At 41.7% G+C, this 72089-nt stretch overlaps 3 long non-coding RNA genes across 4 annotated transcripts; 1 reads left to right on the top strand and 2 right to left on the bottom strand.

Moving 5' to 3' along the window:
* Positions 1-23883: 23883 nt before the first annotated feature.
* Positions 23884-34716, bottom strand: LOC122210726. 2 transcript variants are annotated; one of them, XR_006198195.1, is made up of 4 exons: positions 33075-34716; positions 32507-32638; positions 25676-25810; positions 23884-24619 (listed from the first exon to the last, which is right to left on the bottom strand). It is a non-coding gene; the product is annotated as an uncharacterized LOC122210726 (long non-coding RNA). The 2 variants fall into 2 exon arrangements; XR_006198196.1 differs by lacking the exons at positions 32507-32638; positions 33075-34716 and adding an exon at positions 27339-27421.
* Positions 34717-36148: 1432 nt separating this feature from the next.
* Positions 36149-43139, top strand: LOC122210848. The gene is made up of 3 exons (XR_006198319.1): positions 36149-36233; positions 37961-38093; positions 39774-43139. It is a non-coding gene; the product is annotated as an uncharacterized LOC122210848 (long non-coding RNA).
* Positions 43140-47530: 4391 nt separating this feature from the next.
* Positions 47531-51074, bottom strand: LOC122210797. The gene is made up of 3 exons (XR_006198249.1): positions 50990-51074; positions 50145-50303; positions 47531-47796 (listed from the first exon to the last, which is right to left on the bottom strand). It is a non-coding gene; the product is annotated as an uncharacterized LOC122210797 (long non-coding RNA).
* Between the last annotated feature and the right edge of the window lie 21015 nt (positions 51075-72089).

Below are 72089 nucleotides of genomic sequence, written 5' to 3'. Positions count from 1 at the left end.
CCTTAATCATCTTCTTTAAGGCCCTGATTCCAATACAGCCACGCAGTGAGGGTTAGGTTAGGGCTTCAACATATGACTTTTGGGAGGACACAATTCAGTTCATAACAATGACATTTTCATTCATCTAAGTGCTTGATCAAAATACCTTAGAATACCCTTGACTTCTTTTTTGTTTGTTCCTTTTATATTCTATATGCAATTTGCCAGCAAGTTCTTCTGGCTTAACCCTTAAAGATGTTTCTAAAGTCTGCAGCCCTCTCACTACCATGCCTGCTATGCCAGCTGCCATAATTCTCCGTGTAGGAAGAGCCTCTTTGCTTCTGTTCTTGCCCATCTCTCTGCTGTTCCTTCATCACACAGCAGCTGGGGTCACCACTGGAAAAGGTAAGCAGGATTATAGCATTCTTCTCAACACTCTCCAGTGGCTTCCGATCTCACTTAAAGTAAAAGTCAAGTCCTTACAATGAACTCTCACTCTCTACAATCCAGCTGTCTGTGCCTCGATGATCTCAATCCTACCAACCTTGCCTTTTATTTATTGCTATTTCCTGAGCATCTGAACCAAGCCCCCACATTAAGGATCTATGGTTTGCTGCACCATCCATCAGAAACATCCCCATACTCATACCCTCAGAAATCCCCTGATAGCCTTAAATAAAAAGACTAACTCTCAACATTTCCTTTCCCCCTTATCATGTTTATTTTTCCCCACATCACTGACAATTGTTATTTGTTGTGTTATCCCATAATTAGAATGTAACCACCATGAAGGCGTGGTTTATTTCTTTTGTCTTACTACCTGCTTTATCCGCACCACCTAGATTACATGGCACACAATTGATGCTTCATAAATAACAAGGAATTAATAAATGTATTATAGGAGTAGCTATTCACAATCCTGCTTGGTATATATGGTGGAACGAGTTGACCCCTACATTTTTAAGCATGCGCTCCTTTGTAAGAGGAGATCAGCAGAAGGTCCACGAGACAGAGTGAACTATGATGGTTAATGTTCATCCATCTAGCTCACCTAATATTGGTTTTCTCATCTTTTTCTTCTTATTTCTTGATTCTTTTTAATGGAAACTTGGGACCTGCTTCATGAGGGGCTGCTAGCTATTTGCAATTTTAAAATAGAAATTGAAAAAGAGAAAACTTGTCTGAAAGGATATATTGCTCATGCCGGGTCTAAGCTATGAGAAGGATAGTAAAGCTGGGGAGGAGTCAAGGTCATACTTTGAGTCAATTCTGCTGAAGAAAGAGTCAGAAAGGCAGTGACAGCCAATAACAAGGGAAGATAACCCCTAAAAGTGACCGGCCAGATGTCAGTGTGTGAAAGCCACTGCTCCACTGTCCAAGAAAGGCAGGCTTCTCTGAATCCAACACAGAAAATAGATTATTTTGGTGCTATCCTGAAAAATGGGAGAGAAATGACTCACTCGTCTTTTGGAATGGTGTTAAATGAATGTAGAGATTTGCACCACCTGTTTAGAAAGGGAAAACAATGAATACTGTCAACTGACCAGGAAGACCATTAGTGTTGTCTTCCTTTAACATAGAGAGCACCTAGTTGCTACAGGCCAGTGCCAGTAAGTCACAAATTACTGTAGGTAGATGTCTGTGAATCTTCCCTCAATGCTGGATTTGTGGAAACACGTTCCATAGATCTAGAAGATGGATTACAATTCTCTCCATCTTCCCTTGAGAAATGTATACAGCTAAGGAGTAAGGCAGTCAAAACAAGTGTCTACCACAGCTCCAGAACAGACATTGGGGGACATGAAGAAGACAAGTCTAATATGTAACTGACATGTTTTGGTGAACAAACATATCCTTTCTTATCTTTAAATGCATGTGACTTCTGGATCAGTTAATCTCCCCTCTGGCTATCCTGGACATATCTCCAAGCAGAGTGACAAGAGGTAGTGAATTTTGACAGTCCAAGAATATTCCTGCATGGAAAGGTGGCGTGCATCTTTCTCCTATTGGTTTTTGAAACGTATCCTGGATTGTTGTTCCTTCAAATAGGTCCTTCCACACCATCCAGGGAGCCCTTGAAGGCGGACATTTCATCTTATTCCTGTTTTCAAATTACATCCCTGGCACAGACTAAGTATTCCAGGGTACCCACAATGTCTGCTGAGTATAGTTAATGGATGTGGATGTCCAAAAACTGGATCTCCAAACATTTATTGAATAAATAAAGGAAAAAATGAGTTTAGCATTTATTGCACATAAAGTATTTGCACCCCTACTCTTCCCCACCTGCAAGCTGTGATTCGCCTCCATTTCCAGAATCAATCACCATGTGACATACACTTTACTTGTTTATTTGTCTTCTAGCATACTCCTAAATGATAAACTCCATTAGAAATTGATGAATGCAGTCTACCGTATTATAGAACTATGTACAGAAATTTTGCAACATCCCCCTTGATGAGAAATATATTTGACAAAATTCAACACCCATTCATGTTAAAACATCAAATAAAATATAAACTGGTAGATACACCTTTAACATGATAATAAGTACCTTGCCCCCCAAACTGACATCGTATTTAATGGGAAACACTATAGGCTGTATCATCTTGTCCACTAAAGTTAGGAGAAATACACGGTTACCCACTATCACCCCTATTATTTAGCAGAACATTTAAGGCATTATTAGCCAACACAATGAGATAAAAGGAAACAGTGGCATTTGGTTTGGAAAATAAGATGTAAGTCAATCATTATTTACCAACGATACGGTGAAAAATCAGGGAAGTTCTCCTTTTCTCTTTTGGACCCTCTGCTGTCAGCACACCCACACGAGGCCTGGATCTTTAGAGCAAACCACTCCTATTTGGCTTGCCAGTGACAGTGGAAAAGGGCCAGGATGCCACTTTGCTTTGAAGCCCTAACTGCCTGCCCAAAGTTAATTTGCTTCCCCTAAATTGAAGGCTATCACACATCCTCCTGATTGCACAATTTGCCAATTAGCCCTCGTGAGGGCAGATCTGCCGGTCAGTGTAAGGAAATGAATGGGAAAAGCTAAGATTCCTGGATGCTCACCCAGAAAACTTCATATCAGCTGCATAACAAGTGGCTCTCAAAGGGCTCTAAATTTCTACTGTAACAAATTACTACAAACTTAATAGCTTAAAACAACACACATGTATTATCTTATAGTTCTGGAGGGCAGAAGCATGAAAGGAGAAGGCAGGGCTAAGATCAGGTGTCCACAGGGCTGCATTCCCTCTGGAAGCTCTAGGGGAGAATCCCTGTCCTTGCGTTTTCCAGCTACTGCAAAAGCTACACGGGTCCTGACTAGTGGCCTTTTCCTCCAACTTTGAAGTCAGCAAGGTCCTTCTCACACTGACTTTTCTCCGGTTCTCTATCTTCTGCTTCCTTCCTCCACATATAAGGGCTCTTACGATGACATTGGGCCCACCCCAATAATCCAGGCTACTCCCCTCGTCTCGAGGTTTGCTGATTAGCAACCTTAATTTCACCTGCAACCTTAATTCCCCTTTCCACAGAGCCTAACATATGCAGATGCTGGAAATTAGGACACAGACATCTTTGGAGGACCATTATTCAGCCTGCCACAGGCTCTTAGAAGAGAGGCCCCTAATTTTATAAATCAGGAATCTGAGATAAATAAAAAAAGAGCTGACCTGCCTCAAATCACATAGCTAACTCTAATCTTGGCTGGGTATGGATGAGAATTTAAAATGCCCATCTCTCAGACCGGATCAGTCTTCACAGAGCAGACACACACACATCATATACTTTAGTCCTCCCTCCATTAAAAAGAATAACTTAGGGGCCTCTGCGTGGGTCAGCCAGTTAAGCGTCCAACTCTTGGTTTCGGTTCAGGTCGTGATCTCACAGTCCGTGAGTTTGAGGCCCACATCAGGCTCTGTGCTGGCAGAGATTCTCTCTCTCTCTCTCTCTCTCTCTCACCCCCTCCTGTGCACTCTTTCTCTCTCTCTCAAAATAAATAAATAAACTTTAAAAATTTTAAAAATAAAAAGAATACCTTACTCCATTTGTAGTATATAGACCATTTTCAAAGTGTAATACACCATATGGAAATGCTGCACGCTTTTTTATTTCTAAATTCAAAACCCAACGCCTAATAATATTTTTAGTATACCAGGTGGCAGTGAAGATGACAGCAAGCACAAATTATGGAATTGAAATCTTCATGACTATTACTGCCAGTGTAACAAATCTGAGCCCTGAGACCAGAAGGAAGTTGTTCTTCTATGAAACACACGTTGAACCTGCACATGTCTGAGGGAACTCCTGTCACAGCCTTGAAACTGGGTGTTTGATCTCCAGGTTCAAATTCGAGCTGACACTGCAGTTACTCTCTCTCTCTCTCTCTCTCTCTTTTTAATTAATAACTGTCTGGGCTTCTTTTTCTTGAAAAGGTCAGCATTCAGTAATATCATTAAGAGACACCTCTTTTTCAGTGAGGCAGCGGGGAATGTTTGCTCTCGGAGCCATAGAAATTAGGGAACTGAAGAGGTCAACGTATTTGCCAATGTCACACTCAGGACTGCCTTACATGGAAGCTCTTTCGTGATTTGTTCTGTTCTATTTTGACTCCAGAAGAAAAGGCGCTGTCAACCCCATATAGAAGGCGATTCCACTTTTCTAGTTACACGGTGCTCTTTTCATCTAATTTCTTCTCATTTTATTATAACCCAGTGCTCTTGGTTATTATCTTTCACTTCCATTCATACATTGCCCCATGAACTTATCCAGATAATTTGATCTGCTGAAAGAACCAATTAGCTTCTGTATTCTCTAAAGAGGTCTCCCGCCTCTTTGGAGAAAGAGGAGGCAGGAGGAGGAGGGAATTAGAAGACTGATTCCATGGTGGAGTTTGGAGCCTGAGGTTAGAAGAAACAGGATTGTTCTCTCAAGAATAATCTGCTCAGGGGTGCCTAAGTGGCTCAGTTGGTTAGGCATCTGACTTCAGCTTGGGTCATGATCTCGTGGTTCATGAGTTCAATCCCTGCATCAAACTTTGTGCTGAGAGCTCAGAGTCTGGAGCCAGCTTCAGATTCTGTGTCTCCCTCTCTGTCTGCCCCTTCCCCTTCATTCTCTCTCTCTCTCTCTCTCTCAAAAATAAACATTGGGGTGCCTAGGTGGCTCAGTAAGTTAAACACCCGACTTCGGCTCAGGTCATGATCTCCAGGTTCATGAGTTTGAGCCCCACATCGGGTTCTGTGCTGACAGCTCAGAGCCTGGAGTCTGCTTTAGATTCTGTGTCTCCCTCTCTCTCTGCCCCTCCCCAGATCGTGCTTTGTGTGTGTGTGTCTCAAAAATAAATAAAAACATTAAAATTTTTTTAACTAAATATTAAAAAAAAGAATAATCTGTTCATTCCTGCCCCAGTGCTGACTGGGATTCCATACCTATGACTCCTTGAAAATCTCAGGCTCTCAGACAAGAAGGATTGAAAGGATGTTACTGGGCTACTGGAGAAAAGTCAATCAACATAATTCTGCTGCAAATCCTGAGGTCCTTCTCTATGCACCAAAGATTTTATGATGATAATATATAAAGTACACAAAAAAAATTGTAACCATGTGTGTTGATGGATGTGAACCAAATATATCGCAGTGATCATCTTGCGATATACACATATATTGAATCATCGTGTTGTGCACCTGAAACTAAAATAATGTTATATGTCAATTATGTAACAATTAGAGATATATTTTATATACAATATATAATACTAAAATATAAAAATAAATTTGTATACATACAAAATATTAGAAACAAAGGAAAATAGACATCAATTCCAACATCAGCAAGGGGAAGGAAGGGATAAGGAGCAGAGACAGCTTTATTGAAAAAAAAAAGCCCTTTGAAGGTCATGATTCGTTTTTCATTGTCATCCCAGAACTGCATAGTGTGGGGAGCCTTGAGTGTAATACTAAGAAGTGTGACTTTTTTTTTTTTTTTCCTATCTGGAAAGGAGGTATGACTTAACAGATGGAAAAGAGACTTTGTAGTCATATAAACTTTGGTTTGAAAATCACGGTAATACTCCGTAGCTGGGGGAAGTTTCAAAAGGTATTTAACTATTGTTAGCCTCAATTCCCTCACTAGGAAGGATAGTGGGTAACAGTGTACAGATTATAGACTTGTTTTGTCAGTAAGATAAGAAACTATCCAGATACTTGGAAACACCCAGCATGAATCATGCAAATCTCCAAACATTTAGCTCCCAATTCCACATGATCATATCAAATCTTATGAAAACATTTGTCAGATCAAAATAAGGGCTCTTCAGTGTGGGATTCAAACCATCCACAGCCTGGTGCCTATCTACTGCCCCAACTCAGAGACGTAAGACTATTTACTCATTCATTCAACAAATAGTGATAGAACATCTAGCATGAGTTAGGTACTACATCAAATGTTAGGTGAGTAAATTTTATTCTGATGGGAAAAGATGGTGGAGATGGAATTTTATAGATTTAGATTTTCATTATTCCAGTTTCTTTTCCAAAATAAATATGTATTAGTTTATAATTATTTTTCAAAACCATACCAGGTCTATATTATCCCTCTTTTATTGATGAAGACAGAAAGGCTCAGGGAATTAAGTAAATTTCGCAAAATAGAACAGGATAATGAAAATGCAAGCAGAATTTGAATTATAAAATTTTAAAGTGTGTAATTTTTGTTTTGGTTTCTCCTTGGCCTTTAAGTTAAAGACAATGTTTTTTTTTTTTTTAATCTGTGTCTTCCCCAATTAATTTTGATAAAGAAATTTGTGTTTTCAAAAATATTTTTATTAAGGTGATATTTAACCAAACCTTGAGGAACACTTGTTTTTTTTCTCCTCTGTGCCCCCATAAAGGAATTTCCTGCCTTAGCCAGAAGACATTGAATGATACAGTTGAGCAATGTAGTTCCTGAATCTTTGTAATTATTTTCTGGCCTGGAGTTTTTCTCCTTGGGAGGTTCAGAAGCATTATTTATACATGACATTTTGAGGTTGGTAACCCTCTTCACAAATTTTCTTTCCTTCCAATGTCAAGGAAAAGAAAATCTCTTTGCATACTTTTTTTTCCCCTTAATCTCAAGAACTCTTCAGAAATGTAATCAATTTTGATCCATTTGGAGAGCACTACATCCATTGAGAAAACATGGTTTCTCTGACCTCTATAACAATTGCCCCAATTTTCCCACCAGAACCAAGGAAGGTCTTAATGACATCAAACTCTTAGCAAAATGTTCTCACTCATTATGTTAGCCAGGCTGAGCAGTGGCCTAATTGTTCTGGAGTTTGTTTTGTTTTGTTTTGTCGTCTTTTCTCCTTGGGCTCTAGTGCAGACTGAGATAGTCTTGCTTCTGAGAACCAAGGGCATGAATGACAAACCAAAGGATCGGAATATGCCCCACATTATTCTAAGGAGACTGTTTCTCCTCTAGGAGGCTCCTAAGTCGGAATCTTTTCTCCTAATTGTAGCTCTGAGGCAGCACATTTGACCAACACACAAAGCTGTTGGATCTCCTAAGCTCCTTCTCAGTTTTCCTCAAGTGTTGTCTTTCCCCAGATGTTTAGGGATTCCAAGTTGTATGTTAATTTTTGTATGTGAAGTTTCCCATCAGACCGTCTGATGCATCTCTCTGCAGTGTCGGCTGGAGGTAACCACAGAACGTGGCTCTGGGGCTGTCTTCACTGAGAACACTACGTGTCCAAGAGTGACTGCCAACCATTCTTTCCTGGAGTGACCAGACATCCAGGGTACTGTCTCTTATATGTGACACAAGCTCCCACACCCTTTGCTTGCACCTGCAGGCAAACATCCAGGTGAGGTTATGTGGCTGTATGGTCAAGGGCCAAGCTATTCCTATGGGCCAAACGAGTGCATTGCTTTTCTGGTTGCCACGGAGTTGGTTCTTACTCTGAGTCTAGGTCACTCCCAGGTGTGCAAACTTTTGCTGCCAACCTCAAATTTGTTATCAGACCTCCTTCGGTGTTTTTCGCTGTGGTTTCCATTTTCAATTCTATGTTGTCTATTTCATGTCTTTCAGGGTTTTTTCATGGTTCCCAGTACTGTTGTTCAGTAAAAAAACAATTAAATGTAAAGGAGAGTTTAAATTGTAGGAAGCTGAGACAACCCAAAAGATCAAACTGCGTAATGAGACTCAAGAATCAGAGATTTCTATCTACTACCAGACCTTACTAATGTCTTCAAGAAGATAAGTTGTCACAAAAACACAGGCAGAGCAGGGAAAGGCCCAGGCCCCCAGTGCTACTTCCCAGGCCCTTTCTGCCTACATCAGATGAGTTATGGCCCAGGTTGACTGATGTGGTTTCTAAGTAAAATGTCACTAACTCTCAAAGCTCTTTCACTTTATACTCAGAGACTTACCTAGTTTATCCAACCTCTTCCAGGGAGGCACCTCTCATGAATCCATGCATCCCAGATTTGTTTGCTGTAAACAAACCTAGACAACCAGGCACATTCTACTAAAAACATTCCTTAGATAAGTATTCTGCTAGCAGAAGCCATTGTTTGATTGACTGGAGGTCTAGTATTAGTAGGTTAAAAGGCAATTAGACTGGGACACAAGGCTTCTTTCTCAGAAATGTCTCTTCCCAGTTGCCCCTCCACCACTCCCTCCATAAAAGGAGTCAATGGGTTGACTTGCTTCTCCTCTCTTCCCTTCCCAGCAAACAGTCAACATGAAATCAGTTTTATCTCATGTGGGCCACTGTCGCATTCTATTCTAATTTAGCAGGTGTAGAAAGAACCTAAATTGTTACTGTTTTTTTTTTTAATTCTTTCCTCAAATCCCCTTGAAAATTCAAATAAAAAGTACAGAAATAGAGCAGTTGTGAGAATCATTCTTTATCTACATAGAACATATTTTTCTTTAGTTTATCTTTTTTAAAAATGTTTTGAAAAGCATCTCATTGGCTACTCCCTCCTAACATATTATGCCACTAAATGTGTGGAATCTTAATTTTTAGAATTTCACCCTTAAAAATTACAGTTTTAATGTTTAGTAAGGAGCACACTTACATAGAGAAAAACTGGTAATTCTCACAGTAAGATGTAGAAAATAGTTTCCATGTTGTTTGCTAAGTCCTATCCTTTGCCAGTGCCTACCTGGAACATTGTATTGAGAAGGATTCGCGAGTTAGTTATAGATTTAACAACAACCAAAAAAACTCTATGGTTAATTGGTAATTTGGGTCATGGGCATGGATCTTACCATTCATGATCTAAGCTATCATTAGACATAGTAACTTACAATTAAGTTGCAGTGACAAATCTGGGAACAGTTTTGATAGATAAATGACATGACCCTGTTTGCCTGAGATAGTTCCGATCTTGACCTACTGTCCCCGTGTAATTTTTCGTAGTAATTTTTAGTATCATTTACTCTCAAAGTTATCCTATAAAGAGGTTATGTTGTATGGCTACCCTAGTAATAGAATGCAAGAAACTGAATGAGGAGGCATTAGATTGAGGCTCTTGTTAGGAATCTACATAAGAGGTTACAGAAAATAAGATTTAATAAGAGACCTTAGGGACAGTCAAATGTGGAGAGATGTGAGGATTACTGTGGTAAAGGATTGCCTGCATGAGTCTTTAGAGCCTCTCAAACTTGAGATCCCGGTTTAAATATCCTATTTCGCTGGGGGATCTGGGTAGCTCCGTTGGTCAGCACAGAGCCTGGAGCCTGCTTCATGTTCTGTGAGTCCCTCTCTTCGCCCCTCCCCTGCTCACACTCTCTCTGTCTCTCAAAAATAAAATAAATGTAAAAAAATAAATAATTAATAAGTAATAAATAAGTAAATAAGGAAGTAAGTAAATAAATAAATATCCTATTTCACTGACTGGGTAACCAAAACTCAGAGAATGAGAGTTTAATTTAATTATTCAGTTGCACAGCTTGTTTTTGGCACATCTACTGATTCCCAGATCAATGTCTCTTTCACATACAGCATGCTTATAACACCATTTTCTATCATTTGTCTTAAGAAGCTGTGGTGGGTTGATGAGTGTCCCCTAGAAATTTCTGCTCACCCGGAACCTCACAGTGTGACCTTATTTGAAATAGGGTCTTCACATACAGATAGCTAACAGACATATGGAAAGATGCTCAATATCACTCATCATCAGGGAAACGCAAATCAAAACCACGATGAGATACGGCCTCATACCTGTCGGAATGGCTAAAATGAACAACATAGGAAACAACAGATGTTAATGAAGATTCAGAGAAAGGGGAATCCTCTTATACTGTTGATGGGAATACAAACTGGTGCAGCCTCTCTGGAAAACAGTATGGAAATTACTCAAAAATTTAAAAATAGAATTATCCTACAAATCCAGAAATTGCACTAGTAGGTATTTACCAAAAGGATACAAAAATACTGATTTGAAGAGGCACATGCAGCCCAATGTTTATAGTAGCATCATCAACAATAACCAAACTATAGGAAGAGCTCAAATGATGTCCATCCACTGATGAATGGATAAAGGAGTCGGTATATATTCGTTACACACATACATACACACACAATGGCATATTACTCAGCCATAAAAAAAGAGAATGGAATCTTGCCATTTGCAATGATGTGAATGGAGCTAGAGTGGATTATGCCAAGCAAAATAAGTCAGTCAGAGAAAGACAAGTACCATATGATTTCACTCATTACGTGGAATTTAAGAAACAAAACAGATGAACGCGAAGGGTAAAGAAACAGGTAAACCATAAAACAGACTTTTAACTATGGAGAACAAACTGAGGGTTTATGGAGGGAAGGTGCAGGGTGGGGGTGGGGGGCTAGATGGGTGATGGGTACTAAGGAGGGTATTTGTTGTGATGAGCATTGGGTATTGTATGTAAGTGATGAATCACCAAATTCTACTCCTGAAACTAACATTACACTGTATGTTATTTGACAAGAATTTAAATAAAAACTTGAAACTAAAAAAGAAAAAGAAATAGGGTCTTTGCAGATGTAATTAATCTCAAAATTGAATCATCCTGAGTTTGGAGTGGGTCCTCAATCTAATGACTGGTGTTCTTAGAGGGAGAGAGAACACAGAAAGACACAGACACCACACAAGGGAGAATGCCATGTGACACCCACGTGAAGATCAGGATAGTGCATCTACAACCAAAGAATGCCAAGAATGGAAGATAGCCAGAAATTAGGAGACGGGTATGGGACAGATTCTCCCTCACCATCCCCTGAAGGAACCAATCCTTTTAACACCTTGGTTTTAGACTTCTGGCCTCCTATCCTGCGAGACAATACATTTCTGTTGTTTTAAGCTATCCAGGCTGTGGTCCTTATTACAGCAGCCCTAGGAAACTAATGTACCAGCTCTTCCCATTCACGTAGATTTCATAAGGTCATTAAATTGCAATCTTTAGAGGGCAAGGGTGAGATGATGTTGGTTCATGTGTCTTTTCTTTCATGGAGGAATGAATTTCAGTAGTTTTTTTGATGGTACAGCTAGAAACACAGAAAAGCCTGAATCCTGCTGCATAATTTATCTCTACTTTCTCCATCCTCTCTCCAGCCCCCAAAACCCCCACCCCAACCAAAGACAGTTTCTTGGAGAGCTATATATAAAAGAGCCATTGTCACATGGAAAACAAAGTACTACTTTATTTAGTGGCATAGCACCATGCAATTCCTAGAGCAAAGCTCCAATAAAACTTGAGTAAAGTGTATATATCAAGTTTGAGGCTTAGGTGGGACCTTCTGATTCCCTCCTTCCTTTGAGTCGTGGGATAGAAAGGCAGACAAATTATAGACTCTGACTGAAGGAGCAATTCCTTCTTTCTTGGAGAGGAATGAGGAACTCAGTGGTAAGGAGTAGAATCTTCCTACCATGGAAAAGAATACAACAAGGTCTTTTCCCTTCTGCTCTTCAAATTGAACCAGTGCCTTGCATGTAGTTGGGCACTCAATAACTGCCTATGGAAATACAAAAATCACTTCAAATGATGCACATAAAATATGTAACTGCTATCCATTTATTGGACCCAGTGTGGTCTCACTTTTGCTTAGATAAAAGGGAAATCTCAATGTGCTTTTATGTCTGTTTATTCATGTAAGCATATATAAAGAGACTATTAAATTGCAGTTTTTTTGATGGGCACTGGATATCCAAAGATGAGTGTAAAATACTTTATGGAGGTCAGAATCCAATGGGAGGAGCGCCTGGGTGGCTCAGTCAGTTAAGTGTCTGACTTTGGCTCAGGTCATGATCTTGCAGTTCACGAGTTCTAGTCCCATGTCGGGCTCTGTGCTGACAGCTCAGAGACTGGAGCCTGCTTCAGATTCTGCGTCTCCCTCTTTCTCTGCCCCTCCCCTGCTTGTGCTGTCTGTCTCTCTCAAAAATAAATAAAAAACATTAAAAAAAAGAATCCAATGGGGATATGTATAGAAAAAAAAGCAAAGAACTATGATACTTGTGATAGATATCATTCTATGGGTATGTTCAGTCTTCCATAGATGCACAGGGGAGATATATCTAACTCTGACAGCCAGGGGAAGGAAGACTGGGAAAGGTGATATCTGAGATGGGTCTTGAATGACACATACAAAGTTTGATCAGAAGAATAAAGGACAGAAGGTAAAATATTTGAGGCAGAGGAGCGTTTCCATGAAATCTCATAGAGAGGAGACAGGGTTGGGTAAATAGGGGAGCCACACTCTCTGAAACACTGGGTGTGTGTAGAGGAAATAGATGAGGTTAGAATGGCAGGCAGGGGTCCTGGAGTGTCAGGAGTGACAGAACTGCATATCTCAAACTGAAGATTCATGACATCCATGATGATGATGACATCGTCAAGCAAAGGCTAAGTGAAGTTATGTTTGGCATATTCTGATGGAAGAGATTCACTTAAAAAGTACAGTGTTACTTACCCAAAAAGTTAATTTTAATACATATTCATGATCAATAAACTATACAGAAATAATTCACCTATTTTATTACTAAAATTTATATCAGAATGAATTGACTAATGTTCTAAACACATTTAACGAAATATTATCGCTCATGGTACAGTAATCCTCGAAGGCAAGAACCATTATCGTCTCCATTTCACAGATGGGGAATCTGAGGTACGGGGAGAGATTACATATCTTGCCCAAAATGACACACCTGGTCAGGGCAGGGTTCAAACTCAGGCTAAGTCAGGATCGCGTTCACTTATACCAGTGCATTGCCATGTCATTAATGATGGACTGCCAAGACGCGCGTGATGTAGGTGCCCCACAGATTTGGGGTTTAGTTGGGACTGAAACGCAGGATATAAAATCAGGGGTGGCTCTATCAGACTGAGAGAAGTCCTAAGCGAAAGCCACACATGAAATAACTTGTTTTCCTCTACCTCTACTTGTTCATTTTCTGCAGAGCCTGATCCAAATACCCTGCTCTTGTCATATTCTTTGTCGCTTACAGACAGTTTTGCGATAGGTATAACCTCATCTTAGTAGTCACTAAACGAATGGGTCCTTGCTTTTTCAACCAGTTTATGTTGTTTATGAATTGCTATATCATCTTGGACTGGAGTCTGAGGTCTCATACCTTTCATAAACAAACCACTCTACGTGTGTGACTCACGCATGAGGCGAGTATGGCTGAGTTCTGATGGGGTGAAATCACTTGTGGCATGACAGGTCTAAGCACATGGATATCACACGCCCTGTAGAGCACATACCAGCTTTTATGTGCTCTATGTGACTATCCGGCAATGGGTCTTGCAACAGATTCTGCAGATGCCATACCCCCATATGCAGTGTCTTTCCTTATAAGTGGCCAAGGCGGTCACAGAGTCCTTGAGGCTGAGGTCCTTGTTAAAGGCTGCTCAGCTTCAAATTTCAGCTCCACTTTGTTAGCTGTTAGCTTCCACAAACCGCTGATGTTCCCAAGCCTCAGCTGCCTCCTCTGAGGATGATAATTATGCCTAGGGATTTTTTTGAGGAACCAAGCTGATAATGCATGCAAAATACTTGCTCTAGTCCCTGGCTTATCTAAGCACTTCACAAACATTGGTTACTATCATCATCATTATTATAAGTGGCTGAAATCCAAATACATTTATATCATGTTGATTACTAGTCTGCACTTAGGGCTGAAATAGGAACATACAATTTCGCAATAATGAAGTGTCCCAAATTTCCAAGTAAGTCAGGGAGGTGTTCATTGTAGTCTGGTTTGAAAATCTGGATGTGTGATGGTTGGCTCTCTCATGGTAGCAAATCTTGTAGGTTGGTTTACTTAACATGCATCCCTAACTATACCTTCTTCCACTATTGAAGGTAAGGGGACTCATACTTTATTTCCTAGCGCAGTGTTGAGATTGAAATAGGAGTCTTCTATAAAGAACCTCCTTTCCTAAATTAAAAGACAAAGCCCACTTAGTGTCCAGATCTTGGTTTCTAACGCCATTCCAGTAAAAGAGAAAAGGGCTCCCAGGAGAAATGGCTTATTCTAGAATTGGGGTACAAAGAATACAAGTTAGGCATGAAGAACCTTGTGCCAAAAAGTAGGGAAGTGCTCAAAACAACAATGGGGGTGTATCAAAGGGACACAGGAGTGAACTGAAGAAGCTCCCAACAGCCAAAGCTAAAACAATTTGAGCAAAAAAAAAAAAAAAAAATGCACAAGGTAACATTGGATTATAACCCAAGGCATAAAAGAAATGTCAATAAGTGTATATGAACATAAACAAAAGATTGGTTAAATAAATGAATGGGAGAGGAGAGGCAAATCTCTGGTGCAGAAACTAAATAATGCCATTGTGCCTTCAGTGGTAGGCTTTCATTCCATAAGTATTTATGTATTATTATTCATGACAATAATTGTGCAATGTTAAGATTGATTGGTCCCTGTCTCAGCCCAGTTCTTACGTTGAATCTGCTTGTGCCCACCAAGCACAGTTGCAGACATTATTTCTTTCCATACATCCACCATCCATCAATGACCAGGGCTCACCCTTTCTCATGCATGAAGGAGAACTCAAGGACAGTGAGGGTAATTGTTCAGTCAAGAACCAAGCAAAGGGTAAGGCAGACATGGGTATCTGTCCATAGGCAGTCCTGGACGTGCTTTGGACACTAATGACAGCATCATGGGTGTAGCCCCTCAGATGGACAGAACAGTGCTCACTCAAGAGAAACTGAGCCTTCCCTAAATTCTTTTCTTTTCTTTTTTTATGTTTATTTGTTTTTGAGAGAGAGACAGAGTGTGAGCAGGTGAGGGGCAGAGAGAGAGGGAGACACAGAATCGAAGCAGGCTCCAGGCTCCGAGCTGTCAGCACAGAGCCCGATGTGGGGCTCGAACCCACGAACTGTGAGATCATGACCTGAGCTGAAGCCGGACACCTAACCGACTGAGCCACCCAGGCGCCCGAGCCTTCCCCAAATTCTGAGTCTACTCCTCCTATACAGTCCTTCCAGTTCTGAGGCCCTCATCTGGGGCCACACATTCTGTCCCCCTTTGCACATTGTTCACCCTTCCCTTTGACAAAGCCTGGAGAAATTATTTTCTCATGTCACGGATGGAAGCCTTGCTCCTCTCTTCATATATTCCAGAGTTACTGTGCCCACCTTGAGTAATTTCTACCGATCACATTTTAGGATTTTGAATCTCAAAACCGTCTTTCTGCTGCCACATCCTTTATTCAAGGCACTCAATGAACGGCTTAGTTTAAAGAGAACCAAATGACGACAGAGCTGGAAACAAAATTAGCTATTTCAAAAGCATTCCACTTCAGTCTGTCTTTCCTCCTCCTCTCCCTCCAGTTCTTGAAACATCCACATATTCCCATGATCATAATGCGAAGCAGAAAGTCTCCAGAGCCTTACGGCAGGCACGGATGAAATGCGGATGCAGACGAAGGAGAGAACACTGTCAGCTTCCGGAGAAACCTTGAAGGATTGGGAGTTGGACACTCAGGACCTAGGAAAGGGCACTCCTGGTGGAAAGAGCAGCCGGGAGCCAGGCAGGGAGCAGGGAAGCACACATCCACAGCAACTATAGCTATATGTGGTCAGTGTGTTTGGGCACAGGTCAGAAATTTAGATTTTTCTGACAGTGTGACGAGTGAGGACCTGCTGAAGGTGTCAGACAGGGGTGTGGGGGGGGGCAGCGATAGAATGGTACTTGCAGAAATGAACTACCATGTATCTGAAGGACAGACAGATAGATGAGAAATGAACATGGGAACAACGAGACTGGTCCAAAAACTGTGCCACCACATGAGAGGTGACAAAGGGCCTAAACCAGGGCTGTCGCCATGGAAATGGAGAAGAGTGTGGTCAACCTGAGGCTACATAACAGCTGGAACCCCTTACCTGCTCACTCTGTGCCAGATACGGTCTTCCAGTTTTACCTGGATTATTTTGTTTAATCCTCATTACAAGCCAATGGGAGTTATATTATTATTACCGTATTCTACAGATAAGGAGATTGAGGTTGGATGACAATCACTGGAAAAACCCTGGGCTGTCTCTCTTTTCCTAGCGTAGTCATTGAGATAGCTTCTCTCCAAGAGGGCCACCCACTGTCATTTATTTCCCCCAACCCTAATTGTCATTTCCCCATCAAAAGGTAGAGTTTCTTCATCCAGCCTTTTCACTCCAGGCTGTGCTACAACTCCTTCGGTCACAGAATGTTGTGTGTACCATACTGCCTTTGCAGTCATCGTCAGCCAAAAAACATAGGAAAGACTACCAGTGAGAACCACCTTGCCAAGCTCGCTCAACACGAGAATCATGAGAGATGGTGACAATGCCTGCTGTAAGCCACTGGGTTTTAAGTTTGTCTCTGCAGTAACCAATAACAAAAACATTAATGAGACTTCTTTTGTCTCTCAGAAGTGTTCTGCTGTGGACAAGGCATTGCATGGTTAACCTGCGTTTAGGAAGTATGAACAACCGGGACAACCCGAACTCAAACCCAGGTGTATCTGTGCTTTGAACCGTAAGTTCACTATGTAAGAGAGTAAATGGTGTGTGCATTTAAATTCCCTGGGGAAAATGAGATGTTTTATTAATCTCTTCACACATCAGATTACCAGGCACTCTGTAAGTACTAAATTAAAAAGTGTTTGTTAAGTGAATAATTAAATACATGGATGGGTTAAAGAACGGATGAGAATCTGTGGCCCTTAGTTGGTAAAACAGCTGGGGAGACCATGCACTTTTTTTTTTTTTTTTTTGCAGAAAAATAAGCCAGTGAATACATTTATCAGCTCACCACATGCTCCCACCGCCCATTCTTCAGCCTAAGCTTTAACCATTGTGGAGATGAAAGGGTGAAAAAAAATCTAGAATAAAACCTAATATGAGGTTTCAGTAAACTCTAGGGTAGACCTTTTTTAAAAGAATGATCTGATTTTTTTTTTCTAAAACAGAAATTATGCCTAGCTTTTATAATGGCTCAGGCCTTCCTCAAGCACTTTTCTCATAAATTTTAACATTAGCATCCTTGGTGCTGCTTAACTGCAGGTAATGTGTTTTTTCAGCCATATTCTTCTCCTAGAGCTCATTAAAAGCTCTCACTCCTGTAATGATTTCTGGGCCTCCAGTCAGACTTATTAGTGCAAAAGGAGCGATAGATGCCTAAATGTCAGGTCTATTTACCGGCTGAAAGGGCTGTTACTGGAGAGGCATTTGTCTTCTGTGGGGACATGCTGACTGTGGCTAGTTAATTCCAGTCTTCCTGATGGGAAACGGTCCTCCTGAATCCAAAACGATTTAGTCCAACCAGGCTCCAGCTTGGCGGACGGCAGTCCGGGTCATGCAACTTCATGCCACAGTGTGTTTTCAACAGAAGGAGTGATTACTGAAGTGGCCTCAGAAACTGCCCAGCAGGCCAGAAATGCCTCCTGGGCAGGCACTAAATGTGCATTTAGCATTTATCCCCCAAACATAAATAAGTGTGGAAAAAGACAAAATAAGGCACAAGAGGTCTGAACGTAGCACCAAGAAGCAACGTGGTTCTTTGTGAGACTGGGGTCACGCAGCAGATGCCGCTGCAAAACAAAAGCCTAATGAACCATTTCAGACGTAGGGAAAGGTGTAGAAAAACAGAACACAAATCTGTGCACCCAGCACCCACTTTTAGAAGTAAATAATTACATACACCTAAAATAGATGTTTTTAAGGGTCAAAAGAGTCTATGCATTCGAAACGTTGCCTGGCTGTTAAAAATCTAATTAAAAAGCACAGCACAAGGCTTAGCACGATGAATGTCTACTCCTTCTCTTCCCCTCCTCGCAAAATGTGTAAATAAGCTCTCTGGCAGTGAGACTTCCAGACCAAAAGATACGTGTTTGCGGGTAAGTTTGGGACGGTGAAATTGTTATAAGTGAATAAAGCAATTATTACTGTTGTACTTTCCAAATGAAGTAATGTATTCTTACGGGAGATTTATTTTCTCTTTTTTAAGTAAAGATTTTGTACTGAAATGCTTTGGAAAGCTCCCAGGGATAATTCCACTATTCAAGTACAGTCTTACAGATTCTGAGGGTGGAGAATGAATGATAATTAACTCCACTCATTGTGGAGGTTTTTGTAATCTCCTGTTTTAGTTCGAGCATGGGGTAAAATATGTCCTTGCGAATCTGTAGAGAAATTAGCCAAGTATGTAAAATCAACTGAATCAGACAAGGTAAATAACAAGAACGTAAAAGGGCATAACAGTAATGAGCCACGTTCACTGACCAGCTTTGAGGTGAGAGTCGTGCTAAGTACTTCATGGGTATCGATTTGGTTAGCCTTTGTAAGGACTTGGGGTGTTAGGTACTGCGATCTTTTTTGTTTTCTTTCAGCCAAGGAAATCCATCATAAGACAGGTTGATATGTCTGGTATCAGAGACGTGGGAAGTGGTAGTGCTGGGTTCAAATCCATGTTTTTAACCACTGTGCCATACCTTGTACCACTCTGAGGATATTGGCAAAGATGGGGATCTCTAGTCACCTAGGAGCAGCTAAGAGATTGCACTAGTCCAACCTCTTCATTTCACAGGTAAGCAAACAGGCTAAATGGGGTAGCACCTCTGCAAGATTACAGGGCTGAGGCTTCGGTTCGGATCCCTGAATCGGACTCATTTCTTCTTTTTCATATGTCCAAAATAGAGTGGATCGTTTTTCTTCTGAAACCTATTTATCCCACCATATTCCAGACCCATGAGATCCCAGTGTTCTCAACCCTGGCTGCCCCGTGGAGTCATCTGGAGAAGATTTCAAACAAAACACAACGAAAGCTCAACCAGATCAAGAGATTTTTACCGAATTTACAGGTCCACAGCGGCTCTCATTTCTATCTCCTCGACCTTGGATCCAAACCTTCGGCATCTCAGTAAATGACACAACCAAGTTGCTCAGGCCAGAAACTGGTCAGTTTGAGTACTCAGGCCAGTATTTATCCTCGATTCCTCTTTGCCTTCCGTCTACAACCAAACCACCGACTTGTGTCAGGCACTGGGTAAATGTTTGTTCAATGAAATCAGACATTTATGGTGTGGGTCTTCATTTGGAAGGGCACAATTTTTTAGGTTATATATGTTTGTGTTGCATACACGCACACCCTGTCTGGACTACTTCTTCTATCCCTACGTGTCTCCTCTCTGAGAGGATCAAATTCAGACTCTAAAGAGAGACCCGGTACTCTGAGTGACATCCTGACCCCATGACGAGAGGGCTTGGGTCGCTTTTGAGCTCTTACATTTCTGTTTTATTCTTCCCACCCATCACTCCTGCCTTTTGCATCATTGGTATATCCACAGGTAATTTGTGTGGCCCCGAGAATTCTCTGCTCTGCAAAGAACTGATAGAGAAATGTCCTTTAAAGCAATAATCCCAGCCGTGTTTTAGTCAAGCAAGTGATAAAAGGCTGCCAAGATTGATTAAACAGAGAAGCCAAGCCGCGGCCTCTCCTCAGTCATGAGAGCTGTCTGTCTAGATGACACTGCCACAGACAAACAGACCCCTCTGACTTCCTACTCCATAGCTTCTGTTTGGTGCTGGGAATAGACCTCGCCGACCCCGGGCTGTGACCACCCACATTAGGGAGAGTCAATGACGGCTAACAACTTAAAAAGTCAGAGAGCCGGAGAAGGACATTTTTCTCTTTTGATGTTCATGAGGTCTCATGGCAGGTACGGTTTTTCAAAGTTCATGCTTTGTATTTTTGCCTAAGAAATCAAAAGATCCCAGGGCAGTGCTGTCAACTACAAGCAAATAAGAGCAATATATGGAATTTTAATTTTTCTGGCAGCCGTATTAAAAATAGTAAGAAAGGTGAGATTAGTTTTAATCATAAATTTTATTTGGCCTAATATGTTAAAAAGTATCGTTTTCTCAGGGGATAAATATAAAGATTATTAATGCAATATTTTAAATTCTTTCCTTATAATAAATCCTCTTCCCACATGTCCAAAACATAATGGATCTTTTTTGCTTCTAAAATCTGTTTGTCTAACCATATTCCAGGTTCAATGTGTATCTTATGCTTATCGCACATATCAACTTGGATGCTAAATTTTCAAGATGTTAAGTGAAGTGCAGTCACACTGGAACAATGGTTATATTTAATGGAAAAATATTTTAATTGTTAACAAATTGTTAAAATTATATAAAATTGGAAATTTAGTTCCTTGGTTATACTATCCACAGTTCAAGTGCTTAAAGCCACAGGTAACTTACAGCCATTGTCCTAGACATCACATCTCTTGAGACTAGAATGTGGTTTGTACTCTTTTATGGTATTCTCAGGACTTTTTAAAGTACTCAGACTTATTGAATGGCATTGACTAGCTATTAACTAAAAAAGATAAGACAAATCACCGAAAGGAAGAAAGGAAGAAAGAAAGAAAGAAAGAAAGAAGAAAGAAAGAAGAAAGAAGAGATGGAGGGTGGGAGGGAGGACAGGAAGGAAGGAAGGGAAGAGGGGAAGGAAGGAAGGAGGGAAGGAAAGGAGGGAGGGAGGGAGAAAGAAAACAGAATAAGAAAGAAGAGCAAGTTTGTTTTACATCTCATAAACTCATTTTCCTCATCTGTGAAATAAGTGCCTTGGCAGCTTCCACACTTCATCTGTGGACAAATGATTCTGGAGCAAGCAAGGTGGGGAAATGCTGCATAGTACATACTAACCCATCTCACTGGAGATCCACAAAGCAGATCAGCATTATCATTTTCCTTCATGGATCAGATATATAAAGAACAATCCCTGTTTCACACTATGCTTACACCTTTGGTCTACAACTCTTTCTCTTTGCTTTCTCTTTTTGTAGCAATATAATAAGCACATATGAATCTACTACCCAATCACAAATCCAAAACTTTTATAATAGTTTACATTCCTCATCTAAGACAGTCATCATCCCAAACTCTGTGCTCACCATTCCCTTCCTTTCACTTGATATAGTTTTACAACACATATATGTATTACTAGAGATGTTATATGTAATTTATTACATATACATATAGTCATGGTATAGTGAGTTGTCATGCTATATAAAATCTTGACACTTGCCTAACACTGAGTCAGATTTAAAAATCCATAAGCCATCTCCTCATTCAATCTCTCTTCAAGCCCTTGTCATCTCCAGGTGGACAACTGCATTATTTTTCTAAATACACTGTGCCTAACTTCTGTCTTTCCTCTCTTCAGTTCATCTTCCACACTGCTCTCAGAGTTATCTCTCTAAAACACAAACTGATCATATAATTCTCTGTTACTAGTATATTTTAGAGATGTTCCAAGCAATAAAGTCCAAAATCCTTGTAAGGACTGCAGAAGTTGTTTAACATCCCTAACCCTTCCTATCTCAGTAAGACAAAGATATGTTGCAGAGCGGCTTTCCCTTTGCCCGCCGTCTGGTTGTGGAATCTGTTTTTCCATCCTCTTGAATCTAGACCAGTATAACTTGCTTTGGCCAATGGAATATGGTGGAAATGACATAATGCAACTTCCGGGGTTGAGCTTTAAAAGGCTTTGCATCTTCTGCTTCGGTTCTCTTGGAAAACTTCCCTTAGCCAGGGAAGGCAGCTGAACTAGCCTACTGACAGATGAGAGGTCATATGGAGAAAAAACTGAAGAATCTCAGCCAAAGGCCAGAACCAAGGGGCAAACGTGTGAGTGAGGTCATTTTGCACCTTCCAGTCCAGCCAAATCTCTAGCTGAAACAACACATATGTGAGCGCAGGCAGAATCGGCTTGGGAATCTCCAGGCTGATCCACGAAACGATCAGACATATTAAAAATCATGATTGTGTTAATTCACTAGGTTTTGGTACGGTTTGTTGTATAGCAGTAACTGTAACATTTTTGTTAAGATCTTGAAATACTGAAAGTGGTGCCCAGTAGACGCTCTCAGGAAGACAAAAGCCTCGGCCCTCTGAATTCGCTTAGGCAGTCAGAATTAGAAGATCTGACTCAAAAATAATTATGGATGCAGTTTTGTGGCATAGAGTGAACTTCTCAACTTCGTAAAAACCCACAGAATTAAGAGAATCGTATTAGTGAAAATGCTGGCACTGTGAATCACAAGGGACAAAGGTAGTTCAAACTGGGCTCCCAACTTCCTGTATTCAGGAAACAGGCTACTAAACATCTGCAAACACGGGCCATTTGTCTCCTTGTGTCTTAACAGCTCTCTTGAGACATAATTCACATACCATAAAATTCACTCATTTAAAAGGCACAATTATTTTTATTTACAGATTTGAAACCATCCTTACAATCAATTTTAGAATATTTTTGTCATCTCAATTTAAGAAAAGAACATCGGATTTAGCTATCACCTCCCATCCCTTCCCCACCCACCATCCTTTCCAGCCCTAAGCAACCATTATCTCATTTTCTATCTTTTTACATTTTCTTATTCTGGACGTTTCATAGAAACGGATAATACAATATGTGGTCTTTTGTCACTGGCATCTTTTACTTAGTTTAATGCGCTCAAGATTTGTCCGTGTTATAGCATATGTCAGTCATCCTTTCCTTTTCATGGCCAAATAATATTTCATTGTATGGATGTATCATATTTTGTTTATCCAAATATCCAGTTGGACATTGGGTTGATTCTACCTTTTGGCTATTATGAATATTGTTGCTGTAAACATTTGTGTACAACTTTTTGTGCATAGGGTTTTTTTTTGTTTTGTTTTGTTTTGTTTTTCCCTTTGGCCGTATCTCTAGGAGTGGAATGTCTAGATCATAGGGTAAATCATTTGAAGAAACTGTCAGACTGTTTTCTGTAGTAGTGACATTGCCTTCCCACTAGCAATCCAGAGGGGTTTCAGTTTCTCCACATCCTTGCCAACACTTGTTATTGACCTACCTTTTGATTCTAGGCTAGTGGGTTTGAAGTAATATCTCATTGTGGTTTTGATCTGCACTTACTTGATGACTAATGATCTACAGCATATTTTCATATGCTTATCAGCCATTTGTATGTCATCTTTGGAGAAATGTCCATTCAAATCCTTTGCCTTTTTAAACTAGGTTATTTGTCATTTTTATTACTGAATTGTAAGAATTCTTTATATATTCTAGATACAAGCTCTTTATCAGATACACAATTTTCAAATATAGCTATAGTCTTTAGGTTGTCTTTTCACTTTCTTGATAGTATCTTTTGAAGCACAAAAGTTTTAATATATTTTTTATTTTTTAATGTTTTTTATTCTTTTTTGAGAGACAGAGTGTGAGCAGGGGAAGGGCAGAGAGAGGTGGAGAAGAATCTGAAGCAGGCTCCAGTCTCCTTAGAGCCTGTGCTCTATCAGCACAGAGCCCGCCATGGCGCTCGAACCCACGAAATGTGAGATCATGACCTCAGCTGAAATCTGATCCTTAACCAACCGAGCCATCAGGCATCCCACAAATTTTTTAATTTTAATGAAGCTCAATTTATCTGTTTTTTTGTCTTGTTGCTTGTGTTTGGAGTCATATCTCAAATTCCATTGCCACACCTGATGTCATGAACATTTACCTCTATGTTTTCTTCTAAGAATCCCACAGTTTTAGCTCTTAGACTTGGATTTTTGATTCACTTTGAGTTATTTTTTATATAGTGGTGAGGTAAAGATCCAACTTCATTCTCCTGTGTGTGACTGTATCCAGTTGTCCCAGAATCATTTGTTGAAAGCACTATGCTTTTGCCTTTGAATGGTGCTGGCATCTTTGCCAAAAATCAATTTTCCATAGACACCTTGACACACAACTCTTATTGGAGTCACGAGAAAAAATGGATGAGGAGTCTTCCATAAATGGTATGCAGAAGGGTGGTGGCTCTTTTCAGTAAGAAACTGAACACAAAAGATGGGGGATTTATTAACCATCAATGTTTTCCAGGAATACAGAGCTCAGATAAATACAGAGCTGACACTGTCAAACCCTCCTTTTGTTCAATAAGAATGAATATAATAAACTAACCTAAACAAGTAAAAGACCAGCATAAACCTCCTGAGTGAGACAAAGCAGGATCTGTCTAGGACTTTTGTTGGTGTTGTTCCCGTAAAATAAGCTGGACCATCTGTTGAGAGGTTATAGCAAAGGTCAATTGTTTTAGAATCTTGAAGTCCGGACATCTTAAACAGGGTTATCTGAAATGAAAAATAAAAAATATCAATATAAAAGATGGAATTGGAGCACCTGGATAGCTCAGTTGGTTAAGCGTCTGACTCTTGATTTTGGCTCAGGTCATGATCTCTTGGTTTGTGAGTTTGAGCCCCGACTCAGGCTCTATGTTGCCAGTGCGGAGCCTGCTTAGGATTCTCTCTCTCCCTCTCTCTCTTCCCCTCCTCCCCTCCCCCTATCTCTCAAAATAAATAAACATTTTTAAAAAATGGGGTGGCTCAGTCGGTCTGACTCTCAATTTTGGCCCAGGTCATGATCTCACAGTTCATGAGTTCAAGCCCTGCATCAGGCTCCACACTTATGCTGTGGAAACTGCTAGTGATTCTCTCTCTCTCTCTCTCTGTCTCTCTCTCTCTCTCTCTCTCTCTCCCTCTCTCTTTGCCCCTTCAGCACATGCTCTCTCTCTCTCTCAAAATAAATAAATCAACTTTTTTTGTAAAGATGGAATTAAAGCAAAGAACTAGGAGTCAACCTTGTGAGTCACAGGTTTAGTGGATTCCAAAAGGCTGGTGGAAGAAAATCTTTTGATTAAGCAGCACTTCTACGGAAATAAATGAAGGCCGCCCAAATGAGAACAAGCAAAGACTATTCAGAACTTGCGACCATATGGAAGTCAGCCACCATCACTTATACTTGGCAGAGACTCAAGGCACAACTTAGTGGACCAGCTGTATGGTGAAATAAAAGGGAAGAAAGACTAGGTACGCCCTGATAGGATGCTGTTGGCATGAAGAAATTAGAATGAGACTAACTCGAGTTAGGGCATGCTATTAGTTCCCCTAACTAATTAGGGGAACATTTTTTACTTTTTTTGGAAATGAGGGACAAAACTTAGGGAATCAGGTGGTTATTAATCAAGACTCGACCATTTGGGGCAGTTGCTGCAGAAATGGTGAGTTGGCCTGCCAGGCTGATTGCTACTGAGGCTGTGGATCAGAACTCTGTTTTTATAGTCTGAGAGTCTGGCCATTGCCTGTATGTACAGTCAGTCTCCCAGTTCCTCATTTCAATCATTAACTCACTTGCAAGAAGTTGGCCAATTCAGAGAAAGCTAGTGATCCAGATCTGTGCTGCTCAGAGATTGTTAGTCACCTCCATAGTCAACTGTATGCGAGATCTTCCTGACCTTTCAGTTGTTTTGTCATCATTGGGATCATCTGATGAGAGAACGGCTGTGTGAGAACATTTAAGACTCTGGATAGAATACAACAGTTCAGCATAATGATCGCATGACCAAAAACAAAAACAATTAATAGTCCCTATAAAATGCTTCAAAACAAATCCCAGTTGCCCAACCCAAGCCAAGAGAACAAATATCATAGGCCATGAGGACTAACTTTAGATAGCCAAATAGCATTCTCCTTAAGCAATGTATAGCCTGTTCCACCCTATTTTGTTAATCCAAGTACAGTAAGAACTATTAGCAATAGCACAAGTGCCATTATGACTAGCTTAAAAGAAATTTACAGCAATGCAATTGGCCACCAATGAGTAGACATGTCACTCATGCCAATGAGTTGAAAGTGATCTGTATTCCGTCTAAGCGAGAGATGGTATCATTAGTAAGTTATGCAAATTAGTGAGGTTTCTTACACCTTTTTCTACTTGTATGATTCCCACTGATGGGAATAGTATCATGAACCATGAATCAGTAATTCCTACAGGTAGTGTCCTGAATAATCAAGAGTGGCTTCATTTTTCAACCTATGTCTGAGTTGGAATTTCTAGCCATGGTGATTTATAGAATTAAGGTTTCGGTCCACAGACAAGCATTGGACTACTGTTCTTAAAGGTGTTAGTCTGAAACAAACAGAATCAGGAATCCTGGTTACAAAGAAAGTAGTACTTGGTAGGGATACGTGAGATCTAGGAAATAATGAGTTATATGTATCATGAGGTCAAAACTAATGCCTTCTATCAGTTGGGGTACATATTTGGGTTCCTGTTAATTTCTTCCAGATGGCAAGCATTTGGTCCATTGCCCTTAGAAAGTTGTGGGAAATAAAGTTTAAAATTATATAGGGTCTGACTGATTGCAATAATTGGTTCTTTTGCATACATGGACACTGATAAAGTCACAGGCTTATTTGTTTAAGGTCATTTTTCCATGTAAGTACAAATGGAAACATCATTCCTTATAGTCTCGTTAGACCATTCCTTATAGTCTCATTTGGTGAGAATGGAATTCCTCAGAGGTTTTATAATGGGATACAGTGATAGATGGCATATCCGGCTGTCAGTAAGACCACAGGCAGTAGCTACTGTTTGAGATAGTCTAATGATGGCATTAGAATGAGTATGTTCTGGCCTAACAATTATATAAGGATGGAAAAAGGAGAGAAAGAGCTTTTATGTGTGAATAGCAACCAAGGATCTATAGAAAATAAGGATAATTATTAGTAGTAGATAGGTAAAACAGGAATCAGACAGAGGTCTTGGTCCAACACCCTGGGCAGAAACTATTCATTGTCTGAAGCCATCTGCTTGTTCCAAAGGGATTAGGTGAGCTGTTTCCTTCCAAAGATCATTTGTGTCTACAAGATCTCAGAGTATCCTCAATTTAAATTCCCCTATTAAAGTAGCCTTGTAATTGTGCAGAATTCTGAATTGCTTCCTTAATTGTTAAGCGTGAAACCAAGCATTGGCTCCGTGGCATTTCACTGTTGTATTTGTTGCTAATAGTACCTGATAAAGTTCCTTCCATTGAGATCAAAGGCAGCAGATTTCCTCTGATGTTTCTTCCAACAGACAAAATATCCTAGCGGAAGATCATGAAGAGGTGATTCAGAAAAATGTTTTGGGGAGGTACCCTTAACCACTGGTGATAGAACTGGGTGTAATACAAGAGCCCCTTGTAAATTTTTTGCCATGTCACCATGCAGTAGGGTGGAGTCTAATATCAGAGATAAAATTCCCAAATGCATGGATCTTGCAGTTACCAGTTCACAGGGGGATAATTGATGTGTCCCAGAGGGAGTGAACTGTAGAGCCGTAAGACCTAGTGAGAGTGTCTTTGACAAGAGAACTCGAGGATTTCTGAAAGTTTTGTTAATTTAAATTCAAGGATTTTCATCAGTCTTTTCAACCTTTTCAGAAGATTGTGGGTGATAAGAACAGTATAGTTTGTAAGTAAGGGTAACATCTTACAGAATTTTCTCACAAGGGTGTCTGGTAAGTGCACATCCTGATCGCTTGATATAAAAGTCGAGATGCCTCAGGCTGAAAACACAAAATCAAGCAGCTTTTTAGTGACCATAAGACCTGTAGCTTTTCAGCAAAGAAATGCTGCAGCCCATCCTGAATATAGATGTACAATAACTAAAAATATTCAAATATCATAGAAGTTGATGCCAGTTAAAATCCATCTCAAGGTGTTCAAAGTCCCACTGAGGTCCTGGCTGTGTCTCCCCTTTACAGATTTTCCAGGATTAGGTTGTTGACAGGTGACACATGACCTGAAAATAACCTCAGCTATCATTTTAAAATTTTCTCACCTATGTTAAGATGATCAATTTGTCTGTAATGAGTAGTTTCATGAAGAAATGTAGTTAATATCCACTTGAATTTATCTGGTTTAACCACACTGCCATCTTGAGCACTCCAGAGATTATCTGAGTGAAAGATACAACCAGATCCTTCCTTTTCAAAATCGGACGCCATACGTTGATATTTTTAATGGCCTCTTTGAATCCTTCCAGAGATATATCCTTTGAGGGTTTCGGTAGGCTTATAACTTTGGTTAAGGAGAGTTTTTAGCATAATGATCTCCTACAGCATTTTCTTTAGCTTCTGTATTATCTCTTTTTACATGGGCTTCAATCTTTATAGTAGCCATCCCTCTAGGAAGTAGGAGGACATCTAAAAATTCCATAACTTGTTGTCCATTTTTAGGAGGATGCCAGCAGAGCTGAGAACCCCCTTTGTTATGAAGAAGGCATCCCAGAGTCTTGTACTACAAAAGCAGATCTGCTATTCGTATATATACACATATGTATTCTCTGATCATTAGCGAGTGGAAAAGCTCTAGGAAGGGCAGTTAAGTTTTGCCATCTGGACTGATTTTACTTCGGGTAGAGGACTATATTCTAAAGAAGCATCTTCTTAAATTACTGATAGCATTTCCTGCTTGATAATCTCCAGTTTCAGTTGAGGTACGCTCCCTCAGCAAATAATATTAGGTCAGATTTCTCAGTGGGATCTTTAATACATTGTGCATCTGTGAGGTACAGATAGCTCCCTAACTGAAGTAAGACAATCAAGCTGTTGCAATTCTTTTAGGAGCAGGAGAGTGGCATGGATTCAGGTTGTCTCAAGGGTGAAGAGTAAAGAGGAGAGAGTTAACAGAATCTCTTCAGAGGTTAATCAGTTGGCTGAAAAGTGTTGTGTGTTCTCAGTCAATAGTAATGTCTGTGTCGCATGAGGAACCATGAGAGTAAGTGGAGAGCCTAGAACTAGTTCAGCAGAAGCACTGGCGACTTTTGTGATGGCACCGATTACCTTAAGTCAAGAGGGAAAAAGCCTTTACAATAGGGTCAAGGGTGAGACAATAGTAAGCAACTGGCTTTTGATGATTCCCATGAAATTGAATTGAAACCCTAAGAGCTTCTTCAAATCGTTCATGCACAATTTAATGAAATGGCTTTCTAGTTAGGAATACCTGAAGAAGGAGGCCATTGAAGGGCCTTCTTTAGGTACACAAGGCCTATTTATATCTGGGCTCCCAGATCTGAGTCTCTTACCAAAGACTTAGACAATTCATAAAGAAGTGTTGCAATCACAGAAAAGTTTGGTACCCATTGCCTGAAATTTCCAATTAAACCTAGAAATCCTCCCAGTTGTCAGCTTGAAAGAGGTCTAGGATAAATTTGGATGGTCTTTAATCTATCAGGAGAATATTTCCCTTTCTTACATAGGTCATTTCCTAAATAATGGACTGTATTGCGGAACATTTGTAATTTATCTTTTGAAGCATCATGTTCCTTTTCTGCTAAGGCTGAGAGTAAGTAAAAGATTCTTTTCACAAGCTTCCTTGTCCTCTGAACAAAGTTAAGAGATTATTATGTTATATTATATTATATCAGAACTAAATCACAAGGGAAATTTGGATCTTATAAATCTTGATTAAAGACCTGGGGAAAAGTGGTTGATGGCTTCAGTGCACCCCTGAGGCATGACTGCCCAAGGATATTGTGGTCCTCCTCAGTGGAAGGCAAGGTCTAGAGGCATACTGAAAAAGGCAAAGCAAAGATCCTTTCAAATGAACAATGAAGCCAGAGGTGGTAGGCAGATTAGATGGTATTTGAATTGCATACTACACGGAAACAAAAGAACAATTTTGTTGATGGTCTTGAAGTCTTGAACAATTTATATCTTCATCCATTTGGTTTCTTTTTTGGCAGGATGAGAGTGTAGCAAGGGCTAGTGCAGACTATGAAAAGATCTTTGAGAAGAAGGTTTTTAAAGCTAGGTTTGAGCTCTTCCTTTGTGTGTCTGGCCTCAAAGGATACTGGGAAAGTTAGGGTAATGGTTTGGTATGATCTATCTGAATTTTAATAGATTCACCTCCAATTCCATTCCAATTCTGATGTTGGCATTTTTAGTCCATAAGGTGTCAGTTATGATGTCAAGATTTTTATCAGAGGTATGTATTAAATATTACGGAGAAGGCAAAGGTATATCCAGAGCAGATGCAATTTGATTATGAATAGAGGAGTCCTCTGGAATTTCAATATATAGCTCCTCTCGTGCGCATTTGCAAAGTAAATATCCCCTTATTAACTTTGCAAGGGTGGCATCACAGGACAAAAAAGAATGTTTTTCAGTTAAGGACACAGGGTTACAGCTAATGGCTGCAGATTATTTGAGATACCTGCTCCTGTGTGTGCTATGTTTTCTCTGAGGAATGTGTTGAGAAAGAGGTAGGATTTAACATAAAGCAGTACCCATATCTACCAAGAATTAATGAGGTTGACCATCTATATTTATAATTCACTTTGTTTAAAAGTAGTCCAGACTATTGAACGCATTTTCCTTCCTTATTAATCTGAGTTGAGAGATTTTTTTCATTTTGGTTTTTCTTTTGTTAAGATGAGACATTTTTTTTCCAGTGCCCCTCCTTTTTTTCTACAATATCTACAAATGTCCTTATCAATAGGTAGTGGTCTACTTAGCTGTTTGATCTTCAGGGCCCAAGGTTATTTTAAGTCTTGTCTTATTTTTATTCTAAAGCCATTTCAAAATGTTAGGTCAGGTGTTTTAGTTCAGATAAAGGGGCTATTTCCCATTCTAATTTCTTTCTTTGAATTAGGTGCCCAATCTCAGGTTCAGCAACATTGACAAAATGAGATGAAAGGGCTGCTGTTCAATCAACATCTCTCACTCCCACACATTTTTGGAAGATATTTTCTAGTCTATCCTAAAAAATATCCCATTGTTTCATCTTTACTTTTATCACATGGAATTATGGTCCAATGACCGTTTATTAAAAATGTTTTATGTATGGTGTTCAGGAGACTTTACCTAGCTTGCTTTTTGAGCTTCTTTTTGAGCCTCAAGCTTAATGTGAAAAGGGGGTTCTTATAGGTCCCTTATTGGGTAGGTCCAATCAGCATTTGCCATACAGAAGTAAGCATCTGAGTTTCCAACCAACATGTGTACAAGTTGAATTCTAAAAAATTTTTATGGGTATTTGCTGGTCTTACCTAAGTTTAGAGAAATCTTTAGAATTCTAAGAATTAGAGCTTGAGTGCAAGGTTTAGATTCTATAGTTCCCTGCATACCTAGCACATGAGAAGGATGGATTTTTAGAGGCAACTGGTTTTGGTAGTTTTAAGAGTTGGGGAAAGGGTCTGGACAAGCAGATGGAGGTGTCGACAGAGGAAAGAGATTGAAATGATAAGAGGGAAAAAGGAGAGTAAGATATAGGGAAGCAGCTGAAGGACAAGAAAGAGGATTTACTAGAGAAAGTACTTTGTTGTTCCTTAAGTTTGTCAAATTCCTCATAGCCTTGGCCAAAGAAACTTTTGGTGAAGTAATTTTTTATTTAAACTTTGTTTGGAGGTCTCTGTGTACCAATCAAAAGATGCTGCCCGTATGTACTGAGAAATCGTATTCCTTTCTTTTCTAAGGAACCTTTCAAATGAACAATGTTTTGAAGTCAAATGCCCCAGGTCAAATGCCCACTAAAGGCTTAATTCATACTTGGGAAAATTACAACATTTGGAAAGATAAGTACAAGAGTAAGGACTGTCTTGAGAGTGGATATGTGAAACAAGAGTTTTCCCAGAAGAGGAGATGATTTAGATTTAAATGATCCCATGAGAGCTGCCAATGCTGGTAGAAATGAAATGTGTGTGCAACGCATATTCCAAAACCCAAACTCATGATTGGTCACCTTCAAACACAGACTTGACAATGTGTGCCCTCTGGCATGTGGAATATCAGAGAGAATGCTCTCTCTGAATCAAAAAGGGGGGGAAAAGCCCAAAGGACAAAATCTTGAGATGGAAAGAACCTCATCCAGTTTTATTGGGTGACTTACAACAAAGTTTGTCCAAATGGGCAGTTCTTGTAAGAATGGCAAACTCATTGGTGTGTGAGGCTGCCATGAAAAATATGCTCCGAAGGCATATGCCTGTGTTCTACCATATGATTCTCCTTGTGACCTACAGCACTTTTAGACAGCAACCCACAGAGCAGTAACACAAATGCAAACAAAAAGGGATGAAAAGAATGGCTTGATTCCACCAATGATACAAACAAATGGCACCAATAACAAAACCTGGCTACAAAACTCAGAAGAAAGACCAAGGAACTCAACACGAAGTGTAGAGTTCAGGCCTGTGATGACTTACCACGTCGTTGTGGACTTGATGAGCAGTGAGCAGTGAGCAGTGAGGCACAACAGGTTCTGGGTGCCTGGTCTAAGACTGGAGGCCACGGTGATGGTCAGTGCCAACTGTATTTTGGTGGAACTTCCAAGAAAACTGTGGTAAGAAATGAAGATCACTCAAATGAAAATAAACAAATGCGGTTCATTCAGAACTTGCTATAGCAAGAGAATTACCACCATCACCTGAGATGGGCAGAAACTCAAATGCAGGTAGAGTTGTGGAAAGCTCTGGAGTGGAAAACAGGACGACCTTAGGTGAATGCTAATTAGAGGCAGTCGGCTTTCAGAAGCTAGAGAACTAACTAGAAGTGGACCATCTTATATGATTGATTAGAATATATTTGTTAGACATATAAGTTAGAAGTGAGGGCAAAAATTAGGGAAGCTGGCAATTATTGACCAGGTCCTGATTTGGGACTGATATTGAATAGGTTATATTGGGCTTCTTAGACTAATTGCTCTAGAGGCTGTGGGTCAGAGCTCTATTTTTGTACCTGGTCTGGTGATTGTTTGTATATTCAGTCTCTTACCACTGACTGAGTTTTTTGAAGCTGAGATGTCAATTGTATTGGTGGTGATGTCCACAGCATTGTTTCTTCTCCAATAAGGATGGATGGCTTGAGTATTTCGCCACACTTGCTTGGTAGTGCAAGCAGCGGCCTATGCATGGAAAGAGCTGGACCATGAATGATCAGGTGGGATGATGAGTCCTTCCAATCTTATAAAAAGTCCTTAGGCTTCAGCTTGCAGTGACTCTTCAGATTTTGGAGGCAAAGACCAGCAAAGGCAATTTCAGAGTCCCAATAAAAACCTGGCAATCGGTTTGTAGTTCTCATGACTCCAAGTCAAGAAGGAGGCAGAAAAATGGGAAAGTTTATTTTGAGGCTAAGATTAGTTTATAGCCAAATATTGAAGGAAACTGTAAGAACTGAAAATCTGGTTAAGGGTTGACAAGTTGTGCAAGGTGAGAAAACACAGTGCAATTTAGAAGTAAACATCAAACTGCTTTTTGCACAGGGAAACAGAAAGCTTAGTTACCAGACAAAACAAAGTTTCCAGATAGATCTGCAATTTACAGAGGTGCAAAATAGCTCAAAGGCAATGAATAGGGTCAGAATCCGGTAATCCAAAAGAGCATGCTATAGTTTCCCATTGAAACACCAAAGGCTCTCTACAGTCCCTTTCCCCTCTTGATCAAAGACAATCTCAAAGAAAGATGACTCTTGGTCACAAAATAAGGCTGGTCTCACTGGAGGTGGCCTGGTTATTTACATAGATGCAGCAAGAACGACGTGGTACCACGTAGGTCTTATACTGGCTTCTCTGGACGCTTTCAGAAAGAATCTCAGATTGGACTTTCCAGAGCCTCTTGAGGCTAGGAAGCCGAGCCAAACCTTCACCATCATTTTCCACCTGCAGTACCTAGTGATTTGGTGGGCATTCCTCTCTTCCTGAGGTCCTCAAAATAGCCTAGGATTCCTGAGCCTGCCAGGAAGTGACCTTCCTTGCTCACCTATAAGGCTGGGAACCCTATAAAGCCGGTTGCCAGGCCAGTTTTCCCAAGACGGACTTTGTAAGCATTGGCCCATCATGTCAACCTTAATTGCTGAAAAGCGTCTGGTCACATCTGACGAAACGAGCGTCATTCTCAACTGTGACATTATAGGCAGAGCCAGCCTTGATTAACCAATGCTTCCAGTTATGTCCTATTAACAAGGTGGACAGGCTCTTACTGAATCTATGCAAATAACTACAGTGCCACGAAAACAGGAATACTCCACGAGACTTCCCAGAATTTGGAAGGGTGAGGCAGGGCAGAGAAGAGGAATGTTTCCTTCGTGTTTCACAAGAGCACAGTCTACTAAATTGTTGTGAGTGCTAGATAGCTTGAGAGAAGAGAGAAAGTGCATCCTTACATCCAGAAAATAGAACACGAGAGCATCAGCACTGTTCCAAACAAAGCTCATAATCATGAATGATCAGTTCATTCAGTCCTGTGTAATAATTCTTGTTCCACTTGATCCAGGGTTAGTAGTCTCAGGAACACATCTACTTCTTCACTGGATGTCTGGAACTCCTGACTCAGTCCACTGGTATGATCTCATAGTTAAACAATGCCATCAGAAGCCTGCACCCAAGAGTATCTGGCAGAGTCTCCAGGCTCTTAAGACAATCCTTTGTTAAATATGGAACACTCTGCCTTCCAGCTGATTCCAGGTATTTTCATGGAAGCATCAGGAGTAAAACAAAGCATACAAACTATCTGTAGATGACAAAAGACTAGAAGGTCTATTATTTACTTCCTACTGATATTTTCAAAAGAGAATGATCTGAAGAGAGTTCATGACAATAATCATGCAATCGACAAGCGTATCTGGTTGTGTCCATGGCACAGAGAACAAAATAAAGTCAATCCAAAAAAGGTTTTGACAAAACATGTTTAAACACAAAGATTCGTGCCTATTTTCAAAGAAGAGATTGCATTTAATTTATGAAAACACATAAACATAATCTTCACAGAGAAAACATTTTCAGGTATAAGATAAAAATCCTGAAATATTAGATGTAAACCTAGTACAAAGTTAGAATATATCAAGAATATGTCAAGACTATCAAGTAAATAGATTTAATACATCTAAAGTAGGCTTTTAAACATCAGTAGTAGATTAATAAAACTTTATAGATAAATGATGTGAATCCCCAGTAGAAAACTAGCCAGGAAATACACTGAATTCGCATTAAAGATGTAAAGTTGCAACCAACTTAATGTTTTTAAAAATAACTAAAATTATGACTGCTAATATAATACTGCTTTTGTTTTACAGGCAAAGCAACACTAAAACTCTGATACACAGAAACGTATCATGGTCAGCAAAAACACTGATCATTGTCTAGAACCTTCCCATACAGGATACAATTGTTTAAATATTTACACTAATAATGTTTTACCCAAACAAATTTAACCTAGGGAGGTCTAAGCATTTCTTCTGATTTGAGAGTATTTCCCACGTAACACATCATTAGTAACCTATCAATAACCCTAATTATTCCCAACATTTCTTTCTTTACAAGGTGACAAAACAAATCTTAGTGGGAACCCTTTGCAAAATCTCAAAAACAATTTTAAGTGCTGACGAGGTTAATCAAACTTTGAGCTTGACACAATTTTGGGACCACAAAGCCCTCAATCCCATGTAAATTTTCTGCACTTGAATTTGTTTGCTCCTCTTAAGAGCAACCCCTGCCCCATGTGCTTAACCACAAACCAACACTTCCTGCCTTAACTTCCCTGTTAGTACAATATTTGATGAAGGTTAAGTTTCAAGAACCCCCTCCCCTACCAGTTTTCAGCTCCCCACCTCCTACTCTCCACAGCCACCTATCCCAGGCGTCTCTGCATTTAAAAGCTCTGCCCACCCATCCCTCCCCAGATACATTTCTGACTTAGTCTTAGAGCATCTTCCTATTATGATACTCCTCTCCCCCTATTGCAATAACCCCCTTCATATGAACATAGTAACATCCTTCATAGTAACATCCACTGCATTTTTTTTCTTTCACAGGGATGACGCTGTAACTCTGACAGAATGTCAGATGCCCCCAGGACCTTGCTTTCTTCACCCAGGCGTCAATGCCATCTGATCAGATGCTGGCTCCTTTCCTGGCCGGGGAAGTTGGGATCCACAGTGGTGAGTCTAAATCCTGGTCTAGTGCTTCACACATGTGTCTATTGTAGCATGGTAAAGACTTGGCTTTATTCTTCATTTTTGTCTTTTTTCCTTCTATTTCTCTGCCTTCTTCCAGCTTTTCTGAGTATAGTTAAAGCCCCTGACTCTTGGATTACATTGACTTATTCTGAGCAGGGCTCCTGAATCCCATGACTCCAAGATTTCATCCAAACGGTGCCCTGCTTTTATTGTTTGGTACAAAGAAACAGAACAAAGTCTCTTCCACAAACATTTTCAGAGACCACTGCTTCCTTCCAAGGCCATTTCTCTTCCTCGGTGTTTTCTAAGACCTATCCCTTCCCATCATCCTCCTCTAACTCTGCCTCCCTTTTTCCACCTTCAACTTTCCCTTCAGCTCCCTAGAATCCTTCGTTCTCCCCCCTTCAACGCCTCTACCTCCTCTGTCATCCACCCTGCCAGGCCTTTCCTTTCTCACTCAGGCTCCTCGTCCTGTAGACACCTGATATTTAAGTCCCTTACCACTGTCGGGGCTGTGAGGAGCCCAGCGACCCCAGGAGCAAAAGCCTGCAGCTGAAAAAGCTAATTAGAAATAAGCTTCAAGTTTTCTTTACTCAGATGGGCTTTGGAGACACCAATGGCCACTTGGTCTCTCCTCTGTCACTCTCCCAAAATGCAGTCCACAGCCTCCATTGGATACATATCGGGGCCAAGTACATCTTGAGGGTCTCCTCCACAAATACTGGGGAGACTGCTTCAGCTCTTACATTGAGCAGGTTACTTCAATTTGCCCCATCTGCCAGAAACACAATCCTTGTAAAAAGGTAAAAGTGAGGCAGGGATTAGAGTCAGCTCTTTTACATGAACCAGTGAGTTTTGAGTCTTTGCGTTTATATCTGAACCAGCTCTAAAATTTTTTAATTAAAATTTAAAGCTATAAGCTCTTTATTTGTGTCCATCTGTATGTGCGTATATGTATGTTGTATTATACACGTGTACTATTTTCCTACCTCCAAATGGTATGACCACATTAAATTCTAAAGTCCCTTAAAGGAGCTCCTTCTGGGTTGGATAAGAGATAAATAGGAGTTTATAGAATTTTAAATATTTCCGAAATTCCCAGAAACCGAGACAATTAAATCTCTAATATGTTTAATGTGGGGGAAAAAAGTATTCTTATAAAAGTTTACCAATATGTTTTTAAAATTCAGGCTCACGAGGTAAATCTTTGGCAAATGAGGCTAGTTTAAATGTTGTTGGTTTAATAAATACAGTTATGCCTTTTGAGTTATCAGCCTTGTAAGAACACATTTTTATTTTACTCAAGCATGTTCTTCCTAAACTCATTCAGGTTAAGTTTACTTATTGCTTGATTATCTGGATATACCATTGCTATATTTTAACAATATGCTTGATATATGTTCATGGTATATCATGTCTCAGAACCATGATATTGTATCTGTCATGTTTTCCTCTAAAGATTATACTCATCCATTTTCATAAACTACATATAATATCCAGTCTTCTTTGAAAACAGGATTAACGATGCTAATTAAACATTAGCATGTTTTGCCTAAAACTGATTGAACTGACTTTTTCAGTGTCCCATAAAAATCAAATTTCTTCATCAATTGTATTATTTTTATAGTGAACTCTGCTCAGATCTTTCACCTTTGAAAATTATCAAAATGAACTAACCATGGCTATTTTAAGTTTTCTGTCCTTCACAGGTGGTTTTATGTTACTCTGATGCTTCCCGAAGAGCCCTTGCAAATCAGCTACCGACTGAGTGCTCTGTCTTCAACAAAAAAGGATTATCTTAGAGACCCGTGGAAGCAGACTATGCCAGCCAGGTACTCTTGGGTAAGACTTCTGATGGCACTGCTTAAATAACTTTGGGACCACCCTGGTAGACTAAGTCAGGATTTCTGGAACTCTAGGGGAGAATATAGATTTATGGACTATTAATCCAAGATCAAATGGAACAAGAATTATTACATAGGACTGAATGAACTGATCATTCATGATTATGGGCTTTGTTTGGAACAGTGCTGATGCTCTCGTGTTCTATTTTCTGGATGTAAGGATGCACTTTCTCTCTTCTCTCAAGCTATCTAGCACTCACAACAATTTAGTAGACTGTGCTCTTGTGAAACACGAAGGAAACATTCCTCTTCTCTGCCCTGCCTCACCCTTCCAAATTCTGGGAAGTCTCGTGGAGTATTCCTGTTTTCGTGGCACTGTAGTTATTTGCATAGATTCAGTAAGAGCCTGTCCACCTTGTTAATAGGACATAACTGGAAGCATTGGTTAATCAAGGCTGGCTCTGCCTATAATGTCACAGTTGAGAATGACGCTCGTTTCGTCAGATGTGACCAGACGCTTTTCAGCAATTAAGGTTGACATGATGGGCCAATGCTTACAAAGTCCGTCTTGGGAAAACTGGCCTGGCAACCGGCTTTATAGGGTTCCCAGCCTTATAGGTGAGCAAGGAAGGTCACTTCCTGGCAGGCTCAGGAATCCTAGGCTATTTTGAGGACCTCAGGAAGAGAGGAATGCCCACCAAATCACTAGGTACTGCAGGTGGAAAATGATGGTGAAGGTTTGGCTCGGCTTCCTAGCCTCAAGAGGCTCTGGAAAGTCCAATCTGAGATTCTTTCTGAAAGCGTCCAGAGAAGCCAGTATAAGACCTACGTGGTACCACGTCGTTCTTGCTGCATCTATGTAAATAACCAGGCCACCTCCAGTGAGACCAGCCTTATTTTGTGACCAAGAGTCATCTTTCTTTGAGATTGTCTTTGATCAAGAGGGGAAAGGGACTGTAGAGAGCCTTTGGTGTTTCAATGGGAAACTATAGCATGCTCTTTTGGATTACCGGATTCTGACCCTATTCATTGCCTTTGAGCTATTTTGCACCTCTGTAAACTGCAGGTAGCTGATTGATATGCAAACTCTATCTCGTCTTATAGACACTTAATTAGCTTCTTTTCCCACTGTAGATAAACTAGTGGTGATACCTACTTATAAATCAGATTTGAATCTTTTACTTTAGAGAGATTGTCAGCCCTTACCAAATTTTCAATTCTTGCAGATTCCTTCAATACCTGGCTATAACTTTTCAAACTAACCTGTACAACTTTTCTCCCTTTTTCCTGACTTCAAGTCACTGAGAACCAAAACATGATTTCCCAGATCCTTATTCGGACTCTAGGTTGCTTTGTCACTGGCCTTTTCCCCCAGGATCTGAAGAAACACTGCAGCAGTCCAGGCGTGAACCTGGTTGCTCTCTGGACAAGCTGCTGTCTGGGTCACTAAGAAAGTCTGGTGAAATGCTCAGGTCATGTATCCCCTGATAAGGGAGATAACCCGAGCTCTGAGTAGCATAATTAAGATCACGATACGACTCAGGGAGCAGTGCTGCACAATGAAACGATTTCATCCACTGACCTCCTGAGTTTCACTAGATTGGATACTCTTAGGGTTTGACTTCTGGCTCTTTAATACATTCCTTTGTGCTAACATTTATCTTTTTTTTAATTTTAGGCATCCCATTTAAGAACACTGAAACAATTGACCTCTGCCTGCACTCAAAACAGATGATTCAATTGGTCTTCTAGGGTCATCACTGAGAATATGGTGGCCCTGAGGTCTATCTCACTCAGCCACCCGCTGTTTGAGTTATTCCTTATCCTTGAATTGTCCATGAAGAGTCTCTCTGAGCCCACCTTGAACAAAGAGAGGGACTGACAAGGCTGAGGCAACTTTATGCTTCATATAAGTTTAGGCTGCTTTGCTGAGAACCACTAGGTCCCAACTCTGCAAACTTTCTGCACTTTTGCTTGTTTACTTCAACTGAGACCAGAATCCCAAGTCCTTGTGCCCGAGGACACAACTTTCCTGCCTCAACTTTTCTACTAGTACAACACTGGATGCAGTTCATTATGTTTCAAGGCACCTTCCGCACACCAGCTGTTAGCATGGCGTCCTTCTGCTTTGCACAGGCACCTATCCCAGGGTCTCTGCTTACAGAAACTTTGCTTGTCCCCCCCGCTCCACCCCCCCCCCCCCCCACCTGCCTGACACTGCTCTGGCTCAGGCTTTGAGCATCTCTCTGCAATAGTCTCATTCAATAATACCTCTCCTTACTCGGGTCCAGACTTAACTTTTTTTTTTTTTCTTGACAATTTCTTCGGCAAAAGATATCATTTAGGATTTGATTTTTGGAAAGTAAAATACAAAAAGTAGTCAGGAAATTTGAACACTTGATTAAATAGGACAGTGGATTACTGAGAAATAATAGTTGGTTACCTAATTAGCCAAAATGAAGATATAAATTTAAAAGTAGTCATAGAAGGGACGTGACTATAAAGAACTCCAATTCTTTTCAAGTGAAAAGACTTTGTTCTCTCGAGTAATTAAAGATATGATAAAGTCAACACAAAGTATAGGAAATGAGTCTAATAAGACCCTGAATAGTTGTTTTCTAGGCAGATTATTCTAAAAGTAAAGAAAAATATTTTTTACAAGCACTTATTAAGAAAACACCAGTAATCCAAGGGAAAAAAATGTCATTTTAATAGAAAGAAAACCAAATGCTAGTTTTGAAACAGCATATTTGGTACTAACACTCTTATTAAAAATCTTATATTTAAATTAAAAAAAAAGAAATGGAAAAAAAGATTCATAACAACAATCTTATAAATAAGCCCATCAGCCTTAGCCAGCTTTGACTCTAAGAAATACAATTCCTTTTCCATGAACCATCTACAACTTTCTCTATCCAGACAAGTTTGTCATACACTTGTCTCTCATTTGGGAAGCAGTTATTTTACTTTGGAACAAAGCTACTCTTGTTTTTCTTAACAAAATACCCCTGCACACTTCATGTGCAAAGTTGCTCCTCTCTGCTACTATCACTCCTGTTAGAGTCTCATTCACATATATTGATTCTAAGTTTTCACTACAGCCACTTCTACTGCATATAGAAAACCAGGAGACGGTGTAAGAGAAGAGTTATTCCCAGGGAATGTGTTAAAGCCGCGAGGCAGATCTTATTAGAACTACTGCAGTAGAGGAGAGAGACTTTGGTATCCCATTCCCATGCAGCACAGACAGCTGGAGATCTCAGCCAAAGGGCCAGGGAGGGGGTGAGTGGATAGGAAATTACTAAGAAGAACTTGGTTAGATACCAAAGTCGGGGGATTCCTGCTAAACTGGCTGAACAGGATTCTTACTAAAAGCAGGTACCAAGGACTTAGATATCTAGGGCAGGGTATGAGGAGCTTGATCAGATATCAAGGATGATCCCATATAAAGGGGGGCAAGTGTCAATTAACTAGCTTAGGATTCATTGCTAAAGTGGGGGCTCAGCAGGCCAAGGTCGAGCCTAGTCTAGAAGAAGGCTCACAGGAGCCTAACTAAAGTTTGGTCAAGGAAGGAGTATCTGCTAGTAAATAACTGTAAACTGTCTTTCATATACCAGTATTTTCTAGCAGACTAGCAAAGTTTATAAATATACATCTCAACATCTCATAATTTTTATAGTCATAAGCGTTCCTTATAGGTACAGCTTCTCAATGTGGCAAAAATGAACATGTGCATTAACAGACCCAAATAGATAGCCTCTCTGTATTATATAAAAGTAAAAGTCCAAAAGTATATAAAATGAAATTGTATTCAGCAATTAATGCGTCAATTTTTTCTCTTACTTAGATAGGATTTAGGTGTCTAATGAATATTCATAAATTAAGTCAATTTAGCATCAGTCCAAGGTTTTAAGCTACCAATTCATTTTGGACACTGTCTTTAAGCTGACATACTGCAAAATATAATTACTTTGAAATAAAGTTTGTCCAAATAATGACTTAATTTGACTAATACAAATGTACATTTTTATAATCTTAAAATATAGTAACTGAAATGATAGTGTATTAAATCAGCCAAACTTTATAAATTGAGGAAAAACATGCATAAAATTAAAATATATGTTTCTATTACATTTAATGCTGACAACTCAGAAGATATAGCTGTTTTTATTAAACCAATAATATTAAATTAGTCTCATTTGCTAGAGTTACCTAAATTATGTAAACTTGAATTCTTAGAACATTTGAATTACTGCCTATAAGAATGTATTTTGAGGACATTGAAAGTATTAGAAATTTAATTTTTTCAATATCTGGGAATTTTTAGGAATAGTCCTTTATTTGTATATGCCTTTAGCTAACTCTAAGTCAATTAGAATAAAACTCTTTAACAATTTTGTTATAATCTAATTTAGTAATACCATCTGGAAGTAGGAAAATATTACATATCTATAGACACATAAACATACATAAAAACCTAGAAAACTTATAGCTTCTATTCCAAAATTTTAGCCCATACATCAGGGGTAAACCTAAAAATACAAAACTCATTTTTCATATAAAAAGAGCTCTTCTCTAATGGGTACAAATTCTTAGTTGATTTGAGTTCAAAATTGGGGAAAAATGAACAAACAGAAAAGAGTAACAAACACGATTTTCTGTCATCTTTCATTCAAAAGAGAAAAATATCTATAAGCCATTTAATTCACTTACAGAGATAGCCAAATTATCTAACTACAAAACCAAAAAAAAAAAAAAAAAATCCATCACCAGAAATCAACCAAAGACTCAAAAAAAAAAAAAAAATCAAAATTAAATTCTTACCATGCTTCCAACAGACAAGAGTCTGGACATAGGACCAGGATCAGGACTCACCTTTAGTCCCCTGGGTTGCCAGCCAGGAATGGAGCACAAAAGGCTCCAGATGGCCTTATTACCTGGCTGGAGCAGATGGGAATCTGGAGGCAAGGTGCCATCCTGAGGCAAACTGTCAAAGACAAAAACCAGACAAGTTAGGAGACCAAAATGAGGGAGGCTATCACAATAGGAGTATCAACCCCAGTCTAAATATCTTCGGAGCACCTCGACTTTTATAGACGTTTGCAAATGAGGTGGTTTTACACCCTGGCTTTGCAAGCTGCAGAAATAAGCCTTATTTATCAAAACAGGAAATGGTTTTTCCCAAATATGGCTAGCTTGCTACCTTCGGAGAGCAGAGAGTTTTAATCTCCGTTAATCAACCATGAGCTAAAGAACAGGATGTGAAAGTGTCTTGTTTTGCCTTGTCAGCACATTCAGACCAAAGGGGAAAGTGCGTGGGGTTTTGTCACACGTGATCAAAGATCTCGGAGCCAAGAGCTTCGAGCGGAAGTAACAGCACGTGATCAAAGATCTGGGAGCCAAGAGCTTCAAGGGGAAATAACAACACAGGAAATGAGACTTCTAGCCCCCCCCCAAGCGAGGCTAAATCCTTCCTCAGCCCAGTGGGCTCTTCTACATGGAATACACTTACTTTCCATGCTCCCCACCCCGCCACGCACACGTACCTTCTTACATGTAGCCTCTCTTCCCCTCTTAACACTTCTATCCACATCTCTCCATTTCCAGATGCCAGCCCGCTCTATCACCCGATCCCTTCAAGGCTACTGCGATACCACCTAAATGGTTTCCTGCCTTCCTGACTTTTCTCCCACAATTCAGTTTCCAAGAAGCAGTCAGAGCGAAACGAGGTGAAAACTGATTTTTTACTACCCTGTTCAAAAGTTTTCAGTCTCTCCCTGTTACCTTTCCAAAATGGTCTACACTGCATAGCAGAATGTGCAAGCCTTTCACATTCTGGCTCACCTCTTCTTTTGCCAGCCCTGAGCAGACTCTACTCTCCAGCTCTGTTGAACGCTTGCAGTTCCCAAACAGCCCATGCTCTTCTCCACGTCTAGACCCTTGTCTGTGTTTTCCTTTCTGCCTCCAATGCCCTCTCTCCAACCGGCTACATCCTTAAGGACATGCGGGCTAAGTCCTGCATGTATACATGAGGTTTAGATGACACATACTCCGGGCTCGCCCCTGGCCCCACCTGTTCTCTCAGCCTTCCCAAATCTGAATGGGCTGCAACTTCTCCATTCCATACTCTCTTCTTTCATAGCACTTACTGTACCATTTGGAAAATTGCTCTTTGCCTGTCTCTGCAAATAAATGAGAAAATCCCTGAAAGTCAAGACTATGTGTTCTTTATTGATTTTTCATGGCAAGAGCGATGGGGGTGGGGAGAGGGGTTGCGGTAGTGAGTGGGCATCGTTCCCAGAAGTCAGTGCCTGATGTATCACAAACATGCAGCGAACCCTTGTGAGATTATTAAGTGGGTGAACTTACCGTGCGCCGTTACAATTGGACAAGATGGTGGGAGGATACAACACATCGCACAACCGTGTTGGGGAAACAAAACAAGCTTCTGTGAAGCAATTAGAAAAAGCTGAGGACTACATGGGGTAGCATATGAAATTGATTTATTTTTTTAAAAAATGTGTCACATTTTCACAAGACCTAATGAACGTGTGCACGCACCAACCAGCCGCCTTAGGGGTCTGGATGTGCGCTTATTTGGGAGTGGCCTCTCTTCACTCAAAAACCGGAAGGAAGGGGCGCCTGGGTGGCGCAGTCGGTTAAGCGTCCGACTTCAGCCAGGTCGCGATCTCGCGGTCCGTGAGTTCGAGCCCCGCGTCAGGCTCTGGGCTGATGGCTCAGAGCCTGGAGCCTGTTTCCGATTCTGTGTCTCCCTCTCTCTCTGCCCCTCCCCCGTTCATGCTCTGTCTCTCTCTGTCCCAAAAATAAATAAAAAACGTTGAAAAAAAAATTTAAAAAAAAAAACAAAAAAACGGGAAGGAATTCCTCTCTAGATCCCGGTTCCAGAAACAGTATCTGAGCAAGCTGCATTCTGAAATCCATTTCGCTCCTTTTTAGTTAAGCACCATGAATATCCTCCCGGCTTTCATGACTAGGGAAGGCACTCCCCAGGATCAAATTTACAATGACAACGATCCTGGCACCACACAGTGCCCTGTGCATACACAAGACTTGGTAACTTCTTGCTGAATCAGTGACCTGCAGAAGAGTTTCCCGACCACCTCGGGAATGATTGTGATTTTCTTAATTTCCCTGATTTTCTTCTGCTGAAACATTCCGCTTGCAATACCGCTCATGATTATTCAGACCAGAGTCAAAAGGAAAAAAAAAAATCTTTACCCTGAGTAACGATATTCATAAACATGAGTTACGGAGTCTGAAACATTTTCCAAAGGAGCGTGCTCTGAACCTGCAGAGCGGCACCACAGGTAAACTGCCTTTTAAAGAAACTGCATCTCAGCAGAAGATATTCATGAGAATACGGAAGTCCTGAGGTTGAACCTGTCTGTCTTAATTTGGGCTCCCCCAGAAGCAGATCCTGACACAGGGTTTATTGCGAATAGACGTGGAATAAGATCCCAGGAAATATCAGTAAGGGGATGGAGAATGGGGACAGGCAAGAAGCAGCCGCCGAGAGAATATCCTTGTGGGAGACCGGGGCTCAGCCTCCAGGAGGCACGGTGGCACACTTCTCAGAGATCGTGGGAGGACTGAGAAATCTGGGATATGTCATGCGCTAATTCCCATTGGACGAGAACGGCTCTGGGGATATTAATGCCGCAGCATCGACAGCCCATCTGACATCAGGCCAAGCACGCTAGCTTGCCAGAGGAAGCCCTTAGAACACCACCGGTCCTTGTAGCCTGAGGCAGTTTCCCCAACCACCGAGTCCTCAGGAGACATGGGCGAGGAACACGGGCAGTGTCCGTAACCTACACTTTGTATAGTCAGGTTCTGAACCGCAAGATGCATTCGCAGAACTTAGACTCAGTCGCACTTCAGTTGAACGCAGCCAACTGCACCTGTAACAGGCTGTCTGAGCTCATACCCAGCAAAAAAGAATTAGGAATTTCTTTAGCTTCGTTACATTTCTGCAAGGTGCCATGCAGTAACTGGAATTCTAAACTCTTCTCCAAATTTTTCTGCCCTCCTTTTGTAGCTAAGGGAGTCTAGTTCCCTCAAGCAAATTAAGCATGCTTATCCTCTCCCTGGAACCTTGATCCAACCCACCCTTTCAGAAGCGGATCCTATAGTGAGCAGTCCAGTGCGGGGGAATGTGTTAAGGAAGTACTCCCACAAGAAACCAGGAGGGGAGGAAAGGAAGCAGAGGAGGGAAGAGGAGGAATCCAAAGCAGGCTGTGATTTCCATGAAGTCCCAGTCTGCAGCCTGATCTCGCAGAGAGCTCTGGAGTGTAAGCCGCACTCCGGTGGTGGTCTTGTCTTAAGACGAAAGAGGAGGGCCCTTGCATTCCTACAGTCACCCAGGATTAGCAACAGCCTGCCCTAAAGGAGTGTGAGGCCCCAGTGCCCAGGCACAGTCCTCTCCAGCAAACAGGAAGAGGCTAAGAGCCAGCAAAAGGGATCTGAGGGCACATTCAGTTCACTCCTCTGTCAGAGTCTTGCATTTTCTGGACAGTCACAATTTCTGGGGGAAAGAGAGTTAGTGGAATAAGTTAATCTCCTGTGGCTGCTTTGGTCCTAAGACCACAGGTGGTACCGACCCTCTCCTTTCTCAATCCCTCTTGTAGACTGCCCTTAAGCTTTGGTGGATGCTTCTTACATTCATCTCTGAGGAGCCTGGGCCCCCAGTTGCCATGTTTTATGAGACCATAGCACAGGAGTACCAAGAGATGCCCCAGTGGGCTTCCTGAGTGCCAAACGCTCACTGCCTGATCCCATTATACAGCAGCAACCCCTGCTTATGCCCCAGTAACTTCCCTCTTTCACCCTCTCCTGATGCTATAGTCCTGCTGAGTTTCAGCCCAAGATCCCACCTCTTCCATGAAGCCTTCCAGATGCTTGCAGACCTCAGAGCTTTCTTCTTCCCATGACTTGCAGAACTTACCTTAGGTCTCTCGTTTGGCCTGAATCACATTTCACACTGTGATTCCTCATTACAGGGTCTTTATTGACTTGGGACAGTATCATTTGGTTGACTTCTGAGGGTATGTCTTGTCTTTCCAGTGGGAACCTGAACACTGTTTACTGGCTACCTCCAGGGCCCAGCACGGACTGTGTGCATCCCGGGGCTTAGTAAGCACACGCTGAGTTCGCAGCTGAACAGCTCACAGTATACACCTCAGCACCCTCGGACTGGACCCTGATTTTCTCATCAGCAGTCTTGCTTCCCAGAGTCCCCTAATTTATTTGGCTTTCAACGACACTCTCACTCAGTCCACACTCATCTTTCAAACAAGAACAAAGAAAGACAGTTTTGATAAATGTAACTCTTTCACATTTTGAGGCATATATTTTTAGATATTTTATTACAAATGACAGATCGAGCCATACATTCCCCCCTCGCCCCAGCCCCCCAGAGAAATCTTCTCTTTGGTACTGTTTCGACCTTGGTGTTGACAAACGTAGTTTGTTTGGGGGTAGTGAGCATTTGTGAAGAAGGCGTAGAAGACATTTTCAATAATCACATAAAAAAATCCATTTAACTTACACTCAACACCTCTTTGGTGCCAGGAATTGCCCTAGGTATTTCGTACAGACTGGATTGTCTAGAAATCTTTTTTTTTTTTTCCCTCTTCTTTCTCTTGCAGTATTTTGAAGCATGGCATAGCCTCTTGTGGAAGCTTAAAGAGAGAGGGAAAAACACAAGTCACATCGTTTTGCAATTAATTGCTTCTTCTGGGAAGGCTCTTCCTTGTAAATTGTATTTATCTCTCTGTATTTATTATTCCTGATTGTTTCCGTCTTGTATACTGCACGCAGAAACAGAAAATGTATACAAAAATAGAACTAATCTTGACTATATGACACCAAGTATGTCACCTACTCTCTACAGGCAGTACTGGAATGAAATCAAGTGTTTATATGACTAGTAATAAAAGGTAAGGTACATCTGAATGCTTGCTGTGGGCCAGGCACTCTGTAAAGTACACATCATCTCAGTCAATGCTCACAGCAAGTTCCAGAGACAGGTGCTGCTATTAGCTCTGTTTTATAGATACAGATATTAAGGCTCAGAGAGGCTGAGTCACTTCCCAAAGCTCACACAGCTCGTAAGTATAGAGGCTGAAATAACACCGCAGAGGGCAAAGAGCCCCGGTTCTCTACTTGGAGAGGACTTACTGAGGCGTATTCTCAGCCCTGGTCTTGCCAGCCAAGGGACCAAAAGTAAATCACGAACACTTTAGGCTTCCATTTCTTCACTTACCGACTATAACCCCGGACTGTTATTCACACCTGTCCACCCATCCATTTGTCTGTCTTCGAATGTTTAACTTTCACTGCTTTTTGTTCACGAGTCACTGGAAGCTCTCAAAGAGCAGGAAGTAGGTCACGCCCATATTCATGCGTATAGCTCCTAGGCCACTGTTTCATATACTTAAATTGACGCGTTTAATCCTTAAAATACCATAATGAAGGTTTTATTTTTATCTGCACTTATTTCACACTTAAGAAGGTTACTAGACCCCAAAGACGATTATATTAAAGACGTCAGATGAAATGATGTCAGATGAATCATCTGGCTTAGAATCCATGTTCTTAAAATGACTATGGTCTACAAGAAAGTAGTTTACTTCTTTTTAAATCCACGTCTAGTTCAGAGTAGGTTTTTAAATGGTTTTCGTCTCCCCTTTCATTGGACTCTTTCGCTCTCGTTTTTACTCTGTGATCTGTTTTTAGTTTTGTGTAATCACAGATGTGATTTTCATTGCACTCGATTTGAAAAATCCCAGATGTTGGGGCACCTGGGTGGCTCACTGGTTAAACCCCCAACTCCCGGTTTCGGCTCAGGTCCTAATCTCATGTTTCGTGGGTTCAAGCCCCACGTCGGGCTCCACGCTGATGGTGTGGATGGAACCTGTCTGGGATTCTCTCTCTCTGCCCCTCTCCTGCCCATGCTCTCTGTCTCTCTTTCTCTCTCTCTCTCAAAATAGATAAACTTGAAAATGTTTTTAATTAAAAAAATAAAAATCACAGATATTAAATCTCATATATATATTAATACTAATTTCTCATTGATCTTTTTCTTAGGAGCAACATTGAAAGAAAAACGGCGTCCTCTAATTTTCAAGCTTTAAAGCCTTAACTGTGAAGGGTAGCAACATTTGGCCACCGCAAAATATGCCACTTCAGCATATGGATTATTTCAGACTGAAGGCAATTAAGAAGGAACGGACCTCCCTCCCCCCAAAAGAAGAAGAAAAAAAGCTGTCTGCTTTTCTCCTATTTGCCTAAAAGCAAGACATAAAATTATAAAAGCGTCTCCTTTCCCCTCTCTACCGGAAAGGACAAAAGTTAATCACCATAGACCATTTTAGTCCCTTCTCAGCCTGGAGGTGGCATGAGAGAAATCCACATGCCAGACTGTGGTGACGAGCCTTTATCTGCCATTAGTTTCCCTTAGAGTTGTTCTCACACAATTTGCTGGCCTGGAGACCCACAGTCCTTTTCCTTTCTCTTGTCTCTTCCCTAAAAATACCTTTCCTTGCTAAGACCAGGTTCTAACCAAAACTACGAGTCACTCATCCCCCGTCTCTCCTATGTATACATAACGTAAACACGTTAATAAAACTTGTCTTTGTTTCTCTCCTGTTGATCTGCCTTTTGTTACAGAGCCCTGGTGTGGGGTGGAGAGCCACCAGTCAAGAAAGAATTCTTGGGCCATTTTTGTTGCAAAAAGGCCCCGTGGGCAGAAAGAGCACACTGGGAGTGTGAGGAATAACTGATTAGGTGCTTTTTAGTTAGTGGGGGGTAGGAATAGCGTTAAGTCTCTAAGGAATTTGGAAGCAAGGTTTCCAGGACCCTGAGGGGCTAGCTGCTGTTAAGATAAGGTTATTTACTACTATCTAATAAAACATTAGTCATGAGACCCTTCCGATGCGTATCAGTGGGCCGTATGTTTGAAGGACGATTGCTAACATATATGGGGTGGAGAGGATATATATGGTTATCAGAGGGAGGGAACACTGACCAGAGCAAAGCTCTGGTGGTGAAACATCAAAGGAAGTCCTCGAGGTAGCTGTAGGAGTGTCGCAACCTGTGTGCTTCAAGAATCCTGCCTGGAGACTATGAGCCGCAGAGAAGTCCAGCCTTTTTTCCCTTTTTCTCCCATCAAGCCCTCGCTGAAAACCTAGGAGGGTAAAAACATAAATATTTGGTTCCTCCCCTACAAATGCAAGGTCATAATCTCACACAGGTCCAGGATGAATGTAAGTAACAGATACAAGAATCTGAATGACTATAGATCTTGCCTCTTAGACTATGAGAAATCCAGGGTTCAGATGAAAATTAACGCACATCCGGGAGAAACAAAACAAACACCATGAGCATTAGGTCCCAGATATGCTAATTTGGCCCTAGGAGGACACAGAAAACATAAAATACATAGGGACTGAAAAAGATTGCTAATTCCCTAAAACAGAAAAGCAAGAAATGGTTCAAGAATAAACCTAAGTGAAGTACTATTTTAAAAAATAAGCTCTCTTAATTTTTTTTAAAGGAAGCAGTAAAGTATCTGAAGAAAACTAGCCAAGTAGGCATTTCATTGTGAAAATCTGAAGGTATAATCAAGGAATCTCCAAAACAATTTCTGACAATCAAACCCCCTCCACAAAGATTTAGATCAAGAAACAAATGAGTCCAAACCTAACATAGAAACAGATTCACTTTTTAAGGTGACTTTTATCATTTACTTAAAAATCTGCATCAGGAAATATAAAATGGATATTCACCAGCCGCCAAATGACTACTTCCCCACAAGTTCTGAACCCACTGCAGCTCATTGCTACAGTCATTACCAAAACCATATACACATACCTTCTTCCCAGCCTTCCAGCCATTGTTTTGGGATTCACTAGGAAGATATGCCCTTGTGGCCACAAGTTAAACAAATTCAGAAGGGAATGGAATGGAGTGAATGCAGTGCAGAATAGAATAGAACACAACAGAACCGAATGGAATGGAATGGAATGGAATGGAATGGAATGGAATAGAAATGAAACAAAATTCAAGGATACAATTTGAAACTATGGGAATAATATGCAAGGTAAAGACAGATGGTAAATAGACAATTGATAGATGATAAATAGGTAGATAGATGATAGATAGACAGATAAAGAAATACAGAGGGGCACCTGGGTGGCTCAGTCAGTTAAGCTTCCAACTTCGGCTCAGGTCATGATCTCACAGTTCGTGGGTTCGAGCCCTGCATCAGGCTCTGTGCTGACGGTTCTGAGCCTGGAGCCTGTTTTGCATTCTGTGTCTCCCTCTGCCCCTTCCTTCTCCACTTACACTCTGCCTCTCTCTCTCAAAAATAAACATTAAAAATTTTAAAACTATAAATAGATGTGGAGAGATTTCAATAAATTTATGTTTAAAAAGGTTGGTCACAGTATTCTCTCAGAATGCTTAACTTCGGAAATTGATACTCCTAGGCTGTCCCCAAACCAGAGCAAGTCTGCAAACTGTTCATCACCCCCCTCCGAGGAGTACTGATATTGAGAGTAAGTCTTCAGAAACTTACAACAGTCTAGCAGAGAAAGCTCATGCCTGTTGAATCTAATTATGCCTTTTAATTTTTGCAGTGATTCATTTTTACGGTATTTTATAAAAGAACCAGACTGTGATGGATTTGAAATGTAAACAGTAAAACTGCCCCTTTTCCACAGGTAGCCTGAGACGTGTGTAATAAAGTTAGATTTGGTCAGGGGATGCCATGGATGCCTCGCCTCTCTGTGGCTGTACAAATCCCTGCCTTCACCTTTCCAGGAACTGTAATTGTTCCCTCGCACTGTAAGAGAGGTGAGACGAGCTGAGTAGGCTGTGGGAAAAGGGAAAGTGGCCTTCCTGCCTAGCAGCTACCAGCTAGAACTGTAAACGAGGTGAACCCTCAGAATTCTGCAGGGGGCACGAGGCCCCCAGCTTGCCCATTTACACCAACTAACCTAAAGTTATTGTTCTTGCCTCTGCTCGCGGTTCTTCAAAATTTTGTCCTAGACTTCATTCATTCACCCCCAGACACCACAAGATAACCTCTCCTTTGAACTCCTAGGCTAATGGGCAGTGGATATACAGGCCCCTTTCTGGCTTTGGGGAGTTAAGACAGAACCCACAATTCGCTCCCTTGTTTTGGTGGCGTTTATTATATGGATGTGGTTTGCGGTCTGTGTAGGGCTGAGCGGATTCCCAGTGGCCTGTGCGTGCACTGGAAGAGCTCAAAAGTGTACAGAGCTAAGATCTTTCTGCAAAAACAGAAGCTGTAAGCCTCAAGGTTACACCCCCCCCCCCCATACATGCTGCTTAGCTCCAAACCACAAGAAAGTGCAAAAGGTACTTTCTCAGATTTGTTTACTTTTATGTCAGATTTTTTGAGAAGAGCTGAGGGTTAACTCCCAGATTCACTTCTCGGAAAATTAGTAACAATTCATTGGCCTTCGAGAGCATCTGCCTGGCACCCCCCGTCCCATATTCCTACTGCTTGGTCCACTTGTCTCAGGGCCCATAAGACCTATAACACATCAAATCTCTGCTAATTGCCAGATGTCACAGCCATTTCCCTTCTAGATTGGCTCTCCTCCTGGCAGCAAATAAAGCCTCTTCTTTTCTCACCTCTACATCCTTCAACAAGAGATCCGTGTCAGAATACAGTCCCTCGTGTTGCCAGCCAGTGTTTTCTGCAGAATTCCTTTGTGTCCATGCTGTTTGTGAGCTGGGATGTACGCCCTAATATTGAGTTCAGTGCTGCAGATGATGCTGATGTCGAAAAGGACCTCGGGATAGAAGTGAGAGTGTGTCCCCCAGGTGTTGGAACAACTAGAAGAGTTTAAAAGCTCACTGGCTGAGCCCCACCTTCCAGTGATCTGTAGCCCCCGCGTCCATCCCATCGCGACAGTTGGAAGTCCCCAAGGACACCTGTAGGTTGTTGTGTTAAAACTGACACTGACTGACAGAGGTTTAGGCCAGAAGGCTGCCTCAGAGAGTAGAGGAGTAGTCTGATTTAAAGATGGAAAAAAATATGAGGGAAAACAGAGTTCTAAAATCTCGCGTTAATATTTTAAAATAGAAGGAAAATTAGGTGAGCGCCAGTTATCTTCCAAATGAGTTTAAAAGAGAAAGCGTTTCTTTTTTTTGAATGTTTATTTATTTTTGAGAGAGAGAGAGAGAGAGAGAGAGAGAGAGCGAGTGTGAGCGCACGGGGGAGGGGCAGAGAGAAGGAGACACAGAATCCGAAGCAGGCTCCAGGCTCTGAGCTGTCAGCACAGAGCCCGATCCGGGGCTCGAACTCATGAACTGTGAGATCATGACCTGAGCCAAACTCGGATGCTCAACCAACGGAGCCACCCAGGAGCCCTGAGAAAGAAAGAATTTAAATGCATAAGTTGCACATAATATAAATACATGAAAAGAAAACTCTGGGAACAGGAACAGGAAACCTGTAGGGTAAAAGAGGAGATCCAAAATGTGTCCAATGTACCTTTTACTGTGAACAACCTGGCGGTTTCTATTAAAAAGAGCCTCTTCTAAGTTTCAAAATAAAATACACTTAATTATAGCCTTTGTAGAGAAGAAAAACTCCTTCCTCTGTCCTTCAAGGTCTTCCAGCCGGACTAAAAATTAAATTGACATGAGACAGATTAACGGGAGGAAAAAACCCCAACATTTTATTATGTGCCCATGGAGACCCATTACTGAAATTGAGACCTAAAGAAATAACCAGAGAGGGCAGTTTTCATACTTTTTAGGAAAACAGACAAGAAATCTGTAAGGAATTGCCGGGACAAAGAAAACAACTTTGTGAGCTTCAGTTAGTGAGGAATTGTAAACAGCAGGTGGGCTGGGGTAGTAACTTAATAAAAAGTAACAAAAGTTGTTTATACAGCCTTCTCTGCTCTAAACGCCCCATCTCTGGTGATAAGGATGTCTCTTTACCTCCTGGTACAGGAGGACAGCTTTCACAAGGGAGATATATCTCCTGCTTTTGGGGGGAACAGTGTGGGGGGCAGAGTATCCTTCCTGCACAGGCTGTCTTTAAGTAACTTTTATGTAAAATAATCAATATTCCAAAACGGCACATTTTGGGGTGGACTGCCCTTGGCTCCTACACCTACAAAGATGTGTTTAATATAACAAAATGAAAACATGCATTCAAAGTATAGGAAATAGTGCCAAAGAGTAATTAACCGGCAAGAATCTGGTAAATCATGTTATTACTATCACTAACTAGCACAAAACCTACCCTCAAATATGTATTAAACAAATAAATATTTCAAAGCCATAAAAAGGGAGAAGGAATATGACAACACAAAATCATGAATAAAACAATGAAAAGATAAATTAAGATGTGTATGAGAATATGATAGCAATATTAATAATGCTTTGGGAAAAAATCAGAGTGTATATGTTGGAATTTAACCACTGTTTAAAAAAACTGGAAAGTATAACAATTAATAAAACTTGGAATAAGAAATGAGAAATCTAGTCATTTACCTGTACCTATATAATTTCTATTATTTTATTGTGTCTACAGTGATTCAGTTCAGTGTCTGACTCCCTAATAGATTGAGACTTTCATGGGGATAGTTGGTGGGTTATGCTCAGACTCTGGTTTCCCACATAACAAATGCCTGGTAAATGCTTCTAAATGAATAAAAATGGGGGGAAAAAAGAGATTTTGAAGACACAGGACAAGATCAAGAGATTTAAATCAACATAAAAGGTTAATAGTAACTTAAAAATAAAAGCGCTTGAGTCTGACAAATTTAGTGGACAATGTTTCCACACATCTGAAAAAAAGAAAAAGAGAAAAGAAGGATAAGAATGAACAAACGATTATTCTGGAGGAGATAATATATGCCAGGCACCAGGCTCAAACTTTACATTTTTAAAAAGGGAGGTGTGAGAATCAAAACAGAAGACATTGAAATATCAATGTTTGTGGGTGATACGATTGCATAACTAGAAAACAAGAGAAAAGTAAACCCAAAAGACAAATTAAGCTCTTTTTGCTGTAGGATGGAAGGAAACACCAAGCATTGCAATTAAATTCTTAGGCACTAGTGGTAGCTAGAATATGAAATAAATGAAACCCATTCCTGGCAGCAAAGAAACTGAGTACTTAGGAAGAAATGCATTAAGAAACAGATGTTCATCCAACACACACACCCACACACACACACACACACACCACACCACCCTAAATGCACAAGAACACACACATCGATGAAGAGATAAAGTCTCCACAACATTGAAAAGACTTTAAAATATCTGTATTATTCTAAGCGACGGTCCATTTCAGTGATATCATTTCTGAGTCCTATCATCCCCCAACTACACTCCATCCTAACTTTCACCACCAGATCAATGATCCTAAAATAGAAATTTATGATGCACCCACTGGGCCAAAACTTCCTCATCCACCAGACCCCGATCCTGCCATAGCACAGAAAAAGGTCAAAAATCCAAAGTCGTGAACAGGTACCTCCACTTACTTCTTTCAATTTATAACTGGTTTTTGAGATTTTTTAAATTGTAGAACGCTCAGAATGAGATTTACTCTTTTAACAAATTTTTAAGTGTACGATTCAGTAGGGTTAACGGCAGGCGCGATGTTGTAACAGCAAATGTCTAGAACTCAACTCATCTCGTGTAATGGAAGCTCGATGCCGGTTAAATAGCAAGTCCCCATCCTGCCCCTTCCCCCAGCCTCTGGCAGCCACCATTCTTCTAGGAGTTTGACTATTTTAGATTCCTCCTGTTAAGTGGAATCACACGCGATTTGTCCTTTTGTGACTGGCTTATTCCACTTAGAATAATGTCCTCCAGGTTCACCCATGCTGTCACACTTAGTTTCTACATTCATTTTCTGACTTCTCCATAGTTGCCTATTAACTGACCTCCAATGACCACACCACATGCTCCCACCCACGCATTTTTCTATTGGTTTCTTCTCACGAAGCTTTCCCAGATTTTTCCAACTTGCGCGACCTATCCTTTCATCATACAATACGCACTGCCACTTACTGAAATCTTACTCTTCCTTGGGACATTTCTTGTGGGCTTTACCGGCACTGCAATATATCAGTCTGTGTGTTTCTGTCTGTATTTCCAATTAGGCTAAACACGTATCCCATACGACATTTATAGCCTTCATAGTATTTAGTACAGTGTCTTTACACATAGTAATTATGCAGTAAATATTGTCTAATCGATCGGATGGTTGGAAACTCCTCAAGGGAACATTTAACTTACCTTAATATCCCCAAGGCCTAGGAAGTACTTGACATATAGTAAATGCTCAATAACTATTGTATTGTGTATGGGGAGAAACAGAGAGACTGAGATCATTTGCTGAGACCACACACAGAGGTCAATTCTCAGTTCTCTCCTTATTTGACTTAGCAGAGGCATTGACCCAGCTTCTGGCTCCTTCCTACTGAAAACATCTCCTTCACCAGACTTTAGGACATCCACTTTCTCAGCTTTCTTCCTTTGTCACGAGCTGCTCCTTCTCAGTCTTGCTTTCTGTCCCTTTGTCTTCTCCCAGCCTCTTCCACCTTGCAATGGCTCAGGACTCAGTTCCTGGTCCCTTCCTTCTTCCCCGCTCCTCTCCTCTCCTCCCCTCCTCTTTTCTCCTCTCTTCTCTTCCTTTTTCTAACACTCACTCCATAGGTGACCTCATTCATTCATGCCTTCAAAACACCCATATTCTGAGAACTGCTGTATTTAAAACTCCAGCCCTGACACCTTCACTAACTCCAAACCTATAACGTCCTGATCCCTACCTGCTATTCCCACCTGGACGTCTAACCATGTTCCAGATGGAACACATCCTGCGCTGAGCCCTCAGTCTCCCTCCTTGCACCTGGTCCTCCAGCAGTGTTCCTCATCTCGGTTCAGAATGGGAACATCGTTCTCCCAGGATCACAGGCATTCTTGACTACCTCATTCTCTCACATCTCAATCCACCAGGAAACACTTCGGGGCTCTACCACCAAAACGCATACAGATGCCAACAACGTCTCACCTCCCGTCCGTCCATCGGTGTGATCTGAGCTGCTATCATCGCTCACCGGGGTTGTTACAACAGTGGCTGCATTTGATTCCCCACTCAGCAGCCAGGGAGACCCTTTCAGAATGTAACTCAGATCGTGTCACTGTGCTTTCGTGACCCTGTACCGGCCCTCCACTTCACTCAGGGCAAAACTCGAAAGTTTTTAGGAGGCAATACCCAACTGGACTTCCCATGTACTTTTCCGACTTCATGTCCCTGGAGACTAATTTCCCCGTGGCCCGCTCCCCTCGCCCCACAGTCTCCTCCTTGCTATTTATCCCAGTCACCTCTTCCTTCATAACAAACTTCCCCCAAATTAAGTGGCCTAATACACTTTGTTATCCCTTGGTGGCTCTGTAGGTTGGTTGACTTTGGCTGGGCATTCTTGCTTAAGGTTTCTTGTGGGGTTGCAGACCACCGTCAGCCTGATCTGCAATCACCTGCTGGCTCAGAAAGGCGGGCGTCCAAGATGACTCATTCACATGACTCACGGTCGGTCGAGGCTCGGGTCTGAGCTGAGGCTGCAGGCCAGGGCGCCTCCATGTGGCCTCTCTACGCGCCCTGGGCTTCTCACAGCGTGGCCCGGGGAGGGGAGTCGGTGTTCGCAGACACTGTCCCAAGAACAACTGTTCCAGGAACCGGGAAGCCGAAGTTTTCTGCCAGTAAGTAAGGGCCACACGTACAACTGACACGGCAACGTTTCTGCCATGTGCTCTGGGTGCCGGCAGTCCCAGAGCCTGGCGGGACTTAAGGACTTGGAGAAACAAAGTCTCCCTGTCCGTGGGAAGGTGGCAAGATGGCATTGCAAGAAACGCATGTGGGATGGGAGATATTACCGAGGCAACCTTCGGAAAACAGAATTTGCCGTGCTATTTTTCACACACAACAGCGACACTCCCACCGCAACGCCTCACGCTAGCCTTCCCTCTGGCCGCGATGCTTCTCTCTCAGTATCAGCTTTTTATTCTCCTGCTGCTCTGAAGTCTTTGCTTATTCACTTACTTCAGCTCTGACAATATGCCAGTGAGCTCCCCCCTTGACCACTGCGTTTACCGTTGTACATAAATGCTCCTCCCTAGGACCAAGTGCGCACAATCTCTCTCGGCATACGCATTAAACGCTGCTTGACCAAACTTTAGGCGGGCTCCTCTCCTCCACATGGGCCCCTAAATATTGGCTTGTCCTCAAGTTTAGACAAGCACTAAACCACTAGGGTGCAAAACATCCGCCCCTAACACACCTCATTCTGAGAATCTGCTAACCATAAAGAAAAACATTTCACTGCGAAAACACCCCAAAGATGCCACCTGCCCACCCCACCCGCTTGCCCTCCTCCCCCACAGACTTCCTGCTAGCTCTTCCCACCCCACCCTGTAAAAGAAAAGCCCTTTATTTCTTTTTTGATGTATTTTTTAAGTTTTTATTTATTTGAAGTGAGAGAAAGAGAAAGAGAGGGTGAGTGGGGGAGGGGCAGAGAGGGGGATGGGGAGAGAGGATCCAAAGCAGGCACCACACCGACAGCAGAGGGCTTGAGGCAGGGCTCGAATTCAGGAACCATGACCTGAGCCGAAGTTGGACGCCTAACCAGTTGAGCCACCCAGGCCCCCCAAAAGCCTTTTATTTCTGCTTAATTTTGAGATATTTGCAGATTTCTAGGATCAGAGGATTCTGCCTATCGAAACAGTCTTTTAAATGAAGTCTCTCTTTATCAAGTCTGTATTTAATTTGACTTGACACTTAGCACTCCCAATCCTTTTTACCCTGAACCACTTTTTCTTACCACTTATTCCCTTCGCACACACTATGTATTTATCTATTTATTATGTTTATGTCCTCTCCTCCTCCATTAGAACACAAACCGGATGACAGCGGGATGTTTTTCTATTTTGGCTACTCAATTTCCATCACCCAGGACAAACGTTGCAGGCGCTCAAAAAGTATTTGTCAATTTAGGGGATAAAGTCTCACATGTGAAGTGATGAACGCATATCCATCTAACGCATAAAGATACAGGATAAAGAAATATTCGCTACTGATCTTCTAGGATCTTATTTTCTACCCCAGATAATTGCGTCTCCGACATGTTGCTTGAGCTAGCTTCTCGTCTCCATCATGTGGTTTCTGTAAAACTCTTGTTAGCGCAGTCCTATTTTGCTTAGTCTTTCCTGACTTCTTTCCCTCTCTGTTCTTGAACTTAGCTCAGACACTGGAGCCTGGTTACTGGTGAACAGTTTTCTCTGGTGCTGTTAAGCCACTGGACTTCCAATCATTTTCTCTTAGCATACCCCTGTCCTGCTACCTTACGTTACCATGTTCTATGACACTTTCGCAGATACTGTATTGTTATTTGATCTTGGTCTTTCCTCTTGTCCAGCTGATCTGGCCACCCGAGCTTGTCTGGCCTCCCTGGGCAGGCACGTGGCTGTTTCTGACACCTCCTAGTCTTCCACATCCTACCCTGGTGACTTAAGTCCCTCACAGACACATCCCGAGGCAAAAGAAAAAGAAACATCTCTCCCTCGTGATCATGCATAGGTAACATTAATGGAGTGAGCTTTTGTCAAAAAGATCTCTGGACACAACGATTTCACGTTCCCAGTTATTCCTCCACTCCTAGGTTCTAGACAGAGAAAGAGGGAGAAAAAAATGATCCTCCGAACATAAGGAGTTTCAGCTCGCGAGCACATCAGTCATCTTGTTATTACACACCGCTCCTCCTTTCAATAAAGTACCAGAGCCCGATTACAATGAATGAGATATCAATACCTCAGAATTTCATCCAAGCATTGCTAAGGAGTTGGTTTGCCTTATCTAATATATAAAACACATTGGGCCAAAGCAGTAATTCTCAACCGTGGGCAATTTTGGCTCCCAGAGGATATTTGTTAATGTCTTTCAGCCAGTTTTCTTTGCTGCAGTTGAGTTGGGGTGGGGGCACGGAGAGCTACTGGCGTCAGGTAGGGCAAAGCCTAGGGTGCTGCTGAACATCCCACAGTGCACAGGACCTCACTCCACGACAGAGTCATCTGGCCCAACAGGCCAATAGTGCTGAGGTTAAGACTGAACTTAAAGTATCCAAACCGTTGTGCAGGTATGAGGAATAATGGACAGATAATGGGAGAGACTGGAAAGTCCATGTACAGCCTTGACTCTACATAAAAGCACTACATATAATAAAAACGTCTCTCTCATCTGGTCAAGTATTCGATAAATGTGAGTGGACCATCTGACTAATGGATTGCAAGGGATCCATTTGTATTTTATACAAAAAAAGATTCAATTTTTTATAAACAGCAGTAAAAGAAAAAACATAAGGTGAATAGTTATTTAACGTTAAGATAGACAAGATATTTCTTTTGTTTAATGTTTATTTATTTTTGAGAGAGAGAGAGACAGATAGAGCACGAGCAGGGGAAAGACAGAGAGAGAGAGAGAGGGAGACACAGAATCCGAAGCAGGCTCCAGGCTCTGAGATGTCAGCACAGAGCCCGACACGGGACTCGAACTCGCGAACCATGAGATCATGACCCCGTGAGATCATGACCTGAGCCAAAATTGGACACTTAACCGACTGAGCCACCCAGGTGCCCCGACAAGCTATTTCTGAAAGTAACATTAATTCTATCCACCGTTCAGGGTCCAGTTCAAGTTCTTGAACCACGTTCCTGGGAAGTGGCAAGAAGAAGGGAATAAATTTCTATCGCCCAACAAACAGAGTAAGTTGCAGCTCTAGGGAGGCTGGCTTATGCCTGCAGATAAGCAAAAGGCCTGATTAAATAGGATTTTGTCAAAGGAGCTTAAGTTTCACTTCTAAGTCCATGCTTTCAAACAAGGATAAAGAGTGTTCCCAAAGAGATATGGATGCTGGAGAATCAAGTCCCAGCTCCAGTGTTCAGCTTCTGTCTAGAGAACACGGCCAGCCAAGCGATGCACATGCATCTTTCCCTACTTGTGGTTACATCATTACATTTTAGTCCTTGTGCCTGGTTTATTTACCCCCTTGCAAACCACACGGGTTGGCTCACCTTGATTGATGAAAACAAAATCAATTGCTATAGTGCCATTGTCGAAGAGAAAGGGGGATATATTATATATAAGACACCAAAATGATGCAATTTAGAACACGATACCTACAGCCACAGACAAGAACGTCTTTTCTTCAATACGGCTACAAGTCTTCGTCCGATGTTTTTTTCTTTAAATTCTCCATATAACTGTCCCTGCAGGCTTGGAGGCTGGGGGGGAAGATGCTCTGGTCTCGTCTCAAGCCAGTAACATGCACAACTGTACCTGTAGCTGTTCTCTTCCAAGAGTCCATGTATAACCCAACGGCAGTTCTGGGTGTGTTTGGAGATGCTCTTTCCCAGTCCCTTGCTCCTCGTTCACTTCCAGTCTGGGCAGAGAAGTCCATACTGGCCTATAACCTTGCTCAGAATCAGAACGGGGAGCCAGTCCCGTTACCGCCGGCATCCCAAGTGAGGAGGCAAGAACGCAAGTGGAGGACCAGGGTTCCAGAAAGCAGATGAGGCTCTTTGCAGAGAAAAAGAGAGCAGAGCACAAGGAAGGTGAGTTACATTTTAAATAAGGAGACTGAGCATCAAATTAGACAGCACAGCCTATTGTACTTCAAAGAACAAAATACTTTCTAAACCTCTGCATAGAGGGGCACCTCGGTGGCTCAGTCGGTTAAGCATCCAACTTTGGCTCAGGTCACGATCTCACAGTCTGTGAGTTCAAGCCCCGCATGAGGCTCTGTGCCGACAGCCTAGAGCCTGCTTTGGATTCTGTCTCCCTCTTTCTCTGCCCCACTCTTGCTTGCACTCTGCCTCTCTATCTCTCGAAAATGAACAAGCGTTAAAAAAAAATTAATAAAGAAATAAACCTCTGCAGACAAACATGCGGCTTAAGTGTGGAGATTTTCTTAGGCTACGGTAACTGGACATTGGACAAACTTTCCTTAACTATACCACACTCCTGGAAAAGATTTCTCAGTCCATTCCGGTCCTCGGTTTGTCCCTATTACCTACCCAATCATTTGTTTTTCATACAACTTCCTTGTATTTTTGGCATTTCCAAAATCTTGACTTGCCACTTAATTTTGCAGGTAACCATACCTGGGCTTTCCATCTATGCTTGGAGTAACTTGAGGACGGGGAGTTTGCTTATTTTGCGTTCTCCAGAGTATAAAGCATAATTCTTTTCCCCAAACTAGTGGTATTTGCAATTTTAAACTGTAACTGCTTAATGAATCCACACAAATGAGTGGAAGACAGAATAATATCTCATCTACCCAGAACTCACTGGTCCAGTAGCCTTATCTTTTTGAAACATGTGAAAGAGTCATAAGAAAAAGAAAAGCTTTCAAACATCCAAAATGGGTGTTATTAAGTTCATTTGTACCATCCTAAATGAGCGTGAAATAACTAAAGGGAAAACCCTGAGATTGTTAAAGCTAGGAATTATTTTAACAATGTGACACACGAATTAGAATAGGGTACATAAGTTTTGACGCAGATATTTCTTCAGATGGCATGACATTGGAGTTTTTTTTTTTTTTCTTTTCATCAAAAGCCAACCAGCCTAAATCTCTCTCCTTGCTCTACAGAGGAGACACTGTTCCTGGATGACAAGGAGTTTTAGCACCGCAATTTTGCCAAATGTACTTGGGACGAAAAAAAAAAAAACCCAACAAAACAAAACCCAAAACCTTATTTTTCATCATTTTCACGGATATGTGCAATAGGCAATAAGAACAAGAATGGCTAAAAGAAATGCAATAAATGATGATTCTGTTCATAATGGGTTAATACAGGGAATTACAGATAAAGTATTTAAATTCTCTGGAGCTAGACTTTCTTTATTTTTAACTTTGTTAATTTTTTTTAACATTTATTTATTATCGAGAGACAAAGAGAGACAGAGCATGAGCATCAGAGGGGCAGAGGGAGAGGGAGACACAGAATCCGTAGGAGGCTCTGGGCTCTGAGCTGTCAGCACAGAGCCCGACGAGGGGCTCGAACTCACAAACCGCGAGATTATGACCTGAGCCAAAAAGTCAGACGTTTAACCATCTGAGCCACGCAGGCGCCCCTGGAGCTAGACTTTCAATCCAGGTACAAAGTAATGATTTTTATGAAACAGAATAATTTGGCAAATCTGGCATAGACAAGTATGAAACACAGAAGAGAATCAGCAAAACAGACAGAATCCGACATGAATCAGTATGAGCACCCAGGCCGGAGCATGAGAGCAGTGCAGCTTAACGTGTGACTAAAGGACTCGCCATCACCTGAGGCAGGGGACTGTGGTGTCAGCCAGTTATGTTATCACTCACTGGATCAGGACTGTCTCTGTGCTCTGTGACCGTAACATTGTGCTTAAGTGAACCACCGCTGATCTTACATATTAAAGTAGTCACTCCTGACTCGCTCTTTGTGTTACCTTTAAAAAGCATCAAGTCAAAAGCACTGTTTAGGTATTGTTAGAAACCGGTTTTATGCAACAGTTACAGGTTTCATTTAGTTACTCAAAGTGACGGAAGCTTGGAGATCGAGAAGAAAACGACTCAATAATTTTTCTCTTCGAAGCTCATAAACAGAAATTGCTATTAGAAATAAAACAAAGATTAAGTTAAAACTGCTGATAAAAATAAGTACATTGTTGGGGCGCCTGGGTGGCTCAGTCGGTTGGGTGGCCGACTTCGGCTCAGGTCACGATCTCGCGGTCCGTGAGTTCAAGCCCCGCGTCGGGCTCTGGGCTGACAGCTCAGAGCCTGGAGCCTGTTTCAGATTCTGTGTCTCCCTCTCTCTCTGACCCTCCCCTGCTCATGCTCTGTCTCTCTCTGTCTCAAAAATAAATAAATGTTAAAAAAAAATTTAAAAAAAAAGAATAAGTACATTGTGGGGGTGCCTGCAAGGCTCAGTCGGTTAAGCATCCGACTCTGTTCTTGGCTCAGGTGATGATCTCGCGGTTCATGAGATTGAGCCCTGTGTCGGGCTCTGCACTGACAGCGTGGAGCCTGCTTGGGATTCTCTCTCTCTCTCTCTCTCTCTCTCTCTCTCTCTCTCAAAATACATTTAAAAAAATTAAAAATAATAAGTACATCGTGTTAAATTTTAAAAGCATGCATTTTAGAACCTAAATTTCCAAAACCACTTTCTTCTGTTTACTGTGAGTAACTTAGATAAGATTCAATTAAAAAGGAGTACTGTGGGTGTGGCCATGACAGAGTACGGGTTCTAGACCGCTCCCATCCCCACTACTGTAAACAACTATAAAACTGGACAGAATAAGTGAAGCATTTCTGACGGAGAAATGGGAGAGGAAAGGGGTGATGTCAGCGCACAGCTTCGTGCTAGCAAAAAACCAGACACATGTGGCAAGCTCAGTATTTTCTCAACTTTCTGCTTTGGGGACCTTCAAGGTTCCCATATGTCACCAGGAAAAGAGCCCAAGGAGAGAACGGCACTCTTGCTAAGCTGATGAGGCAGCAATCAGAGTCAAGGACTTCTAGAGCCACTGGAATTTGCAGGACCGTGACCTAAAGAGAAGAGCACTGCGCAGACAGGAGGTTCCAGAATGCTGCGTGGAGAAACGGATTCCTGGCCAGGGCTGGATAGTACATATGTAGGGAGAGCTTCTTCTAGAGCGAGAGGAAATACCGCACTGCTTCTAGACTCTGCTTCTGAGTACAAAGGAAATAAATCAGCGATTCAATAAACTAAAACACAAAAGAAAAATATGCGAACATTTGGAAGTTGCACAACACTCTTCTCAATGCTACACAGTCAAAAAAGAAGTCACAAAGGATGTGGAACTATTTCAAGCAATCATAATGGAAAGGCACCATGTCAATAATTTTAGGAAGCATCGAAGGCTGTGCTAGAGGAAAACTTCCAACTCTGAATATTTATATGCAGACCAAGAAAAAAAAAAGAGCTAAAAACGAGTGATTCATGTTTCCACTATAAAAGGATAGAAGAACAGCAAAATAAACCCAAAGCAAATAGAGGGAAGGAGTTAGTAAATATGAAATCTAAATCAATGAAATAGTAAACAAACATCACAGAGAGTAAGAAAGCTGAAAGGTGGATCTTTAGAAAGAGAACCAAAAATTGCCAGAGTGAATGTTATGTGCCACCCCAGATGCTCTATGTTAATTAAAACAACGTGGTCCATCGCGCTCCGGCCCCTGAGTTCACCATTTTTGAGGTTTCCTAGATGGACCTGATGGACGGTTCAGCCATAAAACATCTAAAACTTCATCTAGTCCAGCAGGGTCTGAAATGCCAGAAGAGCTCAATAAATATTTATTGAATAGATGATTGATGTGTTTCCTTTATCAGAGGAGGAGGCCGAGAGGCAGGAAGGGACTTGCCTAAGGTCACCAAAGCTGTAAGTGGTAGAACCTGGGTTCAAGTCATATCTCTGGACTCTGGGGTTTGTCCTCCCCACAGACCATGTTTTCTGCCTTAGCCAGATCAGATTTTAGACTTTCAACTCTCTAGAACTCTAGTGAACCTTAATAACTAGCTCTGTATAGAGGAAAATTTTAAAAACATTGTCATAATCAACCAGGCTCAGGCAATGGCCAGAATTTAGCAACTCTAGTCAGAAGGGAGGAAGAATTAGGAAAGAAGTGATTAGAGGGGCTGGCATCTGAGGAGGCATAACATGATCTACCTCCTCCTAAACACATAAAACAACAGCAAGCAGATACATAGCATGTACTTTAAGTCAGGTGCTTCCCTAAAAACTTCACAAAACGAATATGAAAGTACTCAGTCCTCACGACAACCCCACAACATAAGAACTATTATCATCCCCATTTTACAGGTGGCAAAACTGAGTCAAAGGCAGGTTAAGTACCTCACTTCAATTCATGGAGCTAATATGTGGTGGAGTCAGGCTTTAGATGCAGGCAGTCTGGTTCCAAAGTCTATGTCGCCCACATTATACAAAGAATCGCTTTTACTATGGACCCTAGCTCCTAGTTAGATAGGCAGACCAGACCTCAAATTCTGGTCTTTATGGCGTTGAAACCCCATAAAATAATGACAGGTCCCCACTGATGTTGCAAGCCTTGCACACAGCTAAGTCGATGGCGAGTACCACGATACCCGTTCCTTCCTTCCCCCGCTCATTCGTTATTAATCACGTGACACATTAAGAAACATATAGATGTGAACTGAGTTAGTGTTCTGAAGGAATGGAAGACAGTGTTTTCAGAGCGAACCACAGATATTATTTCACACCTACCATACACTAGCTTCACAGATCGGAGACTGAGCGGGACTAGAGAATATTTACAGCAGTGGTCCGTGATTGGAAACGTCTGCGCCAGCCATGTTAGACTGCCCCGCTCTTATGGGGCTTGCAGGATAGAAGGAAAGACAAATATCAGTAAGTTAATCCATTAGAGAATGTATAGCTGCAGAGTGAGTGAGGTGCTCTAAAGGAAAGGAAGACAGGGCTGTATTAGTGATTCACAAAGGACGCTGAGCTGGCCCCAGGGCAGCACAATAGCCAGCCTTGAGAAAAAGATGCCTGGCTGAGAGCTGAAGGATGAAAAGGTGACACAGATCCACAGGGAGAGAGTTCCAGGCAGGAGAAGCAGCACTTGAAAAGGCCAGAGGGAGCTGCTGGTGTGAAAGCCCGAGGGACCAGGGTCTGGGTGAGCCGAGGCTACCGCAGGAGGCAGAGACAGGCCAGGCGGCGTCTGAGAGCATCATGATCTTTGTGCAAAGGGCATTAACAAAGCAGTGGCATGAAACCAGGAGCACCCGATACACCCGAAAAGAGACTACACAAATAATGACACTCAGATCCTTTGTCCTCTTCCTCCCAACCTCCAGCCTCACTTGAGTTCACGCCCGCCCGCAAAATTCAGCCAGCAGGGGTCGTCACCAAGCCACCAGATCATAGAACCTTGGTGTCAGCAGGGAGTTAGACAGCATCTATCTAGTCCCACCACCTGCTGGGTAAGCCCTATCTTGTCCCCTCTGAGGCCCAGGCAGTCTCTAATCTCCGCAAAACTAGCCATCTGAAACCAGCATAGGCTTAATAGCTAGGCAGCCTCCAGCAAGTGAAATCATCTCTACGAGCTCCATTCTTCGAATGCACAGAAGGCGACTGTGATGTCAACTGATTATTAAGATGACGTAGGTAGAAATGTTTCCAGCACCATGCTCAGCCTTTGTCTCACAAGTGACAATTTAATCTGAATTCAGCCTTTCGTTTGGAGCTACATCTTTCTCCCGTTTGATCCTCCCAATACGGGATGGCTGTCGTCCTCCCCCCAGCCCCCGCCAAGCAATTTTGCAGATGACGGAAAAACCAAAGCTCAGACTACGGAAGTAGCCTGCCGATTGCCGGCCGGCAGTAGCTCCCTTCATTCTGCTCGTAAACCGAGTGACCGGCCAGACTCTCGTCTCACATTTAGTCAGAAGAGGCTCCAAGCATCCTTTGTGCCTACTGGAGACTCACAGACCCCGAGGAAGCCTAGGCAGGTAAGGGTAAATGTTTTAAAAAGGAGATGGTGAGAGGAAACCTTGTGTCTCCCAGCAGCAGGGACGGTAAGGGGCAAGGATGCACGCCTGAGCTGGTCCTGCTCTGGAAAGAAGCCTCATGGTGCCTACTGTGTCTCCATGAGCTCACATCACCTCGAAGCTGGCGTCTGTAGGTGCACAGGGCTGGTGATTATGCCAGTCAACCCTCGCAGGGGCTTACTCTTCCAGAGACGGCCACTTACTACACATTCACAGCTTCTGGGGTTGAGGACATTTCAAGGCTGGAGTAATCGCTCCGATGTTTCCCTAATGCCTCTTCCTCCTTCCCTCCCACTTGCAGCCTACACCTCGGAGTGGGGGATGATGCAACAGACTGAGGCTTTGGAGACTATTCTCTGTCTGTTTGCAGTCCCTAGGCCGCCATATCTGCAGAATCCTTTCACGGCATTGGAGTCCAGGGACAACACAAGCTGACACCAACCCATTAGCTCCATTGACCTCCATGTCCCTAGGGAGTACATCATAGATGTGCCATAAATAATTCCTAAAATAATAGGGAAGCAATGAATGAAACTCAAAAAGTGTATATTAGGTTTGGCTTCATGGAGTTTCATTTATAAGCAGTAAGACCTGACTCAGAATCTTCTCGATACGGAATGTGTTGTAATGGCCTTCTACTTCTCCTCTAAAGTTCTGAATGATGCCAAACACGCGGAGGAACCAGCTAGGTTTCTGCTTGTTCTGGAACATCTCTCTATCTCTCTCTTTCACACACACACACACACACACACACACACACACGCACACACACACACACAGTACCTTTCGATCTCCTTATGAGTTTTAACAAGCAACAGAGTGTTGAATAGGTTAGCAAGCTATTGAGTAACTTCTCATTTGCTGTCAAAGTAGGCAGACACACGGCCCTAGGGAATGTGCATGGGTGTTGGTGGCACATTATGGACCCTACAATCTCCTAGTATGTCATTTGGGCGGTTACTTAGCTCTGAAACTCTATCTCCAGCAGAGAAGTGGAACTGATCATAGTCATCGAGTGGCAGGGGAAAGAATCATGATGCAGTCATATGGGGAAAGACATCCTGAGCTCAAACCCATTTCACTGTGGTGGATGCTGGAGTGCTCCACGCAGAGTCCTCCTTCCCAGGACTCAGAAACCGATTCTTGCAGCTGCTGGGATTGTGGGGTGCTGACAGCTCACAGCTGAGTTCCTCCCCAGGAGCTGCTCTCCCCTGGCCTTGCCCAAAGTCACATCCCTCTTCCAGGGACAACATGCAAGCATTTGAAAGTGTGGGCCTCTTTCTCAATTCAGGGCAGCTCTGAGGCCAGAAGGCCTCCAATCCCCCAGCTCCAGAAATGCCCAGAAGATCAGCTTCAGGTTTGCTGCAGTCACCTTTACCCAGTCCTGTTTCTCTCCCTCCCTGACAGGTGTGTTTACAGAGAAGACTCACTAGGTAAGTTTCCACAAGAAAGTCTCCCTTTCAGAGTCCATTTTTTGGATAGTGCCTGTGAATTTTGCTCTTACAGCAATTCTGCAGAGTCTCAAGTGTCACACAGATAACTACACACGGTGGGGTTGGAATTCTTATGAGAATCCTGAGATTTCAAGTCCAGCCCTCCTCTTGACCTCTGTCCTTCTGTCCCTACACATGAAATGCGGGTGGAAGAAGCCACACACAAACAGACCCATATAGTTCAGCCCATTGGTGGTCACCAGATTCTGGTCTCAGTGATAATTTTTGTCAAGAAGTTAGATGCTTCCTCATAATCAGGGTTTGGTCCAGTTTTGTGACCGCAGAGGGATGGACAGCCTAGGCTCCAGTCAGACATACTAAACTTTCTAAAAAAGTCTTCCTGAGATTCATTTTTATTTAAAAAATAATCTTACTGAACTAATACTAAGTCCAAGCTTGAGTGATCAGGATTTGGGGGAGTTAATCCTACAGATGAGTAATGAATAGTCTCTGCCATTCACCCACTTATTTATATTTTTTTAGCCACCTATCCACCCATCCATCTGCCCATCCATCCATCCATCCATCCAACCGCTATATATTGTATGCATTCCATGTGCCATGAAATATTCTAAGTTTTCCACACATGCTCTCCACTCATCTTCCATCAATAACATGAAGCTTAGGAGGTGTTAGAACTTGTTCAAGATGACTCGGGTAGGAAGAGGCAGAGTGAGAAATATAATGCCCCAAGGCCCATGCTCTCCTAACCATTGTATCGCATTGCTCTCCCCATCAGAACACAGCTAAAATGAAAGTCAGATTATGAGAAATGATAGGAATTACTATCAGACACAGGAAAGAAGATACATTTAGGTGAGCAATCTAAGCCTTCCTGGAGAAGGAACAAGTTGGCCTTTGGAGTGACCAAGGCTCCCTTCGAGACAGCAAGCTCAGCAATTTTGCTTCAGAGAAAGAGCAGAAGGGGCCCAGGCTTCAGAGTCCTTCAGAGTCCTGTCCTCATCTGTTATTAGCCGTGTGACCCTGGACACCTTTCTTAACTTCCCTGAGCCTTCATTTTGTCAACATGAGAGACCTCATTGACTTTTTGTAAAGCTTAATGAAAGTATGAAACACATCTAGTCCAATACCTGAAACCACAGTGGACATTAACAAATGATGCTTGATTTGAGCCAACACAAATCTCTAGGTTATAGTTAAAAAAATGGAGAAAAGTTCATTAGTCCGTTTCTCTAGTTTGTGCCTTAAAGAAGACTAAGCCAAAGGGGGACTTTGCTCCTGTCCGCAGATCTCACATTACTGATCATGAAAAACATACATTGGCACATACACACTTGCAAACACACACACGAGCACACACACATATGGCACACATGCACACATGTGCACGGACACTCAGGCATGAGCCACGGGCCCACAGGGAAGAAGCACATAGTGCGTTCTGGTACCATAATAAACCTTCACGTGAAGTTCAATGTGCAGTGTTCTTAATTAAAATCTCTCAAGAACTCTTGTTGTTGGCAACATCAGCACCCAAAGCCATATTTACGTTGTTAATTATTCAAGTTACAGTGAATAAGAAACAACGCCCAGGCTTCCCATAAAATTGCCAAAAATTAAACCCGGGAAATGGGCAATAAATGTCATTTGAAATGGTACTGATGCCAGTTAATTGCAAGACAACTGTAAAATAATGGGGCAAGAGGTGCTTCAACAATGCCTAATTAGTAACTACATGGACATTTTCTTGGAAAAAATGGCAATTACACGGTGCGAACACTTAGCAGTCATCATCAAAGGCCCTTTACCAATATTAGCTAATTAATCTTCCCCACAACGCCCGGCAGGAGGCAGAACATGTCTTTGTGGAGGGAGAAGAAAAAGGCCGAGAGATGCGAATGGCTAATCCTCTTTCCTGCTTTGCTTGTCCAAAGCACAATTCGACACTCTTGCTTTCAAAGCACACAGGAGGGATCCCCAGGCAAGGGGAGAAGGATTTCCTGCTCAAGGAGTGACTTGCCCAGGTGCTGTGTAAGGTGAATGTGATGAAGTCTTGGCTTCCTCCTGATGAATTCATGCCTCTCAGCCTGGCTGTCCCTGGGAGCCCCCCACACGGAGCTGCTGTCCCAGGTACATGCATGCTCTTGAACGTATCTTCAGCCTCTGCCCTTTTTCTCAGCAAGAAGGCTTTTGATCTCAAACATACCGACCCAAAGAAGGGGGGGCGAGACACTTGTTTTCTTAGAACACGGCTCGCAACTTTGGGTTCAACCCAGCTGTAAGGTTTAGCATTATTCCTGGAGTGTAGTTGATTTTGATTAGGTGAAAATATGAAAAAGCAATGGATGATATCTTGTACGTAGTAATTTAATCCACATTAAAAGTTTATGAGCAATGAGAAAATGGAGAAGAAGACAGGAGAGAGTGGAGAGGTACAGAAAGAGGAAGAAGGGAGGGAAAAGAAGGAAGATAGGAAGGCAAGGAAAGGGAAGGAAATTCGGTGCCTTCAGTTTTTATAGCCGCTCTATGAAGGGGGTATAGTTACCATTCCCATTTTATAGATGCTGAGACTCAGGTATGGAGACGTTACATGGCCTGCAAGGTCCCGGAGTCAGGAAATTGGCGAACCAGGCCCTAAGCCCATCTCTATCTGATCTTAAATTCTTAGTTTTTCCCACAACACTGCTTTTACGATGAGTTTCCTGGCCACCTTCCATCCTGCCTCTAAATGCTTAGTTAAGAGATGGCCAGTGGGCAAACGTAAAGCACTCTGGAATGTGACTACGCTAACAAAGTACTTGATAAGCTGAGTTCCAGGCCCAGGTCAAATCCAAACACAATTTTCTTAGAGCAGCACAAGATTCATT

Source organism: Panthera leo, chromosome F2 (assembly GCF_018350215.1).
Source record: "Panthera leo isolate Ple1 chromosome F2, P.leo_Ple1_pat1.1, whole genome shotgun sequence".
In the NCBI taxonomy this organism is placed as follows: Eukaryota; Metazoa; Chordata; class Mammalia; order Carnivora; family Felidae; genus Panthera; species Panthera leo.
Note: the sequence above shows the minus strand (reverse complement) of the source record. Positions and strands in the feature narration are given on the sequence as shown.